General features: G+C 43.4%; 1 protein-coding gene and 2 long non-coding RNA genes across 4 annotated transcripts; 2 read left to right on the top strand and 1 right to left on the bottom strand.

The window, feature by feature from the left end:
* The first annotated feature begins 22496 nt into the window (after nucleotides 1-22496).
* Nucleotides 22497-25947, top strand: LOC142569035 (uncharacterized). The gene is made up of 2 exons (XM_075678562.1): nucleotides 22497-23717; nucleotides 25788-25947. The coding sequence occupies exon 1, from the start codon at nucleotides 23174-23176 to the stop codon at nucleotides 23654-23656; it is 483 nt and encodes a 160-aa protein (XP_075534677.1). The 5' UTR covers nucleotides 22497-23173; the 3' UTR covers nucleotides 23657-23717; nucleotides 25788-25947.
* Nucleotides 25538-66825, bottom strand: LOC142569036 (uncharacterized). Its single transcript, XR_012825620.1, has 4 exons — nucleotides 66612-66825; nucleotides 32873-32981; nucleotides 28150-28279; nucleotides 25538-27195 (listed from the first exon to the last, which is right to left on the bottom strand). It is a non-coding gene; the product is annotated as an uncharacterized LOC142569036 (long non-coding RNA).
* LOC142569040 (uncharacterized) lies at nucleotides 47378-58345 on the top strand. Of its 2 annotated transcripts, none has more exons than XR_012825623.1 (3): nucleotides 47378-47555; nucleotides 48477-48612; nucleotides 57573-58345. It is a non-coding gene; the product is annotated as an uncharacterized LOC142569040 (long non-coding RNA). The 2 variants fall into 2 exon arrangements; XR_012825622.1 differs by lacking the exon at nucleotides 57573-58345 and adding an exon at nucleotides 55078-56769.
* Nucleotides 66826-72089: the final 5264 nt, after the last annotated feature.

The raw sequence follows: 72089 nt of genomic DNA, 5'->3' as shown, positions 1-72089 counted from the left end.
GGCTTACAAGCTACGCCCAGTAGTTTTGCTGGAACGGGAAGAGCTTAGCTTATGTCTGGGGCTACCAAAGTTTGTAGCCAACGCTGTGCTCTACAAGGAAGCACGATTACCTTCCCTTGAAATGAGATTTAAAATACTTACCGTTCAAACATTTATAAGGCTCTAAAGATCCCAGTCCATCTTCATCAAACAACGAGTCCAATTTTTTGGAGTCAGATGGCCACGGTTTCACACGTCACAAGTCATTGTATCGCAATCGTTATTGAATCCGTTAGACGTAAATATAAATGATATAATCACGGAAAACAGCATCTCAAATTCACTAGTTATTACTTATGATGACCTATACCCAAATAATGCAAAGCAGCTTCCCTCGCATATACTTAACGGCTTACTCCAGGACACTGCTCTAGGATCACTTGATTCAACTCCACACTAACGTAATTATAGCAACGGATGCTTCGCAGAGTGAAGAAAAGGCAGGAGTTGGAATTTTTTCATCATCATTGGACTGGTCTTTTTCTATTCGGCTTCCCGACTTCACTCCAATATACCTAGCGGAATTCCTAGCTGTTGTCCTAGCTTTACGAAAGCTACAATCTTCCAGGACAAACGCGGTAATAATCACAGATTCTTTGTCGCTGTGCACCTCACTTACTGCTCCTGGCGAGTCACACATATTGAAAACTTTGTACTCACTGGCTCCAAGTCATTTGAGAAGCTTACGATTAATATGCGTACCTGGGCACAAAGGCATATTTATGAATGAGGTGGCACACAGCTTGGTCAAGGCTTCTATCAGTGGCCCAGTGCTTCCCCTTCTTCCAACGATGGGTTTTATCACGTCCACCAGGTTCAGAAGATACATCCTTTCAACATCACAATCAAACCTTAAATCATCCTTGGAACTACACCACTTTCAATTCCCTTGGAGCAGCAAGTTTTGCAAACCAAGACAATCGGAAGTTACATTAACGAGACTACGTTGTCGAGTCCCACCTCTAAATTTTTACATGCAGCGATCCGGTCTGGCAATATCCCCATTTTTGCAATGCATTAGAGACGACTGAGCACTACTTACTGGAATGCCGGCGTTTCTCCTCCATGAGGAAAATGACATTAGAAATTACAGTGCGACAGCTTGGCCTTCCATTGAACACTCCGGTACTACTGTCTTTCGGAGAGTCTGTGCTTGGGCATTCACACAGGAATGTGTGCTTCGCCTTACAAAATTTATTATTGAATCAAACCGATTTCATTGATGACCGTATTATTCTTTTCATTCCTCCTCTATTGCCTCATTTATATATTATAGATAATAATTTTTTTTCCTCTTCATAGCATGACAGTCTACTGAACCCTTTCGATTTTTCCTCGCCTAAATTCATGTAACAAAATTATACATTTGTACCTCCATTTTCTGAACACATAAGCAAAGTCTGCCCGACTCTTGGCCAATCCCCGCGAGTGGGTAAGCGCCAAACTCATCAAGGACATCATCATTATCATCATCATCATAAATTAGGGAAATGACGGGGCATGTTTTATTAGAATGTGAATACGTCTACCCAGCGGTCGATTTAGGCACCACTGGCCTCCTTGAAGCCCTTGGGTTCAGCGGAAGCAGTGGTAAAGCAAACATGTCCGCAGTATAGGCATTAGTAAGAGGCGATTGGAAGACTGGTGTAAGAAAAGTAGGGAAACGACAAAAGACGGAAACGTACAAAAGCACAGTTCGCAATAGGGGATCAGAAATTTGGGCGTGGTAGTTCATAGTGTTTTTTTTTCTTTTTTCATTGTTTAACCTAGGTCACGACCTAGGTAGGACATTAGACAGTATAATAGCAAGAGCTTGGTGGCGCAACCCACCGCCCTGTTACAAAGGGGACAATCATAACATCCATCCATCCTCAGCCCTGTTTGTTGGTTCTTTACATAGAGTTTCTCACTACATTACCTAGAGGGAAATCTGGCGCTGCTGCGCTGTGGTATGTAGAATTACTGTATATGCTACCGCAGGTAGCTACCTGTGGTAGCATATACCATAGAGTTTCTCACTATAACACCTAGAGGGTAATCTGGCGCCACCGTCTATGGGAGTTTCTTAAGGGGGCACCGTGCCGTCATGGGAATGACGGTATATGTGTCTGCGAGGCTCGTGTTGGCTGGTGTTGTAAGAGGCTTCGTCTAAAACGTGGATATGGCTACGCAAATAACGCGTTCTCAAAGTAAAATCTTCATAAAATGTTTCCATTCACGCATATTACATCTTTACTCACCCACAATGCATGACCAAGCGAAGAAAAGCAAGAACAGATGACCAACTGTTTCAAAGCGAGCGCGAATCTTGTCGTGTGTCCTCCAACTTTAGCGGCCCGCTGATACTTTTTACGTAACATGTAGTCGTACACACAATAACAAGTTCTCATAGTTAAACAAAACATGTTTTCGCGTAATAATAAAGCTAAAACAGCTTTTCACGTGCTGTTCTAGTAGAAAATGAATCATTGTGACAGACGGAACGAAAGTGTCTGCGTTCACCCGGTCGACGGAACGCAGGCGTTAGGTTCACCCAAACGTCACGTCCGGGATGTCGCATTTATTCTTTGTTTTTCGCGTCCGTGATGTCACATCCGTCTTTGGTTTTTGGCGCCAGAATGGCAAGCTCAAAGGTGAGCTACGCTCAAACAACTGGACAAAGATGTGGATCGTTTATTTTTTGGGGCTTGTGCTAGCGTAAGCTATCGTAAGTACTTCACTTTTCCATTCGATGTGCCTCTACTATGCAAACCTACGCTTTCGGCTGCCTGATACTTCATTTCCAGGTTCCTTACCAGCTTATTTTCCTTGTGACGCATCCCGCGGACCGCCGCACCGATCAGCCAGTGCTACATTGTACTGGTAAGAGCCTTTTTCACAATCACTTAAACGTAACATTACCTGGCTACGGTGCTGCTACACGGCAGAATGTGTAATTGGCAGATGACCCAAGTGCGGCATGTGCGCGCACTTGTTTAGAGAAAATGAAGAGTATTCATCATTTATCTCGCAATGTAAACGCACATTCCTGACACATGGTTCAGGTCTGCCGTCCGCCAACTAAGGGCGGTAGGGAATGAAGTCGCTAAATGAGTGCTTTGCGGCGTCATTGCACGCGCGGGAAACAGCGTTCGTTTACATAGTAATATGAGCCTTTACATAGCAATATCGCTGCGCTGTCAACAGCCATTCTCTGGTAACCTTTCTCCGCGGCGTAACGCTCGAGTGCTCTGTGCAGATGTGACAAAGGTTGTGTATGCGGTCGGTATTTGTGATTTTCTAGAAAGAAGCTTCATTACAAAGTGCATGATCAGGCTGCGTGGTCGTCCATTCTACTAGAACGGGACATTCAATAAACGATACAAGCATGGACATACACATGCTGTTGCCAAATAACCCTTATGGTGGGTCCATTTAATACTGGTGATTTAATCGTGGATGAAGACTTGGATGTTCTCTTTATGTGCTTGCTTCAAAGTAGGATAAATCGAAACGTGGCCAACAAATTTTACTAGTGTTATAAGGTTTTGTGATAAAGGGTGTTGTGTATTGCTTTGTAACGAGTGACTTTTAAGAGTGTGACATTGTCTCCCATCGCACGTGTATATCCCGGCTGGAAGTTATGTTCATGTGCTCAACAGTGCTTCAGGAACCCTCTGAGCGCTTACAAGTTGATATTACAGCCACTTGTGAATTCTAGTCCTAATGTAAGCATTAAGGGGTTTTAGCACTCCTTTTAGTGATAACCTTAGACGTTAATTCTATAGTGTATATTGTTAACTGACAAGCTGGGTCTGGTAAGTTTTACATCTTGACACTAAGAACCTGTGGCATGATGAGTTTGCGCAAAAGAACAGTGTAGGTGCCATCATATATACATTCATTGTCATTCACGCAGACTATTGGAGGGACTCCAATCTACATTAAGTACAGCGCAATCGGCGCCAGTACCAGTGGTTGCTCAATGTGTGGTTTGGAATTTACGCCAGTGCAATAATCAGTACCATCTTCAATCACGCGCTGACTGGACAGCGTTATGTGAACAATATCCTTGAAGGAGTGGTTGATGAGTTTCTCAGCAAAGTCCCGCTGTCACATCTTCCACTTCTGCTGTATCAGCAAGATGGGCCACCTGCATGCAGCAGCAGCCGAGCACGAAACTGGTTGGGTGCTACTTTTCAAATAGATTGGAAGGCACGAACCTGTAAATAGGCCGGCTAGGTCACCTGACCTCTCTCCGTTAAGTTTCTTTCTTTGGGGTTATGTGAAAGATTGTGCCGGACGTCAGATTAGACGAATGTCAGATTAGTTCAAGGTAAGGATAATGGATGTCTGCCATAGAATTCCGGCATCGGTCATCAAGAAAGCCACTAAAGGTGTGATAAAATAGACAGTACTGCGTAGCTGCAAAAGGAGACCTATTTGAACACGTCCTCTAGGCTGATGTTCAACGGGGCTTACGAATTAATAGATAGTAAGAGCACACAGTTTTTTTTTGTCTGTGTGTGTGTGTGTGCCGACATTCTGATTGCCAGTTCGGCTCATAGAAGCGGTATATTTAATTTCGTGAACGCATTGTTTTTGCCTTTTCTCTACAAGTTGGTCGCTTTCCAGTGTGTTTATTTCGCTTTTATTTGTTGACACAAACCTGTTTTTGCAGCACGTATACACTTTCATGAAAAATAAGACGCTCACTTTATATTGGCTTTGGTCCGAAGCAAGTTTCTGGTGTGAAATATAATTCTGGTGTGAAATATAACTTCGCCCGCACTCTTTCGATGCGGTGCGAGCAAAGTCTGGATTTTGAAACATTCTGTGCCTATTACATTGCTCTTCACATTTCGTGTGTGGTCAGAGCTGCACTTTGGCTGCGTTATCAAGGTGCTTTTGTTATCATTTATCAGTCGGCCTTGAGAGAGAGTTAATAAGTGTGACGTAGAGAGAAAGGAGTAGCTGCGAAGCTGCGAAACCTGCTGTTGGGGCTCCTTCCGTACCATTATCAAGGTAGTGCGCTGTCTCTTCGGGTTCGCGATAGGCAATGCAGTTACTTTCAATCAGCTTATTTGAGGGCACTGCTTTATGATGCGGGTGAGAGTTCACTCACATGGTGTTTTTCATAGTTCGTGAGGTTATTTTCCAGTCGGTAAAATTGTACGCAATTAGTATGTGGCTGAAAACACTGCAGTTAGATGTCATTTTGGGATGCCAACAAATGCCTCATTGACACTTTGAAAATTATGAGAGTACTTCTCGAGTTAGATAATTGTAATTACCAAATTAAATCTCAGTAACGAAAGAATTACTGGCTACTACTCCACTTTACTGGAAACAATATGCACTAGGTTTTCTTCGAGTAACGGAACTGTTTTTTTTTAAATCTTAGTGCATGATAGCTGTGGAACACTCTCTCTCTTCATCCCTATACCCCTTTCCCCAGTGCAGGGTAGAAAAACGGACATGTGTCTGGTTAACCTCTCTGCCTTTCCTATCTTCTATTTCTCTCTCTCTATAATTCACTCAGTAACCGTAATAAAGCCAAGCCAGATTCACTCGAAATCAGAATCAACAGCAGTCATGTGCGGCAGCACTTATGCTCGGACTAGCAGAAAAATAAGAGAGGCTGCAGTTTTGCAGAAAGGCGAAGCAGTGTTAGTGATAGCCAAGGATGTGACAATTACACGAAGGAAGATTACACCAGCAAGGGGACTCAGGCTGTGAAATTGAACTGTCTCCTACTATGAGGTCTTGTATATACTTAGCGCCGTCACTTCAGTGCTCAAGTCTTCGAGGTCAAGCGAAGTTTCTTGAAGTGCAAGAAATATATATATATATATATATATATATATATATATATATATATATATATATATATATATATATATATATATATATATATATATATCGCAAGGAACTGCTTTATTCCAGCCAAGCTCGGACTGCTACCTCGAGGATTAAACTGTGCTGCTGGTGATGATATATGCAGATGGAAAAGATGTGCAGATGATGAAGTTGAAAGTCAGGCATGTGTTGTGCCCATGCTAATTCTCTCTCGCTGTGGAAGCGGCCGCCTGGCAGCGCGTAAGTACTATAAAATGCGTCAAGTATTTGATTTTAAGCGGGAGACATGCACTATCTCTGTGCCACAGCAACGGGAATCGGGTGGCGTTCTAACAAGCGAGACATGGTAATTGGCAGGTGATGTCTGCTCAATGACCGTGGAAAGTCGAATAAAACACGAGAAATTTTTTGCATAAGCCAGGAATGCACACAGGAGTCCAAAGAACTTCGTCACCAGGAGAAAAAGTCACAGCACAGTGGGTCCAGTCATAACGAAACTTGCGAGCGTCCTGGGAGACGCCGGTGTTAAGCGGGGCGAGGCGTCTGCACTCTGCGAGGCGAGACACAAACTGTTCCAAGAAAGGAACTGATGGGGGTACAGGAGTCGAAAGGAATCATACATCAAGAATGAAACTTGGTGAACAGCCATAGATGAAGAAAAAATGTTAAAAGCCAGTAGTACGTTGCGTAGCCATGTTATAGGCGAATGTCATGAACGGCAGGATTGCATCCCCGTTCGTGTGGCCAGGGTGGATGTACGTACATCGCAATCATGTCAGAGAGGGTATGGTGAAAACACTCCGTCAACCTTTTTGGTCTGCGGATGGTAACTGGAAGTCGTCTTGCAAATTGTGTTAGAGGCGCACAGAACTTCGGTAAGGATAGAAGAGAGGAAGACTGCTGCGGTCACTGAGGAGAACGCGCGGAGCGCTGCAGTGTAAGATAATGTTGTGTAGAAAGAAATTGGCGATTTCAGCAGCAGTCCCGGATGGTAGAGATGCTGTCTCCGCATAGCGTGTTGGTCTATGGCCATTGCAATCCAACAATTTCCATGTAAGGTCATGGGAACAGGACCGTACAAGTCTATTCCAACTACTTCAAAAGGCGAAGCGGGACAATGCAGAGGTTGTAAAGAGCCAGAAGGAGCTGTTGGGTTTGCTTTGACAATGAACGCAGGGTGCAACATACTTCGCAACGGCTGAAGATGGGCCAGGCCAGGAGCAGCGACTTCATATTCTGTTGTAAGTCTTGTGGTAGCCTAGATGACCAGTCGTCGCATGATCGTGAAAGGCTTCAAGCACCTCACATTGCAGAGAACATGGTATGACCGGGACCCATTTGTTGCCATCGATCTGATAAATGTTGCGATGTAAAACCCCATTGTGCAGCTTGAATTGATTAAGTTGTCGACGAAGTCTGGCATTTGGAGGCGACGAAGAATCTTCCATGCGTTGGAGAATAGTTCAGCAGTATGGGTCGACGCGTTAGTGGGACACAAGGACAGATGGGCTGTCGTGTCTTAGCCATTCGAGGGTTACAATGGGTAAAGCCGATGAAGAGGACTCGGGACGTACACAATCACGGAGAGGTTATGGTGAATCGTCATGATTCGGCAGAGGGTAGCAAGAGAGAGCATTGGTGTCTTGATGCTTCTTTGCAGCCCTGTAGGTGACATTGAAATCGTACTCCTGTAGGTGAAGCACACAGCAACCCAGCTGACCTGATAAATTCTTTAGCGATGAAAGCCAGCACAGTGTGTTATGGTCGGTAACGACTGTGAAATGGCGGCCATGAAGACATGGGTGAAATTTTTGCACTGCCCAACAGCAAGGCACTCCTGCTTGGTTATGGTGTAGTAATTTTCTGCACTGGTTAGTGCACGACTAGCATAAGCAATTACTCGTTCGCGGAATGTGTTGTCACATTGCAGTAGAATGTCACCAAGACTGACTGCTAGCGTCGGTGTGAAAGATGGTGGGCGCGGTCGGATCAAAGTGGCACAGTACTGGGTCTGACGTCAGGGCATGTTGCAAAAGCAGGAAAGCATGTTCACATTCGTCGGATGAAACAAAGGGCGCATTACTGGCGAGGAGTTGATGGAGCGGGGACGTAAACGTAACGAAGTTGCATATGAAGTGTCGGAAGAAGCAAGTCCAGGAAAACTGTGCATGTCTCTTTGACGCAGTGGACACAAAATTCGAGGATGGCAGTAAGCTTCTCGGGGTCCGATCGAATACCTTCTTTGCTGACTATGTGCCCCAGAACTTTGATGGCCTTGCTGGCCAAACTGCATTTGTGTGTGTGCGCGTGTGTGTGTGTGCGTGCGCACGTGTGCGTGTGCTGAGCTGCAAACCAGCATTTGCAAGACAGGCAAGAACTTCATCAAGATGTTGCAAATGTTGTGAGAACATGGTTGAAAACACAATGCCGTCGAGATAGCACAGACAGGTTTTCCATTTCAAGCCACACAAGACTTATCGATCATGCGTTCGAATGTGGCAGGCACATTCCAGAGTCCAAAAGGCATCGCACTGAACTCGTAGAGCCCATCAGGGGTAGCAAATGTCGTTTTTGCTTTGTCGGATTTGGACGTCGGTATTTGCCAGTAGCCTGGTCTAAAGTCAAGGCTAGAAATATATTCAGCACCGTGGAGTGAATCTAGTGCATCATCCATCCGTGACACGGGGTAAACATCTTTGCGCACGATTTTGTTCAGCGCACAGTAATAGACGCAAGAACACACTGAGCTGTCTTCGTGACAATTGCAACGACATGAGTGTCAACAGCTCAAGTGACAGTTGATCCACGAGGCAACAGTTGGGGTTCGATTTGGTTTATTGCAGTAAGCAATGCAGACCCCTCAGAGAAGCGAATAAGGCCAGGGGTAATCAGAATTGCTCGAGATAGGGTATGGTCATAGGGTAGAATGAATACGCCGCCATCCACAGTGTTACAGGAGTTGACACCTATAATCTCTTCTCTAGGTGGCCAAAGAACGCAATCGGAAGAGGTGATGAGACAAATGCGTTCTTCGAGGTTAGGAAGAGAACTGCCAGTGGCATCCAGTTGCGTGAGGTGCTGACGACAAGAGACAGAAGCGAACGCCAAAGATAAGAAGTCCCACCCCAAGATGAGTTCATGGGTCACTCACGAAATACCGCAAAAGCAATGTGGTGAAGAATTTAGTCTATGGACACACGAACAGTACACGGTGCGATTGGACGAATAATAACGTTGGCCGCTGCACAAAGAGAAAGGCTGGAGTAAGGCAATTCTTGTGTTTTATATAGTCCCGAACAGTCACATGGCAATAATCGCCAAGCGTCTTGTAACAGGGAGCCACCTCAGAATTGCACCAAACAAAGATGATGGATGCAGCCAGTCTTGCCAGATAACTACATTTTGACTATTCTGTATTGTTTGCATTTTTTGTGCAAAAGGAATTCTCGCAGAGAGTTTTATCTTCAGTGGCCTTCAGTTGACGTCATCTGCTACAACTAGCACATAAGTTAACTCCATAGCACCACTAGGATGGAGACATTGTGTCGTGGGATGCTTCCTTAAAAGTGGACAAGAAGATTCTAAAGGAAAAGTGTGAGATGGTCACAGTAATAACCAAGGCATTTGGCATGGGAATGACCCAGCTATGAAGGTATTATCAGATGTGGACAAGCATATAATACTAAATGGTGCCTTGCACGAGCCCCAAGTGTCAAATGTAATGAGTATTGTGCATTGAAAGGGCCAAAAATGTTTTGTACATGCAAGGGAACACTATGGGCATTTGATAGCAGTTGCTTAGATGTACTACATTAACAGGAACCAAACAAACTCCCTTAGACATAAGCATGCAACAAATTCAAGGACTAGATGAAGCTTCAAAGAAGTAACTGCATTTCATGTAGGATAGGTGTGAATGACCTTTGTGCATGAGATCAGTGACAAAAACACTAAATGAATGCAGTACAGTGTCTGTATCATATCTTGTGCAGACCAAACTAGCCTGGAGTTTCAGCGTTCCTTGTCAGTTCATTTAAATAGGCACTACATTGTTCAAAGTGCAATATTGTTCTACAAAACATAATATGCAAGATGTAGCATGCTAACCCTCGTGGCTCAACAACTACTGAACCGAAACCTCAATGAGCAGTGAAGCTTCCTTGTAATTTTCATCGTAACCATACTTTTGCTCTTGAAAGTGAACCTCTTTAGTGAATTTGCTTGTGTATTAATTTTTCTTTAGGCAAGTATTTTTTATAGATGTTAATGTCTCAATCCTGCTTTCTCTTTCCAGAGCTAAACAAAATGCCTCTTATTTCAATTTGATCTTTTGACCTAGGAAGCCATCATCTGGTGCTGTGTACAGCAAGCACATGCTTCGGGCAAGGAGGGAGCCAGCACCATATCTACATCAGCAAGAACCTCGGTGCTCAAAATAAACATTTTCTGTGCAAATAACTGTCTTTTTATACTTCCAGCATGAATTAATAAAGTTTCTTTTGCCTTCACATGCAGGAAGGTTTATAGGAATAAATAGTGACTGTTGAATGCCCAGGGAAAGCCTTGAAGCCATTTTACTTGTACAGTGATAAAGTACATGTGTACTTGAACTTGATAGTACAGAAACGAAAGGCAAAGTAACAGGCAAAATGCTTGGGGCAGCAGTCGTATAAATGGTAGATGAACACAGCTAATTGTGCTGTCCAGTTTCATTCAGTTTGACCAAGTGTTGCAAGAATTGCCTTCAGTATGAATCATTCAGTTTAGCCAGCCAAAGTCGAACTCGTACAAACTTTGGAATGTCTGCTGAGAATTTTAGCATAAATGGTATGTGTGCATCCTTCAGCAGCACTACAAGCCCAATAAGGTTTTTGCGTTACTGTCCCCCCTCCCTTAGGGTTATGGCAGTGTCTACTTCAAGTGCTTGAGGGTATTATGGAGAATGACTCCAATTTGCTATAAATATGTGCAGTGTTGATGCAGAAATGAGAAGGCTATATAAATATGCAGGACAAGAGCTGGTAGGCCTGGTTATAAGCATGAATTAGAAATTTATAGACCAAAGGCAATATGAATACAATATGTTAAATTACATCCATATGTGGGAACTGCCCACATGAAAGGAAAGAAAGTGCAATACTTGCAACCTACCAACAGAAACATCAGTCTAGGGAAGGATTCTGTAAGGATCCACTAAGTGGACTATTTCAGCACACACTGATTAGGTAGCGCTCTAAGTTGGTAGAGCAAGCAGCAATCGTCACCGTGGGCTCTTGTGCTCTATTCATTCAGCGTGTACTGGAATGGACAGTCCACTTAGTCAACACTTACAGACTAGCCCCCTAGGGCTGTGGAAGCACGCAGTATATTAAGCTTAAGTCTGGAGTGCTACCTCCTACTTATGTGGCAAGTCCTCCTGTTTACCTGTTCCTTTCAACTGAGACCTGAGCACCGCCTAGGTTATGTCAGAAAAAGCAACCAGCGTCCATAGAATTCAAACTATTACTATTTGCCCTATAAAAGGGGACAGTGGAGCCTAAAATGACACTTGACTTGGGCCATATTTTTCCCGATATGCCTGAGAATATTGGGATTTCCCATCAATTTTACCCTTCCTACATCACATAGCGAACAACCTGAAAACTTAACACTGTTGCGCAGAGCGATGAAGGGTCAGGATTTGAGCGAGAAAACAACACGACACCTGAGCACAAACTATAAACTGGTTTACTTTTCTGCAAATGAAGCGTACATAAAGCCTACATGCATGCACAGGAGTCTTCTTCCCAGTCTACCTACCTATTGTCAGCGATTATGCTAGTCTGTTTATTGCTGATTGAAATAGACGGCACACTGACACATGAGCCCTGAGGTACATCTTGATGTTGTATGCTTCCACGACTTCTCTTTTCCTTTGGTTCCTACTTTTCAGCAGAATCATTGTCTTGTGATAATCACCAGTTGATAGTTTGTGCTCAGGTGTCGTGTGTTGTTTTCTCGCTCAAGTCCTGTCCCTTCGTCGCTCTGCACAACAGCGTTAAGTATGTCGAACCAACTAGCCCACTGCACAATTTTCCTGATGCTGAAAACAATCGTAAACTAAAGTCTGTGAGAAACGATGAAGTGTTCTGTCGTGACATACAGATTTATGCATGATCATTTTGCTATAGAAAGATACAATTTTAGTCAATGTTAACGAAGAGCTTCACTTTTAGTTCACTTAAATAGTGTCTGTGATGCATTGTGACAGTACGAGGTCCTGGAGATGCTACTGTGGAGATATGTCAACATTGAGCCTGTTCCTGTTTAATCTAAGGATAGATGCCTTCACGAAGAGTTGGAGAAACTGCACAATACAATGTTTTATATCACATGTAATAATTATGCTGTGATAAAGTGTACACGGTGAGCTTAATGGTTTAGAAAAGCTCAAGAAAAGGCTCCAGAATAGGTATGATGGATAGGCAACCTTTTATTTGGCTCTCTTCATAGTGAAGTCTGGACGCATCACCTCAGCCACACTTAGTAAAATTTGTGGGCTCGTACTGCCCATGCCTTTACTGCACAAGTTGCCTTGGTGCTCCCAGTCTTGACAGGTAACACTTAAGCACCCTCTCATGCACATGTTTGTTTCAAAGCTACAGTTGCTAACTAAAGTAACTCCCACATGCGATTCTGTAACTCTAGACCTAACTGCAAAAATGCATGCAGTACTACGAGTTTGGCATGGAGTTCACATGACATGTGCACAACTTCAAATTTCGTATAGGCAACAGATAACTGGTAACCTGTTAGAGTAACAAAATGGATGCCAAGGAAAATTCACCCAAAGCCTTAGGCAGGAAAATGAGGTGTTGTGATGAGATAAATAGCAATCACATTTGATCGACTGACTAAAAGCTGGCAGGGGTATTGCATTTGACATGATTGAAATGAGCTGCAGCATGGCATGGTAACTGTGGCAGCCTTTACAATGCCGCACTCTCTGAATTACACTTGTGTGCACCCATATGCTGCAGCGACCAACTGTTTTTATTCAAGAAAGCCAGGTTTGTGGTTCAGCACACATCATACGCTGGCAAACTCACTGATTAGTCAACTCCCTCAGATCATCCGATGAGTCTGAGTGAGCCCAGCTGAGCAGTATTTTGGCGAGTTTGAGCCCGAGTGAGCTCGGCTGAGTAGTATATTCTTATGAGTTCAAGTGAGCAGCTAAGTATAATTTTGGCGAGTCTAGATAGGGAGTTCCGATTATTTTGCCAACATATATATGGTCCGTGTACTTTCGAAATTCAGGTACGACACTTGCGCATAGGTTGGAAATTAAGCTTCTCGCCAAGTGACTACTGCAGAAATGATCATAGAGCTAGAGAAGAACGATACGCCTTAATGATGCAGCGTGCCGCGCGGGATCCATGTGTGCAGCGTGCCAGTGGATGGGTGCGTGTTTGGGAAATTAAGGGGTTTCGACCCATCCACAGATAATTTACATAATACCTTTCTCCATAGTGTATTATTGCGATAGCAATTTTTGGACACCCCAAGCGAATTTTCGCCATCGCCCTGATGTTTGGTTCAAAGTCCAAGTGTGACAAAAATTATAGTGCCCCGTTGCATCCCACATGCTGGGGTTAATTGCGAATGAAAGGGTGCGAGGGTGAGCCGAGAAGGATGGCAGCTTTATGCGCGCTGTCCACGGGACGTGGACAGCGCGCATAAACCCTCTCCTACCCTAGCGCGCGCTAGGGTAGGAGAGCGCGCGACGTCTCTTGCCCGGCCGTGCCCGTGCATATGGCTGTCCGCGCGCAGCAGAGTGCATATACACGGCCCGCGCGTGCCACATTTTTTAAAGTAATTTGCGGTCGGTGTAAAGGCGGCAAGCCGACGTGGCTGCTGGTTTCACGAGTGTTGGAAGTAGCGTTATCTAAGTTTCTGACGAAACTTAGAGAACAGTGACTTAAAACAGTGACTTCCTTAGAGGGGCCAAAATTTTGGGGCGTATGAGCGGCACGTATAGTGCAGTGTTCCATTGTAAAAAAAATTTTGATGTAACAAAGTAGAGTGCTGAGTGTTAGGTCTTTGTTACATCAAGGTTCAACAAAAATTAAGCGTTGGATATCGGCGCTGGACGCATATGCAACTCCTTACTCCACACTGAAAACATTTGAGAAAACATTTTTTTAAAATACTTTGTACATTTGTATAAATCCCTACCTGCAGATATTCCTCTGGTTTAGCCTAATTATGTGCTGCCTACTTACTGACGCAGCATACGTATCATTGCGAAATTTATAATTTTTTGCTTTTAGAAAAAGCATCGAGTTATTGAATTTTGCGAACAGAAAAAAATTGCAACTTCCAATATAGCGCGCTTCCTAGGCTATTAAATAGCTACAATGTTCAAGGAACGTACTGTTTCCATGAGTGGTTTACTCATGCAGTAAGATGTACTGCTCCTACACTTTGTAATAAAAAGCATATGCATCGACACATAGCAGCTGATATATTCTTGCTTATTTTCTCATCACAGAGGTAGATGGGGCACATGAACCTATATGCTCACACAAATCAACGTGACCAACTACTGCGGAGACATGGCAACGAATTCTTTGTTTACGTTGTACACCACAAGTGCGAGGTTTGCGCATTAATTTGACTTCATGAAACCCTAGTTATACTACAGGCTTTACGGCAATGCTTGCATGCAGTGCGGTGAAGCGCTCGACAAAACTGCACATATTATATGGTTTGTTTGATATTAACTCGAGATGCAAACGTTTGTGCAGGCAGGCAAGCAATGTTTCCATTCACGCAGCGCACCAAAAGAGCGTGGTATATGCATTGATCTGGTTTCATGACATCGTACTTTTGCCACTAGCTTTACGGCAGTGCTTGTGTATAGTGCTGCGAAGCACGACGGAACTGCACATTATTATACGGTGTGCTCGAAATCCACTCGAGATGCAAACGTTTGTGCAGGCAGGAAACGAATGATTTAATTCACGTAGCACAACACGAGAGCGCGCTCTATGCAGTCATTTGATTTAATAAAACTCTATTTCTGCCACAGGCTTCACAGCAATACTTGTGTAGAGGGCTGTGAAGCTCGACGCAGCTGTAACAGCATCCCACGGTCCACCCGATTTTTACCGAGTTTGTTTTAAAGGGCCCCTCACAGGCTACATAACAAATTTTGGTTATACGCTGAAAGTTGTTACGTGCCCTCTAAGAAGTGTTCTACCGCAAGCATTTTTCAAACTGGTTCATTAACAGCAGAGAGAGAATGATTGAAGTGCCGCGAACACATGATTTCAGGAGGCGAACGTCGCCGCCTATATAAACACTGTCTCGACTTTCCCCGTTTCGCCTGTGTAAGCAAATTTCCTTCACTGCGTTCTCCCATACCGGAGCCGAGGGGTCGCGCGGCGGGTATACCCTGCCGTCTTCTTTTTTTCGCCGTCACCGGCACACTTCCGGTGACGGTGTCGCGCGAGCTCTTGCGCTTGTCTCGTTTCCTGTAGCGGACGATAATGCGCACTCTACACGAGAACACGTGATTAGCGGTATAAGTCAGTGCCCTAGCACTGAGGCAAACGCGAGAGGATGAAAGAGCATGATCGCAATGCTGGAACACAGTAGACAATGACGTATAGTTTCGTTCTCTGCGCGCGTGCAAACGTCGGAAAAAGGAGACGAAACGGAAATTCATCTCTCTTGCTACAGTGCGAAGTAAAACAAAAGCACCCAGACATTCGGGTTGTATTTTTCATTATTTCTCTAAACTTTAATTAGTCCACTGAAGCAACAGATTCAACAAATAACTGATGCTGCGTTGAATCTAAGTCACGTGTTACTCTGAGTGCCATCACAGCACAGCCTGTGCTCCTATGCAGCAGCACAGTTACGGACATTCATCTGCTTGCTGCTGCGATAACATTATGACACTTGAACTCAGAGGTACGATTTTTGTTGTGTGAGGTTATAGATAGCCAGTAGGCTACTTGTCTGATGTTAAATGCTATGACCCACTGGCAATCCACGATGCACTCAATGAAAACGTTTTTATGCTGTCTGCGGCGTGACTCACCAGTGACCCACACGCAAGAATTCTCGCTCTTGTGTTGCCATCTGAGGTTTGAAATAGCAACTAATATATCTTTTTACTGCAGTGGACATGGGGTGGCATGTTTGTTTCGGAGAGTGGAGTGGCGGCACATTTCTCAGTTGGGTTTCTTGCAAACTTTTCGCCGCAGTTCTTGAAATACGTGCCGTTGGAATAAGTACCTGCATTTTTCTTGCTACTCCCAAACTTTTCAGCGTGTCTCATAGATAGATCCTCATGCCCCTTATGGATGCAAAAAAAGCACAATGCAGAGGAAACAAATAAACTTCGTTTTGGGCCAGAAGAATGCACCAGCAACTTCGCGATCACCAGCGGATGAGTCAAGGGCTTCAGTGTCAGATGTTCAGCAGTGGACAGACAGTGAAATCAGTGAGAAAGATAGTGTTTACGAACCATCACAGACCTCAGCCAGCATGTCGAATGGAGAGCCAGACCTGACTGATGATTCTGAGGTGAATGATTCAGGATACGATGCTCTCATTTCTCTCAGCCCATGTCTAGAGAAATGGACACCGGCAACAACCACTTCGCCTAGTGTGACACCACACTCTAGGCCGCCCACTATCATTCAGTTGCCATCTAGCCGTTATGCCCCATCTTTATGTTCACTGTTTATTACGGATGACATTTGGCAAATGATGGTCAATGAAACAAACAGGTTCACACAACAAGTGTTGAAGTCAACTACTCCTAAATCTAAATCACGGTTGAAAAATTGGACTCAAACCAATGCCAAAGAAATGAAAGCATTCATTCGAATACTGATTTGTATTGGTCTCCTCTGTCTTCCTACTCCCAAATCTAAATCAAAGTTGAAAAATTGGATGGAAACCAATCTCCAACAAACGAAAGCATTTGTTGGAATACCAATTTGTATTAATCTCGTCCATCTTCCTATCTGAGTCACTACTGGGCAAAAAGTAACCTGTATGGTGTTGAACTCATTCATCAAAATATGAGCCGTGACCGCCTTTTCCCTGCTTTTGAGGTTCCGGCATTTTGCGGACAATTAACTGGTTGCAGAGTTGCAGGATCATGTCTTTAAGATTCATCCTCTGGTAGAGAAATTGAACCAAAATATTTGCCACTGTGCTTGAGCCGGGAAAGGAGGTTGTGATAGATGAAACAATAGTGCCATGGCGTGGCAGACTTTCGTTCTTACAGAGTCAGGCTGTTCAAGGCATGTACCAAAGACGGTTACAGGCTAAAGGTTGATGTATATGCCGGAAAGTGTGACTGAACAGTTGGCATCGGACATGCCGAAGATGTATGCTTGAAACTCCTGCAAAATTACAAGGAAGTCGCGTGCCCGCTGTACGTAGACAACTTCTACATGAGCTTGCCGCTCACTCTTCGCCTTCTAAAGGAAGACACTTTCATTCGTGGCACAGTTCGCTCAGTGAGGAAAGGGCTGCCAAAAGATCTCACTGAAGTAAAGGTTGCAAATGGCAGTGTTACCGGGCTTCAGTCCAAAAATGGAGTGAAGGCACTGAAGTGGATGGACAAGAGGCCTGTTCTGATACTCACACCTGTCGCCAAATATGAAGCAACTTTGGTGGACAGTGGGAAGAAAACAAGGGACGGCGCACCAATCATGAAACATCAGGCCGGTCTCGATTACAATGCAGCAAAAAAGGGCGTCGACTATAGTGACCAAATGACGCTATACCACAACTGCTTTAGAAAAGGACTCAAGTGGTACAGAAAGGTAGCTGTTGAGTTGCTTGTTGGAAGCGCCATCATAAATGCGTGGAACATTCGTGGCATGCTTGAAGGAAACTCTACGCCAATTATAAAATTTCAAGATGAACTGGCTCATTCACTGTTCGGCCCTCGTCAAGACAACATCGAAGAAACTCGTGGGAGAAGTGTCCACATGCTAAGAAAAACTGGCACATCGGCACACGACACTCAGTGGCACTGCACTGGCTGCTATGCGGCCAACAGTACCAGCAATAGCCCAAACACTACGGTGAGAGTGAGAAAAGTGACCACTTTCTGTGAATAACGCTTCGGCAAGCCATTCATCTGTTTGTTGTGCTTTAATTCTAAGCACAAGTAACCTGAGAAGCAAGCTAGCTTCAACTGTAAAATGAGTAGGATGAAAACTTCAAGACATGGCTAATGTTCATACTAAATTTTAGCCTTTCTCTAACTAATAAATATTTCTAACACAGGAACTGACTTCTTGTCTTTTCTAATGGCAAGCACTTTGTAGTTCAACATAGGTTTCTAGCATCTTGAATCCATTGAGGGGCTACAGAATGTATTAAAGAAAGATAAAAACGCATAAAGTTGTGCTGAATGTGATCAAGACACATGTACAAGAAACTATAGTTATTAGTTCGATGAGGACAGTAATGTGCTTTAGCAAGTTAGAAATTTGTTACCAACTTGCCCACATTCACATCTTAACAGATTTAACAATGTTTCCACTACGTGGAGAACCTTGATCTACAGTGCTTTTATCATCCTGAAGAAGGTTGGTGTTCCTATTATAACACGTGTACTTAAGAAGCTCAATCTTTCAGGATTTCATGTTGTTTTACTTGACATAAGCTTACGAGGCTTACAGATTACGTGCTCGTATCTCAATGTAAACACTAACTTCCTTTTCAATGATTTTCATTTCTGTAAAAGCACAGTAAATTTCATCAGACGAGAAGTGCAAATGCGTTTTTTATTCTTTCATACTTGGTGCTTGCTATTATACAACTTACTTATATTACAACTTGTTTGTTTAGAAAACTCATAAAAAACACTCCCCCCACCTTTTTTTCTTCTTTTACTTTCAATTGACTCTGACTTTCATGTTAATAAACTTCAGAAGAGCTTGCTCTCAGGCTAGTTTGTACACACTGCTAAGAATGAAAAAATGGAGAGAAATTGGGACAAGAAAGAAAGGCCTACAGAATGCTGATTTGCGCGCGGCAATTTATATCAAGGATGGGGTGCTGGACCAGGGAAGCTAAGAAGCCGCCACAACAAACTAGGGGAGCTAGGTAAATGGCTTCGATGTCCACACAGAAACATAAATATAGGCATGTTAGAGAATGCTGTGTCATTCAACAACCCCGCGAATGTTGAAAAGTGGGACAGTGATTAGCTGAAAAGAGTTTCAGAGAGCTCCAGGGAGTGGGGAGATGGATACGATAAGGGGGCTAGAGTGGTGACGCGCATTGAGGGCATCAAGAATGAAGTGAAAAATTATGGAACATAGGGGGATTGTCTCATCACTGCTCGATCACTCTACACCAGATAGCCGTGGCCAGTTACTTTAGCCGAGATTCACCTACCCTGTCATAGCATGTGCTGTGCTTGCTGCTCTGCTGTCTTTAAAATAGGCAGGTGTCAGGGAAGCATGCCCATAATGCCTGCAAGTAAGTAATAGGCGACTTGCAAAATAGTGCCCGCTCTCTTCCATACACAGCCATGGCTGAACCACTCACTAGCAAACATGGTAAGAAAATAATGCTGACCTCCACTGTTATTTGGGCTGCAACAAGTCTGGGCTGCAAACAAGAAGACACAAGACAGAGCGCTGTCATGTTTTTAGCACAGCTCGCTTTCCTAAGTAATGTACCAACAAGGTCATAATATACATTATATAAATACATCAATTTGTAAACAAAATGTTATTTTTAATATAGTCATTTTTAAAAACAGCACAATGATGATAGCATAATTTTAGGCGTAGTGGCTGCATGCCTTAGCAATGAAAAACTTTTGTCAGAAGTTAAGCAAAGTTGTTTTGGCAACGTAAAAATGTGCATCCTCATTGCTAAAGCATTCCTGTCCGGGGAGTGCTAGGAGTTTGTCTTGGTGTGATGTAAAGCCCTCCACACATTTATATAGTGCGAGAGAGAGAGAGGTGATGGGGGAGTGGTAGTGGCCAGTGGAGAATCCTTCCCTGAAATAAATTTCTGGCTACGTCACTGAATGTCTGCAATGCCTTGTAATAGCAACAGGTCTTGGATGGAAACACTATAGATGATACCAGTGAACCTATTGAGCCTATTCCTGTTTAGTGAGATGATGGATGTTTTCCCAAAGAATTATATAAACTGTACAATGGAATGTTTTGTACCACCTGTAATAACCATGCTGTAAGAAAAAACAGAAAGGCTGAGCTTAAATGTTGTAGGAAATCTCTTAAGAGGCTCGAGGATAGGTATAGATGACTAACTCCCGTATTCTCCACTCAACACTCCACCTGGATTCAAATGCACAGCAGCCCCGCTCCTTGACAGAGGCGGTTGCTTAGCTTTAATTAAACTTCATGTCAATTACTGTGAAACACAGCGTCGTCTTCAGTCTAGGGGTGGCACTGCGCTCAGCTCAGTGGAATGAAGCTTCCAGTCATAGATGGTTTCAGAATACAGGGTAAGTGACCTCACATTTTACTCTCTTCATCGTGAAGTCTAGACACCAAAGCCTCGGTTTGAACAAGTAATGCTTTAAGCGCTCTCTCATGCATATGTTTGCTTTAAGGCAGAGTCAGCTTACTATTTCCTGCTTCTCCCACATGCAAATGACACAAAAATATCTCAATAAAATGATTGTGATTTAAGTGGTACACTCTCTCTGCAATGTGATTAAATGTTTGTAATAAAAAAGCACTACTCATGTGCTGGTCAGCATCTGCAGCAATATGTTCACCAAGATATTTTTTTTGTCTCAATATATTCGATATTGTTGCAAATTTAAGAGGTTTTGCAGCTAACATGTAGCTGTTTACTTGTGTCTCGAGAACATACAGCTTTAGGTGAGAGGAGCGCTATATTGCATGAGACAAAGGAACATTTTTAGACTGCTTGTTTTATTTTTGTGCGAAAAACAATTGTGAAGGTTTTAATTGCAAAGTAATACAGTAGGTGTTGGCAACGCGAACAAGCCATGCAAAGTGTATGCATTAGAAATGAACCATCCAGATGAGGACCCCCCACCCACTGATATATGTCAATGCTATAATATCAAATGCTGTGACATTTAACACATATGGTAACTAAAAAAAAAGGATAACTAAAGCAAGAGCAGCATTAATAAAACAGCAATATCAACTGCAAAATTTATATAATTTTTCTCAAAACTTTTATTTTCACATAAACTGTGGCCTCACACACTGTGGGCACCTTTGCTAACAACCTTCACATTTCACTAGTGCTAATTCTAGCTTCCCTCTAGCTTCTAGCTCAACTGCAATGTTTTGAACGTCAGGGCATGTGCAAGTGAAAATTAGTTTGTGATGGCCATGTGGATCTGTTTCTCTGCCTGAATAATAGGGAGAGGAGGGCAATATAATTGCCTTGAGAACTATTAAGCAGAAGCAGCATGATGGATGAGGAGCAGTGGCTGGGATAAAACACTTCAGGAGTTCAATGTAGTAAGGATACAGGAGTAATATGATTAACTTTGCAAGAATATGAGGCCATTATAACACTAAGGGAAACAGACTGGCTCATCACAATGAATTTTCAAATATTGTAACTGATCTAGAACACCTTGCACGGCTGCTGCAATTAGGAAAAAAAAAAGTAGCATTGTCTTAAAAAGACAGCTTTTTTGTTTGTTCACTCTGCTATGCCACTGTACAAATTATTACTATTACTTTTTTTTCTTTTGTAACAGAAAGTCACCATATGCCTGGAGGTTTTAGATAACCTTCTTGGTGTGCTCCCGATATATGAACAGTTCGAAAACATTAACACTGTTGCTTGGTTTATTGCCCAAGTAGACCGGCACGGAACGACTGACTAAGGAAGCAGGCATGTGAATATGCACACCCTGTAACCAGTCAACCCCTATATCAATCAATTTTGTACAATTAGACCTCTATATATTGAACTTTAATGTAACAAACCGTTTTACTTTGCAGAACTTATTTGGTGTGAATACAGAAATCTTCAATTTATTGTATTCTGTTTATCTGCAATTTCAATTTACTGAAATTATAAATTCTTCTAAAATTTAAATGAGGATATGTGTTGCATTTGAACTTAAATTCTATGGGCGTACAAGCGCTTTTCGGGAGTAAAGATTCACGATTTCCTTCCCAAGTTCCTTCCCAAATTCTGCAGCAAAGTTATAAAACGACCACAGGTGACAAGCAGCTGAATGCGAGGTATCTGGTACAGACCGACGGGGGAAAACTTACAAATCACAATAGCACACATTCAGGCGAGTATGTAAACAGGCGAACTAAGCAGGGAACAAAAACATAGCACTGCTTTCATAGGTCCCGAATGATCAGAGTTTCGTCAGAGTTGGTGCAAGCACGCATCCGCAGATAAAACGGCTCCCACCGTGCATTGCCCAATACTTTGAGAGCTGACGCCTACACAACCACCGGGGTAGGTTATAGCACTTGTTTCTGCTCTGATCGTATAGTGTTCGAATGATGTCGCGACAACGCAAGTACTTGCAATACGGGCGACGACCTTCCACAACTCCAGAACATCACAAAAGACCGTTTGCACATGTTACTAAGGCAAAGACTGCTGCAACGCGGTGCTCCCCAGACGACCCCACACAGAATCGACTCCTGCAACGCACGGAAGTGACGTCACTAAATGTCAACGTCACATGCATGCGTATTTCCGTTTTTTCGAGGGCGCGTGGTTTGATTGTTTGTTCGCACGTGACATTCAGTACGCATCCCGTCAGCCGCGCTTGCGGGTCGTGCTTTTCTACTGCCGCTGGTGCTAGACCCAAGGCCTGGTTCTGCTGCATCCTCGCAAGCCTTTGACATCATCCTTTTATATGTGCGAAAGCTGCTTTGCAGGGTTATTTTATATTTGCTAGCGTTATTTATATCTATTCTAATAAGTATTTTGATGGTATTTTGATTGTCTTAGTCGCGCATTTGCCGATCTTGCTGTCCTTGTTCGCGACCGCTTGCTTTGTTCAACCCTAGCGCGGATTTCTCGGATTTAACGTATATATATTGCTGACTAGAAGGTAGCCTCCTTTCGTTTGTGAAAAAGCTCAGATTTATTTTCTCGCAGTCTTTTTTTTTCTTCTAGGTGTCATTTTAGATTGCGCTGCTTGCAACATGACACGTGTTTTGGTTGCCGGTGACTCGATGGTGAAATACGCGGACCAGTATTTCCCATCGCGTCTTAGTTTGTCAGTGTTGCCGCGCATAGACGAGTAAGGATTGAGCATTTGCTGTCAATGATTGCTGACAAGCTAGCTGGTTTTGATGTTGTCATTGTGCACGTTGGCACTAACAACACTGTTGACAGTGTCAGCGTGTGCATGGACAAGTATCGCCAGCTCGCTCAGGGGATCATTGAGAGAAATACCATGGTGCATGTAGCTTTTTCTGCCATTCTTCCTCGGGGGCAGAATCAGTACAGCTCATGGGAAGCTCCGTCCTCATGGTTGCATGACCTGAATGATAACTACGAAAAGATTAACACAGCCCTGATGCAGTACCGTGAGTGCCGTGAGTACCACGAGTGCGGCTACACACTCCTGGGTGGTCTCGTGGACAACTGGCCCAGTTGCCTGAGCAGAGATGGTGTCCACCCGAGCCGCTTTGGTAACAAGGTGCTGGCAGACTTCCTGTACCAGGGGGCCTGCACCCTGTCCATCCATCTGGAGAGAAGCCGCATCCAGCAGTCCTACAAGGAGACCCAGGCACCTTCTTCATAGACCAGTTGGACTCGGCAGGACAGCATCCCTGCCATCTCCGAGGCTGACTTTCCCCCGCTTGGTTTGCATATTTTCATTTCTTTGCAAGCAGCAAGTGGACCTTCCACAGCACCAGCTCCTGTCTGGAAAGCCAGCACAGCTCCCTTGCAGAGGCACGGCACCAACCAGCCTACCAGAACCCTTCAAAGTGCTGGATTTTCACTTGTTGGCGGTGTCCGTGTCCGTTGCAAGGGAAGCAAGGCTTGGTTCACCTGGGACAGCCTGCTTTCCCCCACTTTCCATGGCACAAGTGTACCAAGTAGGGGAAAAGCCGAGGGGAGGTCTGCTGAGCCAATGATCCCTGGTCGAGGTGCAAGCACCACTTGTGTCTGGAAAACTAGGAGAGCCACACAAAAGCATGAGAGTGCTCCTGCTGTGTGCTCACATGTGGGGGAAGGAGAGGCCAGTGCTCAAGAAGCAGCTGTGCCAGAGGCTGTCTCCCACTGTGGCGAGAGGGAGTGGAAACTGGTAGTATCGAGGAGGAGGCGGAAGGCTGCAGCACTGCACAAGCAAGAATGGAGCTGTGACCTGGCTGCAGACAGGAAAGGCAAAGTTCTTGAAGTTCGCTTCACCTTTGAGAGCAGTTGTAAGCCAGAAACAGACATGCATTGACAGTATAAAGTCTGAGTCTGCTCCTTCTGCTGTCTCTAGTAGCAAGCTTGAAGGACAAGCCAGTGCCCCTCATGACGCCATTTGTGATAGTTTTGGCAAGGTGCAGCATGTGGCTAGCAGGTAGAATAAAGACTGCTTGGTAGTTGCTATGGCTGAGTGCAGACCTGTCATAAATGGTGTTCCAAATGAGGTCATTGTCTGCAAATGCTGTAGGTCAGAAACAATGCAAGATGGAGGGCAGATGACGAGCAATCCTGGCACAGAGGCTGGTGACCTTGACAAAGCTGCGTGCATTGCTCCCACGCGACGTAGGTGTTGTGAGGCTGCTTTGACATCCAGCTGCAGGCCTGCCAGCTCTGATGCCCAGGCTGTTTGTGCAGGAGCTGGTGCTAACACAACCAGAGTTCCTAACACTGTCACTTTATTGCATGGGGGAGGCAGCAAAGTTTATTTAAATGCAACATTTGATAATTTTATTTCTTTTAGGCAAAGCCTTGATGAATGGTGCAGGGAGGGCAAGCACATAGTCACAATAAATAGGTCTCATAGAAGTCCATTTGCAATAGTATCTAAAGAGTTTGAGTATAATAGGATTTCATATAGCTGTGTTCATGGTCGTGCTATAAAACCAAGAGGCACAGGAAAGCGACCCAGGCAAGCATACAATGGTACTGGTTGTGAAATGGCAGTTTCAGTAAGCATGTGCAAATCACCTACTCTTCACTACAAAATAACCAGGCTGCAAGCTAAGCGTAATCACGCCACGAAGTATTATAACTTGTATCCTCAAAGCAGGCTTCTAAACGATGCAGAGAAGGTAGAATTCTTTGATTTTGCCAAATGTAATATTGGCCCAAAGTATTTTAAAAATTTGGTCGAACAGAAAACGGGCAAGAAATTAACTACAAAAGATGTTAACAATTACAAGCGAAGGTTTTCTATTCCTATTCGCAACGAGCAGGCTCACGGAGAAATGGTTTTAGAAAAAATAGACACCTTGTTAGCAAATAATCCAAACTTGGTCATTCACTATGAAAAGAATCAAATAACCTGCAATTTGTGCTACTTCAGACAACGCACATGCGTGAGATTTTGGAAAAGTACCCAGAGATTTTATTTATTGATGGAACATATAAAGTAAACATTGAAGGCTATATCTTGTACTCTATATTGGTTGAAGATGGTGGAGGTCGTGGAAGACCTGTGTGTTATGCCTTTTTGCAAAATGAAACGACTGAAATTGTGGAGGCTATGTTTGCCAAGTTTGCAGAGTTTAACCCGTTCATTGTATCTGCTTGCAGAGTAGTCATGATAGATAGACATGAACGAGCTACGCATTTTGACCAAGATTCTTCCTAATTCTGAAATTTTGTTGTGTACATGGCATGTGCTGCACAGTGACATGTTCATCTCAGAGTGCAAGTTGCAGATTCTTCTTAATCCTTTGTACTTCACCTGCGTTTTTTTCCCTCTTGTACAGGTCCACTGATGTACCAGCTGCATGCATTCACACTACCATCAAGTCATCAGGAGCGTCTGTACCTCTATCTAAATATTAAACTATTGTCTAAGATGGAAAATCAGACTTGTATATTTTGCTGTAATGGTTCTGCCAATAAAAGATTGATTATACATATTTATTTTCTTGCAAAGCTGGCATTGTGTATGTAACAGGCCAATGCAACATATAAGCTATAACTTTTTTTTTCTTTTTTTTTTGCAAATGCATAACACTCACCTGCTATGAAACCAACTTGCACTGCATAGTTAATATGAAACACAGAAGATGATTGTGCACCATCTTGAGTGCCTTCGCATTCTTATTTAGGAGTATTTTGCATCAGCTATGCAGCACAACTTGGCTTCCATGTTCAAGAACAAACTAGCCTACACACAAGTTTCTTTTTGCACTAACTACGTTAGGTATGTGCCAATTAATTCCTAGGCGAGTCTTCTTAAATACTCCTCCTTGATCAGGTGCTTGTCACTGTCAAAATTTATTTATTTAAAATAACTTACAGGCCCATTTAAGGGCATTGGGTAAGGGGGGGACACAAAGTGATTCAACAGGAGTAAACAGTATAAACATCAATACAGGCTTTCACAAGATAAGTAAAGCATATAGGGGTAAACAGTATAAATATCAATACAGGCATTCACAAGATAAGTAAAGCGAAGTTCAATAAATGTTTGTCTAGGCTAAGGTTTAGAGAGCGTAAACACAGTAATATACTCATGCACACAAAAATACAAATGTGGGAAACAGGGAAGGAAAGCAGGTAAATAACATCCTTATACAATGTTTCTACAGGAAACTTTGCAATTCTTCGCGAAAAGCATTACGATCTGTTATGCTCGTAATGTTATCAGGAAGACTGTTCCATACGGTTATGACACGTGGCAGTGCTGATGCATTAAATGACAGTGTATTGCCGAATATGCGCATGAAACTATGGCTATTGTTAAGGCGACGTGACGTGCACGCTGGTACTTCAAGCGGCAACACATGAGGTCGATTACCATGGATGTATCTATGGAAAAGGCAAAGAAGACTTATCGTGCGACGAGTTTCAAGTGGCTGGAGCGAAATATCTGCTTTAATCTTGGTCACGCTACAAGTTCTTTCGTAGTTATTTGTGATGAAGCGCGATGCCCTGTTCTGAATTTCTTCTAGCATATCAACTAGATAATTTTGATGTGGTGACCATACAGATGACGCAAATTCTAACTGTGGGCGAACAAAAGTCTGATATGCTAATTTACGAACTGTAGCAGGGGATTTACGCAAGTTCCGTCGGAGATAACCCAGAGTTTTCGAAGCTCTTGCGCAGATAGCTGTTATGTGTGTACTCCAGGAAAGATGAGTTGTAAGTTCAATGCCAAGGTACCTGTAGGACAATGTCGGAGGTACGGCAAGGTATAGCTTTGCCTACAATTTTTATTGGTTATGAACACAAATGAACAGAGAGAGCATTTAAAAAATTCATGCTAAAGGGCAGCACTCTATAACAACCCAACACTCAAGTCCAGATTACACTGTTTTGCAATAAACTCGAAAAGCACAACACACATTTACTGTTCGATTGTCTTTCACTGTTGCATGGGTGATCAAGTATTGGGCCCCTGTACCTAATCTGAGCATACTTTAAAGAATTGTAACACAATTCAGTCATCCAGATTACATTTTCGCATGCCCTATGCATACATTTTTTTTTCTAGAACATTTTCTGGGTATCCCATAGACATTTCGCTGCAAGACTTGTGCGTATTACATGGATGTTCAGTGAACATTTAGAAAAAGGCATTTTGAATGTTGCCTGAAAACAGCCTCAATATTAATTCAAAGTTATTCTTAGTTTGTTTTACTGAAAGAATACAGCACATTTTTATAGTGTACGACAGTGTAGCCCATCGAAATGTTACTTTAATGTAGCAGAGAAATCTGTGCTGATTAAAAGAGCTATATAAAGGTAACCTGCTTCACTACATGAAATGGGTATGAAAAGGTGACATATCTGAGGGATAAAAATAATTTCAAGTTCACAATTGGTATAACTTGGTGTAGAGCACTCACCTAAATAAACCTGTCCATGCTTTGTTCACATACTGACTTCCACTACACTATAACACTGTTGAGCATGCAACAATTTTCAATTAAATAAGTAGCAAAGTGAAAGCTCATTTGTATTAAACATCTAGAGGAAAAGCTACAAATTAAATGTGGTGTGGAGAAAACACGTAAACATGCACAACTTAAGCATTTCGTGATTAAGCTACTAGAAATTTATGGCTTTTTATTATTTCGCTGCAGGCTAAGCTAACCAATAAAAACTACGACTTACACAGCATGCTTTGCCACATTGAAATTTATATCACCCTGTTGTTTGGATGCTTCAGGTCACGAGTAGCTGTTCTAGGTACTCTAAGGCTTCCACCATAAAGTGAACCCGTATGGCTTAAAGTGCCTTTTCTCTGCACCAAGAAAGAAATGTAAATAATCATGTGAAAGTTACTACGCACTTCTTTCCTTGGCATTTCAGAGTTGGTAGAGCACACTAAACATACACGTAGCGCAAAAATTTATTCGTTGACTGCCCCGCTAAACATCCTACCATGCTGCGGTGAAACTATGCACTTGACCCACCCCCTTTCCCCCGTGCCTAACCGCATAGGTCATGTGCAGAGTGTCACAAAATTCTGTTTCGAGGATTCTTTGCATGTGCTAATGTTTGTCCAGCCATTGAGCATAAGTAAATTAAAAAAACTAGACTAAAACATAGCACTGCTAACTGTCTAAGTATGCAATAGGTTGTGATGATTGTGACATTTCTATGCATGTGTAATCTTGCACATACTCATTTATCAAAGTGACGTTCCTATAACTTGTACCTCCCACAAACTTGTGATTTCATGCACACTATGACACAATCGTACACGCTCAACCCACCTCCAAAGCGGGTGAAGTACATTTATAAGGCTATAAAGCAGTGTGTGACTGTTGGTGGGATTGAATCCGTCTTCTAGCAAAGCAGCCCTATGTTCTAACCGTTAACCCATAATTGCACATAGACTTCTCTTGTGCCAAAGTCACTCTTTGAAACATCCGGTGCGTGCAAAACGTGCCAGTTTCTCGCATTCTTCCCTCTTGACAGCCGGTACTTTGAGATGATGCGTTAGACTGCACTGCCTTTGGGATCAGGCTACATTTTCTGCTAGATCCTTCAAAGCGGTTGAAGTTCACCTACAATGCTATCACATTCAAAGTAATAAACTAACATTGTCCCAGTAAAATATATAATGATTCCCATTAGTGGGTCCTTGCAGCTGTTTATATTATGCATTAATGTGTCATGCTCATAATATGTCATGCTATCTCTTAATGTGTCAAGCACCTAGAAGTGACACCACTATGTTTTTTAAGTCCAACCTTTCACTTGTCTGCCAATCATGTATGTCGGCATTATGAGCAGAGAAGAAATCATGCTCACTCTACTGGCACACCCAGCTTAGCCTGCTCAAGCTTAGTGGAGCAAGGTTTTGTTAATTCATCAATGTATTAAAAACTCCTTCATCAAAATGTGTTCACACTAAATCAGGTGTCACACTTTCAGAATGGATGGCAGGGTGCGAAGTGGAAGAATGGTAGTAGAACAGTAACGATACCACTTTGCTTGAGCAAAGTTTCAGTAGAGCTAAAACCGAGTTCAAGCATGCCTAGTGCATCAATTAATGCAGCTTTCACTGGGAAAGACATGACAGGGTGCTGAGTGCAAGCAGAACAGAGAAATGAGTTGCTGCATCATGCTGTATGAAATGGTGCCACTGTGGGCAGGAGGAAGTGGCCTGATACAGAAGAAAACGGTTCAACGAAGGATTACTCGGTTGCATGGCGATGGAGCAAAAACAGCGGCCGAGTGCACCCGCGTCTAGGGCAAGCTGCCTCGGTGTTCTCCGGTTACCGATACTAGAACTGAACACGTTGCACCATCTGGGGCGGTATGCCTCACACTATGAAAGAACTCAACCATCAGTATGAGCATGGAGTTTCCTACTAAACTGAGTACAGGGACTTCCCTTGCACCACACGTCGGCACACATTTCAGTGCGAACACCCAACGCGCGTAAATTCGATGTTAGTTTGCAGTGGCGGCGCTGTGGACTGATTGTTTAGGAGCAGCAATAACTATTCGTTACTACATAATAAGTGCAAATTTTCTCGGACGCAGTACCACATCCTGCACTAGAAATGCTGTTTGCAAAACGCGCTACTTGTCCATCCAGACGTGGAACAGTTATAGCAAGCCGAAAGCAGACGCACTTGTTTAGATACAAACATTGTAAAACTCGTAACCGCATCGTGAAACTCACCGTCAGACTCATCACTGTTGAAAAGCATTAAGAAGCGACTCTCACGCTTGAAATTTAAACAACGCGCATAAGAGACGCGAACTCACGAACACTACGATTCGCTAGGACATAAGAGCATTGGATTGACTTGCAATGCTTGCCCGGATCTCTTTCGTACCTGAACAATGTGGATGTTACCGCTGGTTTCAGCATTTCATTTGTTTATTATTACGCGCCGGTTCTGCTAGAAGCGGTGTCAAGCGAAAGTTCTGTGATATCGCTACCCGTTTTGCATATCCATTGCTCGGTCAGCTACGTACGATGCACAGCGCCAATGCGTATAATACATTACGTTCCCTCTAGGTCAGTCTTTGTTCACGGCTTTTCAACACACATGCCTGCTAAACGCTTTTACTGTGAGAGAATCACACTCAAGTCTTATGTGAAGCTTAAACTCGAACGTACAGGCTCAATTTACAGAAGCATAATAAAACATTCGAAAAAGTGCCGGCTATGGCTGATGACTGCTGTTGCACGCTTAACAGCATGATTACCATTAATTCTGTAAAGAGCACTCATTCATTCCTCAAAAGAAACCTGCACAGCATTATCATTGATCTAAAACACAGCCTATGCCTGTGAAGCTGCGAGCTCAGTATGAAGTTTCATTGCGTCTCCACACATAATTAAACGCTTTAGTGCATGAAATTCTATCAGAACATGCAATGTTATTAAAATTTATGAAGCTTCACAGCCCTACACAAGGGTTGAGGTAAAGCCCTCGGCAGACGCAACCACATCGTGGAATCGAACGAGTGACTCCAAAGTGCGCTTGTGCTTAAGGTGAATGTAACCATTTGCTGCCTCTCCGCTCAAGATGCCGTCTCAAAGCGTGAAATTCGGTCATATCGTGCGACATAATTACAAACTTGTCGAACTTCACGGCACTGCCCAAGCGTTGAGGTAAAGCCCTCGACAGACGCAAAGATATCGTGGAATCGAACGAGTAACTCCACAGTGCGCTTGTGCTTAAGGTGAATGTAACCATTTGCTGCCGCTCCGCTCAAGATGCCGTCTCAAAGCGTGAAATTCGGTCATATCGTGCGACATAATTACAAACTTGTCGAACTTCACGGCACTGCCCAAGCGTTGAGGTAAAGCCCTCGACAGACGCAAACATATCGTGGAATCGAACGAGTAACGCCACAGTGCGCTTGTGCTTAAGATGAATGTAACCATTTGCTGCCGCTCCGCTCAAGATGCCGTCTCAAAGCGTTAAATTCGGTCATAGCGTGCCACACAATTACAAACTTGTCGAACTTCACCGCAGTGACAAGCGTTGAGGTAAAGCCCTCAACAGACGCAAACATATCGTGGAATAGAACGAGTAACTCCACAGTGCGCTTGTGCTTAAGATGAATGTAACCATTTGCTGCCGCTCCGCTGAAGATGCCGTCTCAAAGCGTGAAATTCGGTCATATCGTGCGATATAATTACAAACTTGTCGAACTTCACGGCACTGCCCAAGCGTTGAGGTAAAGCCCTCAACAGACGCAAACATATCGTGGAATAGAACGAGCAACTCCACAGTGCGCTTGTGCTTAAGATGAATGTAACCATTTGCTGCCGCTCCGCTGAAGATGCCGTCTCAAAGCGTGAAATTCGGTCATATCGTGCGACATAATTACAAACTTGTCGAACTTCACGGCACTGCCCAAGCGTTGAGGTAAAGCCCTCAACAGACGCAAACATATCGTGGAATAGAACGAGCAACTCCACAGTGCGCTTGTGCTTAAGATGAATGTAACCATTTGCTGCCGCTCCGCTGAAGATGCCGTCTCAAAGCGTGAAATTCGGTCATATCGTGCGACATAATTACAAACTTGTCGAACTTCACGGCACTGCCCAAGCGTTGAGGTAAAGCCCTCGACAGACGCAAACATATCGTGGAATCGAACGAGTAACTCCACAGTGCGCTTGTGCTTAAGATGAATGTAACCATTTGCTGCCGCTCCGCTCAAGATGCCGTCTCAAAGCGTTAAATTCGGTCATAGCGTGCCACACAATTACAAACTTGTCGAACTTCACCGCAGTGACAAGCGTTGCGGTAAAACCCGCGGCATGAGTAGGGCTGCATGAAATGGCATGAAAGCACAGATGGCGCTTTTGCGCGTGATGTGAAGTGAAAACATTTTGTGCCACTCTGCACAAGTTTGCATCTCAATGTGTCTTTTTCAGGCAGACCAGGTGATGTCGTTACAACTCCGTCAAGCTTGACAAGACTACACAAGCGTTGCCATAAATCTTGCAGCAGAACTAGCTAAGGTATTAGTAAATTTAATTAATACATGGGCAACGCTGAGCGCCGACGGTGACTGCAAACATTCATTCTGTCATTGCACGCATGTCTGTGCATAGCTGCTTGAAACGAAGGAAGTGCTGTGCAGTGCAGTATTAGTTATATCAACATTTACACACGTCACTGCAAAACTTAAGGATTCTACGGCTTGCATGCTTAGTCAAAATACAAAAATAGTGAATCAATAAAAAGTGTTTTTATTATTGAGATGAACGAAAACATTCCATGCCTTTTTGCACACAAATCACAGCATGTATAAAAAAAACTGAAAATCTCAAGGAACTCCTAGTAGATATGTGCAACTTTCCGATAATAGCATGTATGCCAATATAGCATCAGCTGTCAAAATTAAGAAGTACCTTTCAACTCCTTACAGTCTGTCACGTACTCCCTTGGTGCAAAGCACTGTGAGCTCTCTCTGCTGCAGCCTTCTTGGCGCAGCGCTCCTATGTCACTTCGTCTGAGCCACTGTGGAGAAAAAAATAAGACAAAACGAATGAAAAACGGGACGCACTGATGACTGAAATGGCTAAGGCAATAGCAGCAATTATGAGTAGATTAGACATCCTAGAGGCAAACCAGTCACCAGGTAATGGACTCCCCTCTGTTGCGTCAGAAGCACCACAATCCTTACCCACTTCACAACCACCTAATTATATAAGATCAGCTTCTCTCCAACCTCCCGTCTCCCTCCCATGGTCGCACCCGAAATGAGGCGCGCTAAAGAAGGGTTCAGGATATGGCAGTGGAATTGTAGAAGTTACGAAAACAAAAAGTCAGTTTTGCAGCAGTATTTGAAAGACAAGGATACACCGGACGTCATTATTCTGCAGGAAACACACGGGATTGCAAAGCTAGCAGGATACAGATCTTTTGGCTATGCCGAAGGGGACACCAGGGCATTAACTACGCTGGTAAAAAGAAACATAACTTGCATGCAGCACAACACAGGCATAACGCACATTGACAATATTCTATTGGAACTCATCCCACAAAAAAAGACAGGACGTAGCTTATTTATTCTCAACATTTATAGTAACCCCATGCTACATAAACACAAATTCAAGAACCTATTCCAGAAAACACTCAGACTTGCTGGAGAAAATCCGGTAGTTATAGGACGAGACTTTAATGCCCCACACACCACGTGGGGATACTTATATACCAGAGCAAAAGGAAGGGACTTATGGAACGATTCGCAAGAATTAGGCCTCACGCTTGTCACAGACCCCGCCACTCCAACCAGAGTAGGCACGGCGCTAAACAGGGACACAACCCCAGACCTAACCTTTACCAAGAATATTGAAAAGGCGACGTGGCACAACACACTGGAAGATTTGGGTAGTGACCACCGCATATTGGAGTTACACGTCAGAGAAGGGCCGAATAGACCCAAGGAACGACAGATCAAATTAGTAGACTGGGACCTATTTCGTAGAATGCGAGAGAAGACGCATCAACGATCAATCGCAGACATAGAACAATGGACTAAGGAGCTCAGTGATGACGTCAAAGCTGCCACAAAAATAGCACCACCTGAATCTAACTTGGATAAATGCGACAGCAGACTTCTCCACATGTGGGAAGCTAAGCAGTCGCTTCAGAATAGACTTAGCGGTCAGAAGCACAACAGAAAGTTAAGAAAGCGCATAGCACTCCTCAACAAAAAAATAGAAGAACATGCTAAGCAATTGACCAAGCAACAATGGGACGAGATATGTAATTCCATGGACGGACAATTAAGCACCGGCAAAACCTGGCACATGCTCAGGTTCCTGCTTGACCATGACAATAACAAGAAAAATCACATGCAAGCCATTAATAAGTTAATACACGCATATGAGGGTACAGAAGAGGAATTTCTCAATGAATTACAGCAGAAATACTTAACACAGGCACCCCCTTGCATCTATCCTAGCTACAACGGGAATACAAACGCAAAATTAGACGAGGAACTCACGGAGGCAGAAATCCGCGCGGCCCTACAAAAGTTAAACACCAAATCCGCCCCAGGCCCGGACGGTATAACCAACAAGACTCTCAGGAACCTGGATGATGAATCGATAGCCAAACTAACAGAATACATAAACGAGTGTTGGGTAAAAGGAGAAGTGCCAGCTCAATGGAAGAAAGCGACGATAACGCTTATTCCAAAACCTGGTAAGAAGCTTGAGATAGACAACCTCAGACCAATCTCCCTAACATCCTGCGTCGGAAAATTAATGGAACATGTAATTTTAAACAGAGTAGACAACTTCTTAGAGGATAATACCATATACCCAGATACAATGATAGGATTTCGCAAAAATCTTTCGACACAAGATGCGATGCTCCAACTTAAGCATCAGATAATCGATTGTAACACGCGCTCGACAAGGGCCATCTTGGGCCTTGATCTTAAAAAAGCTTTCGATAATGCCAACCACGCAACCATATTGGAAAACATCGAACGAATAGGACTAGGGCAACGGACGTATAACTACATCAAGAGCTTCCTATCAGATAGGAAAGCAGTCATCTCTGTCGGAGGGCTCAAGTCGCCCGAGATCGACATAGGAGGGGCCGGCACGCCGCAAGGCGCTGTCATCTCGCCGATGCTGTTTAATCTCGTCTTGATGGGACTCCCCGAAAAATTAAATCACATAGAGTCCCTGAATCACACAATCTACGCGGACGATATTACTATCTGGACCTGTGATGGCAGCGACGGATCAATAGAACAACGCCTCCAGACAGCAATTAACACAGTAGAGGAACACCTCATAGGAACAGGCCTCACATGCTCTGCAGAGAAATCTGAACTTCTATTGTACCGCCCCACACTTAGAGGCAGGCCTCCCAAAGGATACGACAGAAACAAGGCTCATGAGGAAATCAAGCTACACACCAAGAACGGGCGGAATATCCCAATAGTCAACCAGCTCAAAGTGCTGGGTCTGGTAATCGAGAACAAAGGCACAAATACGGAAACCGTAAAGAAGTTAGACACAAAGGTAACAAACACCATGAGATTAATCAAACGAATTACTAACAAGCACCAAGGTATGAAGGAAGAAAGTATCATACGGCTGATACAATCATTCGTAATCAGTCAGATCACATACATAGCAGCCTTCCACAATTGGTTTGCAGCTGAAAAGCGTAAAATTAACAACATGATAAAAAAGGCATACAAACTAGCGCTAGGGGTTCCCATCAGTACGAGCACGGATCTCTTGCTAAAGTTAGGACTCCACAACACACTGGACGAACTCATAGAAGCACAACAAACATCTCAAGCAGAGCGACTAACCAAAACCAAAACGGGACGGCATATACTAAGCAAACTAGGAATGAATTATCACAATCTATACGGGGAAAAGAGCACGATAACGAGAGAAATTCGTGACAAACTCCTAGTACCAAATATACCCAAGAACATGCATCCAGGTTACAATGACGGCAGACGCAAGAGTAGAGCAGAGAAAATTATCCGAAGCTTTGGGTCAGACGACAGAGCAACCTTCGTAGATGCGGCTGAATACCCAGACAGAAATAGCTATGTAGCAGTAATCGTAGATCACACCCAAAAACCCGTTACAAGCGTATCAGTTAACACCAAACATTCCGAGACCGCAGAGGAGGTAGCCATTGCACTAGCATTGGTCTCCACGAATGCTCAGTACATCATTAGCGATTCTCAAGCGGCCATTAGAAATTATGCAAAGGGTAGGATCTCTCCTGAGGCATGGCACATCATCAGAGTCAATGAAGCAAAGTTCTCCAATGCAGAGAAGAACGGCAGGCAATTGATCTGGTTCCCAGCGCATACGACTCCAGACATTCCCGCAGTCAACCTCAACGAGGTAGCACACCGCGAAGCTCGAGGTCTTACTCGCCGAGCTGAGCAAAGAGTGACTTCCATCGGTCAGGAGAACGCGGAGGAGGAAATCTGGAGAGAAAAAGATGTATTAACAAGATTTAGTGATATTACCAAATTCTATCAAAATCGGAGGCGAGTATTACCACCGCCTCACACTAAACTGAACAGAGCTGAGTCCGTTACTTGGAGGCGACTACAAACAGAAACTTATACGAGTCCCGTGCAACTAAAAACTTTCTACCCCGATATATACGAGAGCGATATGTGCAAGCTATGCAAGTCTGTTAGAGCCACCCTTCAACACATGTTGTGGGGATGTGAAATATACCAAAATAAAATGGCAGTCTCCCCAGAAAATCTACGGGCGCGGTGGTCAGCCGTGCTGCTCAGCTCAGAACTCCAAGACCAACTTTGGGCCGTCCAGCGAGCCAAGGAAGCCGCACGGGAGCAGCAGCTCCCAGTGGCCATCTAGGCGGCCCCAGGCCCGGGCCTCCCAATCGCCGGATTCCAAATAAAGTTATCACACACACACACACACACGAATTTTATACCTGAGCTGGCTGCCAGCCATCACTGCCATCTAGGGGCCCCCAATGCTTGACATGATGTCAAGCAAGCTTCACTTTTCAGCTGTCCCCTGCCTCCAAGCAATCTTTTTGTGCCTTTCTTGCTTATAATATAAGCGGAGAAGTTATGCACACAGTACGTAAGCCACAACATTCAGCAATGATAAGTGACATTATTCTCATGCACTGAAACCTAATCTTTTTATTGTTGCAGTTTTAATATTGAATACGCATGCTTGGATAGTGAAATTTTCTCATTGAATCGATAGCAATATTCAGGAAAAATTACCTCTGAATATCGAATCAAATATTGAATATTCCCATTTTCTAAAATAATGAAATGAAAAATGCCGTATAGTCTGTTAAGGAAAAAAAGACTTGCTGGCCTTTTTGGATGCGTATAGTGCCATTAACAACTAGATGTCAAGTCAACTAGGAAGCTTGTAAATGAGAAGCAAAGGAAAGCACAATCATATCTGGTGTGCAATGACCATGACACAAATAAAAGAAAATGAACAGCCTGTCCCAGACACATGTAGTAGAGCATAGTAAAGTATACAGCTCAGTGAAGGAGTAAAGGGCAATACTGCAGCCCTGCATATCATTTTGAAGGAATCCAAGCATATGGAGAGATTGACCAAACAATAAATTGCTTTGTCTAATTAGACAGAGCAAATGCAAAGTCTTCTTAAGGCAGGACATGCTTACTCAACTATAGCATGTAAATGACCTCCTCCATATCTTTGTTTAGAAACTGGATCATCTGCGCAATAATCACAGTTGTCCTGCACTATAACCATTCAACGATTCATCATTTATATCAGTCTTCCTCCTTGTAGACTGCAAGAAGTGTTGTTGTCCCTTACATTATTCAAACAAAACAAATGTACTATTCGACAACTTCAAATAGTGAATTCTAAAATCGAATACGAATTGAATAGCAAAGACTATTTGATTCATATTCGAAATTTTGAATATTTGCACACTCCTATTATGAAATTGTAAGATTGGCTTGTAATCGCAATCTATGTGGCAAATTTTCTATTAAAAAACTGTGGGTTAGCTCCCGCATGCATCTCATTTCACAGCCAATCAACCATCACCTAATTTCCTCGCATTGCTGCTGTTTACTCTGTCTTTTATACATTGCCACATCTGCACTGATAATACTTGCTACTGGACATATCAATTTTATGTGCAGCATGACGTATAATATCGAATATGAATCAAATAGTCTTTGCTATTCAATTCGTATTCGATTTAAGAATTCACTATTTGAAGTTGTCGAGTAGTACATTTGTTTTGTTTGAATACTGTAAGGGACAACAACACTTCTTGCAGTCTACAAGGAGGAAGACTGATATAAATGATGAATCGTTGAATGGTTATAGTGCAGGACAACTGTGATAATAACAAGGAATAGATGATACTAGAAATTATCAGTTATCATGTATAATATGGAAGACAGTTAACTGATAATCTATAAGAGTACCAAAATCGGTGCTAGAGGAAAGGAGGGCAGTAATGTGCAGCAGAGGATTGGGAGGTGTAATTCGAGGTAGCATAATTCACTGGCCTAGAATGGAGTCAGCTAATGCAAGGCAAGGATATGACTGAAGCTTTCAATCCTGAAGCAGACATAAATTGTTTAATGAAGTTAATGATGGCTAATGTATGCACCTTGAAAAACATGGGAGCTTGAATATAAAAATTTAATGTACCCAGCAGCACAGATTGGATTCAGATTGTACTGAGGCACAGAGGATGGCCTGTCTCTCCTGCCAGATGGTGTGCTGCTTGTCTCCCCACACAGCCACTAGTTGTGGACGGTGGTGGCAACAGATACAACCAATGCATGCAATAATGCAGAACATAATTTAGGTAATTTTTGAAACATGGAAGACTTTTGTCTACCAAAGCAGGTAACAAAAGTGGTACTCATATTTTTGAGTCTGAGAAGAATTAGTGTGCATGTAAATTGTTTTCATATTGGATCCTAGCTGTGCTTCAAACCACAGTGTGCCACATGGCTCTGTTCTGGCCCCCTTGCTGTTCATCATTCGTCCTGCATGGAGGCTTCAAGACATCACAAGTATTGAGTTCTTTATTTATGCCGATGACATGACGATTTGATCAACGTATGGGAATCTTGATATGCAATTTAACAGCTGCAAAATGCTCTTGACATACTCACTGAATATGCAGAGACTGTTGGTCCCCAACTATATATAAGAAAGTCCTGCTGCATTCATGTTACTAACAATTCAGATAAGGAGAAGTAAGGTCAGTCTTCAAAACTGACTTTGAGGTAGGAATAAACCCATCAGTCATGCTAACAATTAATGAGCTACCTCTCCTTACCCTTGGCATTCATCTTTCTGGTTCAGGCTCGAACTAGCCTTGGCCAGTCTGGAAGTCATCGACCTTGACTTTGGACTTAGTATATGAAATTCAACCAAGTGCTGGTAGAGCTCACACTGAGGTGACGCACCAACTTGCAAGTTTTTTTAAATTTCACCATGTGTCACCTATCAAGCACAGTTTCGTTGACCGAGTGCTGAGCAGTGGGCTATACTAGATTTCACCATCTGAGAAGTGAGGGCAATAATGGTACTGAATCAAGCCTTATCTCAATCCAAATGCGTAAATTGCATGCCCAGCTTAGCACAATTATGGAACTTGTCATTCTGTGCAAGCATGTAAGACAGCTACGATAACTGATCTCTCTATTAGTTGCAGCTCTCTCTTCTCATTTATACAGAGATCCTCCCATGATAATGACATTTTCTGACCTCCTGCTGTATGGCACTGTACTTATATTAGCACTAATACAAGAATAATGTTTAGGAGAAGTAATTATGCAGTTATTTCTTACGTGAGATATCAGGATGCCTAGAGGACACTGTGCAAATTACCCAGGCTATGATTTTCAGGGCAACATAGGATGGATCGCCGTCATCACCCTATTTACAGCATTAAAAATTATTTTTCGTTTATATGCACACACCTGTCCATTTGACACGAAGAAAAGGCTTATTTCAAGACTGTGAGACACTAATTATGCATGCTATCAGATCCTGCCACACTAAATCATCTAGGAAAGTTGGCGAAGATTCTCGACAGCATCGAAGAGAAGAAAAATTGAGGCCTGGAAACTACGGGCAGGCTAATGTGTACTTTTGTGCTCTCATTTATTACTATGAGGTTACTCGAGGTTCATATGTGATGGCTTTGTGATGAGAAAATTAAGAAAGAAGTTAGGCAAGGATGTCAGCTGCTATGAGATGTGCTTTATTAGAAAGTATAGGGTGCATTAGTACCTCTGTGGGTAAACCAGCATGTTCCCTGAACAAGTGAAGCTATTTTAGCCTACAAAAGCTGCCTTGAGGCAGGCTGCTTGTTTTGCTTCAATTGTTGACAAAAGGTATCTTGCTCTCTTAAAACAATTTTCACAGGAAAGTGCTGCATACTTATAAGATGCACATCATATCTAAGGCAACATGTAAAGCTTTATTTCGATAGCTAGTAAAGCCTTGGCCATCACTAATGTCTATGCTGTGTACTGATGTGGCAGCACCACGCTTACACATTTAGACATCTTTTGCATTAAAGCATGCAGGAATGTAGACAACATTGAAAACCTGTCTCACGTACTGATGTTTAAATTGTGTCAGTTTCCCTCGTCTCCATGCTGGGTGATCACACGAGAGATCAACACGGGTCAAAAAATTTATATTTTAGATTCGATAGAATATTTTATATTTTATGCACATATCACTCAGTAGCATGAAAGTGAACATGACTTCTATGCCAAATGAATATTTAGGAGAAAAAAAAATTGTGAAATTCCTCAGTGTGGAGGCACCTATTTCATGCACATGGCATTCTCGGAAATTCACAACAATGTGAAATACAATATATTACAGCTACAAAGAATATATTTTTGTCTGTAAAACATAGACGTAAAGAAGGGCTAGCTAGCCGTGCAAAACGGAAGTGTTTTAGCATAACTGCTTAATTTGCTACAATTTTCAAAAGTTGCTATATCTACGGTTTTTTATCAACTATACCAATCCATGGAGCCTGTTGAAATTTGGCGGACTGTGAGACCTTAACCTATTCAACAACTTTGCGCAATATTGTTGTATCAATGTTGTATCACAAATTATCAGTTTTACAATTCACTTCAAATGTGAAGTTTTGACGAAAATGAATGCGATATAAAAATCAAAATAAAGAAAGAACATTGTAAATTAAAAACAAGTTGCATTATTTTGTTTGTAAGTACAATACTACAGGTGGTAGAAATGAAAGCTTCGCCAGAACACAGCAATGTGCTAAGAAAAAGGGACATCGGGGAAAAAAGAACATGCGCAAGGCTCTGACTTGCCTAAACTTGACCATGATTGTGACAGAAAGGCAGTTTTGGCCTTATGGTTAATACATATACATAATAGTGCGTTTACTGCAATCATTATTCGCTTTAATGGGAATAAAGAAGCGTCAATATAACCTTTACGTAGCTCTCTTATTTAACAGCATATGTGCGCAGCTTATGGCATAGATAATTTTTAACGAAGGTTTCTATTTCTTTGCGTGCTACAGAATTAACTGTTAGCTCTCTGTGAATGTGCACAGGTAACAGAATGTACGGCAGGTGAATGCCTCTAAACATGTCACACTGGTCATTATACAAACGTTGTTATATAACCTAAGATGCGGTGGTGGGAGTGGCAATGGTGCTGGTTAGGGCAGTGTTTGCTGGCACATAGTTCCAGCTGCCAGGTGCCTAAAACTGCCAAAACTACCCTTCTGTGGCAATCATGGTCAAGTTTAGGCAAGTCAGAGCCTTATGCATGTTCTTTTTATGCTGATGTCCCTTTTTTGTCTGATTATGTCTGATGTTTAATAGTACAATGGCCTGGAATGACTAAAGAATGCCATGAATGTTGCATGATACATTTAACTTAAAAATGGATTGCTATAAATAATAAATATTGGCTGTATACAGGCTTAAAATAACTAGCTGTATAGGAGTGTAAAATATACTTGCTGTTAAAATTACAAGCCTATAAGTGATGTTTGTCTTTGCTAAAATGCATGAGGAGATGAGAAGACAAAGCATTTGAACTGGTGTTGTCTTTTACCAAGCACTCTGGGCCTTTCCATAGCCCTTACGCACAATGGTTTGGAAGCTGGCACTGCATGTGCACTGCAGCATTGCAGCTTAAGCCTTCAACTGGAGGAAATGCTATGATTTAAGACTTTGAAGACACTGTATATATATCCAGCATACCTACACCACTGAGAAAAGTACCTGACAGTTTTGTTATTGAAAAGTAGATTGTTGCCAAGGAAAAGGGCTGTACTGAAAGGTAAACAGGTGTACATTATATCGCACTTTCTGTCACAGCCTATGCAAGGCTGATAGTATTTGCCAAATAAATAAATAAAAACAAAAATATAATGTAATAATAAATTGTTGTTATGCTGTTTTATGGATAGACCTATTTTATAGACCTGTTTTATGGCTAGGCTACCTGTTCTCCATAAAGACATGGAGAACAGGTGGACCCTCCAAACTTGTTGCATGTTGATGACTCACTGCTCATCAGAACGTAAGAATGTGTACATGCCATCCGTTTTTATTCTCCACATTCCAAATTCCAGACACCTTGCTTGTCTTTCCATTGGGATCAGGCTGCACTAAGTGTAAAAAGGTAAAAACAAAAAAGCAAAATCTGATTGCCAAACAAAACATGCTTCCAAGTGTGTATGCTGCTAACTAGACTTGGTATACCTGATCCCGTTATGTTGTGACGAGGTGCAACATGAGAGTGCAGAAGCACCACCATCCATTCACTTCGTCTCGACTGCCTTACTATTTGGCCAGTTACTGTCACTCATGTGGATGTAACCCCATGCTCAATCACACACTTATGCTTTCCCATCATTGTAACAAATTAATGAGTGAAATAATTGAAACATTTTGTATCAACAAATTACGAGAAAAATGCATTAGCCAGGCTTAAATTGTGACTCTTGTGACCAAGAAATGCAATTATCTAGATGTGTGTCCTAGAGTGAAATGAATTATTGTTATGTTTTTATTTTTGTACATGTCTACCATTCTCTGACATTGTTTTGTTATCACGTGGCTTTGTGAATCTACTTTTGCGATTTATTTTTCTCGTTGTGTATACTGTTGCTTCAGGACATACATATATCTATGTATATATTAGCGTTTTCCTTAAACAATTATTTTTCTTGTGTATACAGTGCCAAGTCTTTACTTTCTTCACCTCTCTTCTTTTGTCTGTGTTACATCGTGCTGCCAAGCAAGGCATCGCTATAAATCTGCACCCCCTTGCCCATCTTTCAGTTATTCTGCACTGTGTGTAATTCATTACTGACCTTTATATATTCCATGTATCTTCCAAATTGCTTCTGAACATTTTACACAAGAAAAGCTTTAGGTCCGTGAATGAAACGTGAGCTCCACTTTCAGGGCCTCTATAAGTGATGGATGCTTCTTCGTAATCTGTGAGCCAGAGATGAATCCTGGGCAGCCTCTACAGGGGGGCCCACGTCAAAATTTGCAAAAGAGAATAAGGGGGACCTCACTGCACACTATGAGTGCTAAAATGCGAGCATTCTCAGGGGAAGCCTGGGCCTTCAGGACTCGGACTCTGCCGGTGCTGCAAGCTCATTTCATTCTAAGCCACGGCGAGCAGGCACCATACGCAATTAGGCTATGCACAGATACTTGTGTAACTAGCTTGGTACCACGTTTTTGTGGTTTTCATATGTTTTCATTACTTTCACTGTGCTAAGGCAGTCAATGTGTAGTAATACAGCTTTATGAATGCTTGTGCCTATAATATATTTTATGGGGAAAATAACTGTTAGTGCTTTGCTTGTAAGGATGCTTGTTTGCAAATTAACAGCCTCACATGCATTAAAAGAAGGTCCCAGTGCTGCAAACAATACTCTCGCTTGTGATTTTGAGGCGTCAGTGATGAACTCTGAGCATGCATACTTCTATTTCAGTTCTAAGTATTGCAGTTGCATATATGCACACCTAGCACATGCTTGGAAGCTTAAGGAATAAGGTGTCGCACTCTTTGCATTGTTACTGTTGAGGTGGCAAATGCTTAGCATGGGTCATTAAACGATTTCCAAGGATCGATCTGTCCAAGATCTGGCAACAATGCTCTTAACATGCATTGTGAATGGCAGTCTGCATGTTGGCTGTGTAAATAGCTCAGAGTATTTGACATGCCATCTACTACAGTGTGGCAACAGTGTTCGGAATCTGAGTGAATGTTAGCACGAGGCTACTAAGTGGCGCACTTGACTGGGAATGCAGAGGTTGAGGGAGTAGAGGGGAGGTGGGGGGGGTCGGGGCTTTGCCAGCCACATACAGACATCTTGGGGAAGGGGGGATGTGTCCTTCGTGCACCCCCCCCCCCTTTGTATATGCCACTGACGTTGCTACAGGAGTTGAGCACTTGGGGCATATTTCTTAGTCAGCTTTAGGCAATCCCTAAGCCCAAGTGATGGATTGTCTAAGGGCTGCTCCCGGACAAAATCTCTGAAGAGATATTTCCTGTGTCTGGGTAAGGTCACAGGCAAGGAGCAGACTTATCGGGGAAGTAAGGCACTATATACGTGTCCCACCAGAGGCAAGATTCCAGTGCGTGGTGAAGAGCATGGGGATTACAGTTAGGTTAGATGGAGGAATACAGTTAGGTGTCACAAATGAGGCAGTTGATTGAGCCAATTGGTCTGCCCAAATGGTTGAACCAATTCCATCTGTGTGCTTGTACTCAGTGCACCTCAATACTGAGATGTAAGGAAGTGTATAGTCTGTGAATTTATTGACAGATTAGTAGCATTCTTAACTGTAACTTGTTTGAGCTGCTTCACTGCAGTAAGTGACTGAATCTTTTATCATAAGTGATAGAGAGGGACTTGCACTATTGTGATGTTGGGTGCTGTACAGGTGGACTAGATGGCATCATGAGAGGCTTGCAATGCAATTCAAGTAGTATGGTGAGTTGGGCATTTCTGCCTTGTACGTGACGAAAAAACCAATAGCGGGGTGAGATGGACTCACATAGTTTTGTTGTGCTCAGCATGTCACAGATGCTTATTTCTGGTAAGCCTAACAAGATTCCATAGTGCCATGTTGTGTAACAAGATTTTTTTATATCTGCAAATATGTAGTTAGAAAGAACCTGATGGGGCTCAGTGTATACCGATTGTCATTGATCGTCAACTTGCCCTCCCTAAAGCCGCATTGATACGGCTTATTTAGCTTTCTAGAGAGTGTACGAGATGATGCGATTTATCATTTTCTCGAAGACTTTGCATAGACAGCTACAGTAAGTATCACAGACCTGTTGCTAGCTGCCAAAGATGGATCCTAATCTTGCTCCTTGAGAAAAGGAATTACAACGGCTTTCTTTTTTATGCACAACGAAGATGCCTGAAATGACTGCAGATTTTGTTTTATAATTTAAAAAATCATTAGTGTTTCAGGATGCAAGTGTTTTAATATCTTGTGTATGTATAATTTCATCAAGTGCCAGGGGCAGACTTATTACAGAAATTTAAGGAGGCTTTAAGCTCAGAATGATAATAGCTATAATGTGAAGCATACTTGAAGTTTGCTTGTTTTCGTTCAGCAATTTCACATAAAAGAATCTTAATAATGTGCGTCACTATAGGAAATAGGTTCGAAATGTGAAGCTCCCACCCTCCCCAGGTGCATTCTTTGCCTGACCTCGTAATGTGTTCCCTTAATTGGTAATTGGCCAATGGCAAAGCATGGGTTTCCTTCTGTTTAAGCCTTCCAAGCTCAACAAGCAACCACGACTGGGTCACCGTACCTTTCATTATACATTATCTTGAATACATATTCAAGATCTTCGGGACCGGCCCAGTTTACTATTACTCTTTCAAGGATCCGCTCAATTTACTCGACGATAAGCACGAGGACGCGGCTAATCCCGGGAACGCAGGAAAAGAAAGCTTCTGTTTATATAATTGAGCACAATGGTGGCGGCCGCATCGGTTTCTCCGCGATCCGAGTCAGTAATATTTGCGCAGCTATGATGACATTAAGACGCACGGCGCTGCAGGAAAAGGGGTGTCAAAACTGGTTCACTGGTTGCTTCGATCTCGAAAACGAATCGTGGTGGCCGACTTTTGTGGTAGACAGCTAGCAAAGAACTCGTAAGGGCCCGACCCTTTGAGGAAACATTCGAGTGACAGTGCGAAGACTGCAGTTTCACGTATCCGTCACACTGAATATAAATCCATATTGCGGCGTTCGGAGACTGCTGTAAACACAGCGTGTGGCGACGTAAACGTGGGCCTGTACGCTTGCAGCGCTTGTCGTCTGCTGCTCCAGAGAGGAAACGGGGCAGAAGCGTGCGTGTGCTTGCGGCCCCACCACATTCCTCGGGCTCTCGGGTGACGCACGAGAAGCTCAAAAAAAATTGCTTTCCATCTCTGCAGGCACGTGATAGATAGCATATTTTTCTGCCTTGTAATGTTGAACACTGACTATTATTATAGAGAAACGCTTGACAGTATAGTTGAAATCTTTTTGCGTTGATGTCTTTAATCAAAATGTGTACATTAATGAACGCATAAGACAACTTTCTTTCATATCTTTGCAAGTTAAACGCATTGTTTAGTAAGATTTGATATATTTCAATTGTTTTTAGTTTTATTAAAGTGACGTCACTTCCGTGCGTTGCAGGAGTCGATTCTGTGTGGAGTCGTCTGGGGAGCACCGCGTTGCACGAGACGCTGCCCAAAAAAATTGCTTTCCATCTCTGCAGGCACCTAATAGATAGCATAATATTTTTCTGCCTTGTAATATTGAACGCTGACTATTATTATAGAGAAACGCATGACAGTATAGTTGAAATCATTTTGCGTTGATGTCTTTAATCAAAATGTGTACATTAATGAACGCATAAGACAACTTTCTTTCATATCTTTCAAGTTAAACGCATTGTTTAGTAAGATTTGATATATATCAATTGTTTTTAGTTTAATTTATTAAAGTGACGTCACTTCCGTGCGTTGCAGGAGTCGATTTTGTGTGGAGTCGTCTGGGGAGCACCGCGTTGCACGAGACGCTGCCTCTTTATTTTATAGACCGTTTTTCGTAGGCGCCGCCATATTGTGAACGCAGTGGCGCCGCCTATGAGCAGCGCCATACTGGCTTGGGTGAAAGCGGTCTTTTGCATGGCAGGCATAGAGTTTCTCACTATAACGTGAACACCTGAACATCGCCCCCGAGGGCTCCGTGGTCGCTGTGCATGCGTTAGCTGAGAGAAGGTGAGAAAGGAGGACAAGTTGGCTTTACCGGATGTGACGTCAAATTGTTGTTTGTTTTTGCTTTTATGAAATAACTACTCTCGAACTCAGACGGCATGGCTCGCGTCTCGTTCGCGCGCGTACGTATAGATGTGGTCCACTTTTAGTTTTTGGCGAATGCTTAGAAGCTTCAAGTTGCGGACACTGCGGTGGGCCAGGGCTTGATGACATTTGTTGCCCAGCTGCTGGTGCTACCGCGACGTACTTGGAGCAACGGTAAGTGTTGTGCGATTACCCGTTCTCTTGCTGACACGTAAAAAAACCGGTTGCGCATTCGAGCTGTGGTCGATGTGATCTCGAAATTCGAAGGAACACGAAACGGTTGTCGCAGGTCGCGCAGTGATCGCAGTATGATTTATTCGTTCGTGCCTTCAACACTGCAGTTCCTACGCGTTGCACTGATGTGAAAAAATGAACAAAAAAACAGGGACATCTTCCACGCGCCAGAAATGCATGCACTCAACTAGCGTGGATGTCGTCCCATGATGTTTATCGCGTTCTTAAGTCTATTTTTCTCCATCTCTATAGGATGACTACGCTATGCCCTTCTTATTTACCCATGCAGCGTATTGCTGCATTTAATTACCTTTCTCACTGCTGACCGCGGTATGGGCGTCAGAGGCCTTCATTCGTTGCAGTGAGATAACGAAAGCGTATTTCCTTCACTTAAAGCTTCTTAGTAGCTCCTTTGCGAGCCGAGGAGTTAAATCATACAATGCGTACGTTGTGAGCGAGCTGGTAAACGAAACCACTTCACTGCTGCTGCTACTATCACTTTTACGGGAACTTTCAAAATTAAACATATATATATTAGTATGAATCGGCTCACCAAGCTTTATATGCACGTCCGTTGCTTTCGTTCATAGATCATGTGCGTAGCTTTGCAACCGTGACCGATATTGTAAGAAGACAGATGACACAAGTAATGTGTCTACTTTAATTGTTGCCTGTGCTGTTTTTAGAATAACAACCAACTCCGCGCAGTCGTGCTGTTTACAGCTAAAACGTGTTTTTTCTTGTTGCATGAGGAACATTTGCTTCTAATTGTGGCAGTAACGTTGTAAATTTTCTTCGGCCCAGATCGCTGACTGTGTGCAAACTTGTCTAATTTGTTTCACTTTGCTGCTGTCTTTACAGCTTCTGCTTATTTACTCTGCCTGCACCTTATATTTGTTGTGTTTATCGAGACCTGGCCTGTCTCTGCCTCGTTGAAGACAAATGGACACAAGTACTGGTTGCTGTTGGTTTGTTTGGTTTGCTCAGTCTGAGCGTGGTATGTATATCCATTTGCTAAAAGTGTATGCAGCTGCGTCTAATGCAGGTACTGCTGCATCTAAAGGTAGATTTAATAAGTAGTGGTTTGAGCGAGAATTAGTTGGTTTGAGTGATGTATAACACCAGAGAGTTATTGTTCTAGAAAGGTGACAAAGCTGGTCCACAAATTTAAGGTATGGAGATGCTTAACCATTTAAGTGTTCTAAGTTGCCATGAAGTATTACGCACATTTAAAATTTCAGTTGCAAAAGACATAGTAGAAGAAGAATCCAGAGGATTTGCTGCCAGATGTCTTGAGACAATAAATTGTAGAGAAAGCATTATAGTGTGAGCTGCCAATGATTGTCGTCAGGTCTAACCCATTTTTCCATATAGTCACTGTTGCTTCATTGTCTGTTGCCATCACATGCTTGTTATAAACAAAAAATTGAGCTGCATGATTCCCCTGATTTTTCTCGCTCATAAGATACAAATGTTTTGATTTCGTCTGCCTTGGGGCCTCATGGTAGAAAACGAGTTTTTATTAGCCAGTTGTCAGCTTCTAAGATCATGTGCTTTGTAATGTGGGTGTTTTAAAGGATGCTACACGTCTGCCATCATAACTGTGAGTGCTGCTGCCTAGCACTCCCACGGCTATGCTCAGTACATATGCGCAGCTATCCAAGAAAATTGACATTGGGACAACTGCCGTTGAAGCTCACTTGGTAGAGCATTGCAAGCACAAGGCAGAAAACGTGGGTTCAGCTTCGTTGTCTCTTATGCAAAGCATTATCATGAGCTGTCTCCTGGCTTCTTCGTACATCCAGTCAGATAGGCTCAATAATAGTTAGTAATGTGCCTGATGGTGGGTCGTTAATCAGGGCCCTTAGTGCAGCAGCCCAATTCTTTACCCATTAGGCTAAAGATGCATGCATAGCGCGCCAGATTAATCTCATTGGTTCTCTCCTAGCAGCTAATTTTTTCAGATGTTATGTGACACAGAGTTTGGGATTCACCCGTTTCAGCTCAGATGCAACAAAGCAGGTGTTGTGTCTATTTCAGTGAGAAGTGTGTGCAGTTGTTTTGGTTTCTCTGTGTTGACGTAGTGTGCTTTGTATTTCATGTGGTGTTAGGCATTACCTCAATTGCAGCTTCAATGCTGTGCCCATAAAAGCAGTTGTAGGTAGGTGCTCAGGAGTAACGGGAAGCTCATTCTTCCTCATTCGCTCTTGCATACAGCAGGTAGTGCGTCCAGTTTAGTGCCATGCACCTGTGTGGGGCATTTCCTTGTTCTTATTCTGCTGATGTGTTGTACATAGGGGGAAAGTCAATCCTCTACATCATGGTTGTCAGTGCCGCTGAATACAGTGCAGTCTCAGTCTCGTTGCCTTGAAATGTCATAAGAGGTGACATCTGGGGGTAAAGTAAACATCTTGCTGTACCTTGTAATCGGGCATAGCCAAGGTTGTGGTTGTGCAACCCAAGGATCCTGGAACTTTCTGTGGGACCAATGGCACCGATGTTGAAAAGTGGGTGGCTATGTACGAACGTGTGAGTGGAATCAGCAGATGGGACCCCACGTGTGTGCTAGTTAACTTGTTGTTCTACCTAAGAGGCACGGCAAAGGTGTGGTATGAAAACCACGAAGAGGAGCTAACCAGCTGGGACCAATGCAAAGAGAAGTTGACAGAGTTGTTTGGCAAACCAGCCGGCCGTAAAATTGACGCAAAACAGGAACAGGCCTCCTGTGCCAAATCCCCCACGGAGTCCTATCTCTTGTACATCCAAGACATGCTGGCACTTTGTCGTAAAGCAAACCCGATCACGACATGACAGAAGCTGAGAAGGTCGGGCATGTGCTTAAGGGTTGCTGACGACGCCTTTAATCTGCTCATGTGCAAAAGCTACTCTACAGTTAATGTTATCTTTAAAGAGTGCCGACAATTCCAGCACGCCAAAAGCCGATGCGTCTTGCAACCATTCGCCACACTTCCCACTACTGCTGCAATGCCAACATGTGAAGATCAACCCACACAGCAGCACGCGTCGCCATCGGAAGATGTGGTGGGAATCGACGTGAATTGGATGCGATGGCGCCTGCATTTCTGTTCGCCTATCCCTGATGCTACAACATTTTCAGTCCCCTTCTTACAAGCCATCATTCACCAGGAACTTGAAAACATTGGCTTACGTTCTGTCTGTGCTGTTGCCAATCCCAGAGCTAACAAACGCCCTTCTGCTATTTTTGCTCCACCCCAATGCTTCTCTCCGCGTTATCGCAACCTGACTGAGTATAGAACTGCGGACGACCAGCCGATATGTTTCACCTGCTGCCGCATTGGTCATGTCGCCTGATACTGTCACAACTCATGGCCCTTAACACTTCTCATGCCAACCAACCTGAGCCGTTTTGATGAAAATGCCCGCAATGTTTCGCCAATCGTCGAATCTAACAGAGCCAACTCTGCTAGGAACATGTGGTACAGTCGCTCACCATCGCCGCACGGACACCAGTCTCGTTCACTGCAAACACGTCGCACATCTTCGCGTTCGCCACAGCCACGTCGCCTTTCGTCCCCTGTGGTGTTTGGCCGCATCCGTTCGTAAAACTAAGAAATGCAGCCCTCAGAGGAGGTGCATTGCCTAATGCTGCAGCAAATCCTCTGTCTATGCACACAAGGAGAAGTGTAATTGGCGTTCAAATAGACAGCATAGCTGTCCAAGCACTCATTGACAGTGGAGCCCGCATACCTGTGATGAGTGCTAGCCTGCTTAGTCGTTTAAAGAAGGTCCTCACCCCAGCAGCTGCCAGAGTGCTTCATATGGCTGATGGTGGAACGCTGGTTCTTGAAATGTGTACTGCAAGTATAGCTGGCCGCCCTACTTCTGTTCTCTTTACTGTGAGCAACATCTTCCCTCACAACGTTATCCTAGGATTTGACTTTTTATCCACTCATTCTGCTCTCCTCGACTGCACGGCCGGCGTTCTTGAGTTAGAACTGCCACAACTCGCCGATGCTCCGAGCACCGCCCCACCACACTTGTGCTCGCTTCGTGATGTGCGTCTGTCACCCGAAGCAGTTACTTACGTCACTTTGACCGCCCAGCCACAGGTTCCTGATGGTGAATATGTGCTTCGCCCCATCATCGATGTGCTTTGAACCAGTCACGGTTACTAATAATGACATTGTTTTACCTCTTCTGAATTTCAGCCTGTGCCCTCAAGTGATTCCGGCCAGCATGTTCATGGACAGCGTTTCTAGTGGTCCTGAATTTGATATTGAGAGTCTGAATTGTGAGAGTTGTTTATTAGTGCCAATCGCAACGGCCAGCTCTGGTTCCTTAACGGACGACTTTGTGAAAATGACTGCACTTAACCTCACCTCTGCATAGGCCAGGGACATACGTCTCCTGCTTGAATCGTACAGTGGAATATTTGATTTGGGCAACAGGCCTTTAGGCTGAACACCTGTTGTTCACTACCATATAAACACTGGAGACACAAATCCTATTTGTCAGCGTCCCTATCGTGCATCGCATGCTGAACGTCGAGTCATCCAATCAGAGGTGGGCAAAACGCTCCGCAAAAGGGTCATCGAGCCATCAGCCAGCCCTACGCCTGTCGTCCGTGTGAAAAAAGAAAGATGGTGCCTGGCATATTTTCGCCGATTATTGCCACTTAAATGAGATCACGTGAAAAGACGTCTACCCACTACCATGCATCGATGACGCCTTGGACCGCTTGCACAGAGCTAAATACTTATCGTCCATCGATCTTCGATCCAGCTACTGGCAGATTTCGGTTGATGAAATGGTTGGAGAAGACAGCCTTCATCACACCGGATGGCTTATATCAATTCAAAGTCATGCCCTTTTGCCTATGCAATGCTCCTGCGACATTAGAACTTGTGATGGACTCTCTTCTACGATGCTACAAATGGACCACCTGTCTTTGTTACCTTGACGAAGCTGTTTTTTCTCCCATGTTGGACAACCGCCTTACCCGACTAACTGCCATTATTGCGGTCTTCTGAAAAGCTGGCCTCCAACTCCACGAAGTGTCAATTTGGGCGCCGTCAGATTACCGTGTTGGGGCACCTCATTGACGCATCCGGTGTCCAACCAGATTCGGAAAAAGTTCGCGCCATACGCAGTTTCCCTGTGCCACATTCTGCTTCTGATGTGCGCTGCTTCTTCGGCCTGTGTTCTTACTTTCATCGTTTCATCAAAAACCTTGCCAACATTGCGGCTCGGCGCTGCTTTCACCCGTCGCTACGCACACCTCATCGGCCAATCGAACAGCCCTGATTGTGTACACTGCCAGGTGCCCGAAACACTGCAACACGTACTGTGCGACTGCCCAGCATATATGCTGGAGCGAAGTTGTCTGCCAATGCTGACAGCGTTGGCAGACAACTACTGTCAGAGGAAGCTATCCTCGGCCCATGGCCTGACACTGCAATTTCAATGCGTGCAACAAAAGTATTGAAGTTCCTGCAGGACACCAAGCTAGATGAGCGGCTCTAGCGAGGCAACTGTCTCATGTACATAAGCACTCACCACTTCTCTTATCATCATCATCCATCCCAATACTTTCACTCCCCTTCCTTCTTCCCCAGTGCAGAGTAGCAGACTAGAGCGCACTGGCTCAGGTCGACCTCTCTGTCTTTCCTATCAATAAATTCTATTCATTCATTGCCAACATTGCTCAGCCTTTGACAGATCAAAAAGAAGAACACGCCATGCTCATGGGGCCCGGAGCAGGCTCATGCGTTTGCCGCTCTCATCAGGTTTCTGACCACCCTTCCCATACTTGCCCACTTTGATCCATCTGCACCGACCGAAGTCCACACTGGCGCAAGCGGCCATGGCATCGGCGCTGTCCTCGATCAACAACAGAATGGTACGGAGTGCGTGATAGCTTACGCCAGCCGCCTGCTGTCACCTGCCGAGAGAAATTACCCCATCACCGAGTGGGAGTGCTTCGCTTTAGTTTGGGCTGTCGTCAAGTCCCGGCCATATTTGTACGGCCATACATTTTTGGTCGTTACAGACCACCATGCACTCTGCCGGCTGTCTTCCCTCCGGGACCCGACAGGACGGCTTGGTGGCTGGGCTTTGTGGCTCCAGGAATTTTCATTTATTGTCAATTACAAGACTGGATGCCTCCACAAGGACACTAACTGCCTCTCGTCACCCCGTGGATCCACTTGATCCTTCTGTGCATGATCCAGTGACCTGCGTGAGGGCTTTCACTGACATGACTGACATGCGCACCGAACAACAATGCGACGAGTCCTTACAGTCCATCATTGCCGGAGTGCTATCACTCCGACAGCACTGACGGCACATGCCACATGTTCTTGCCGCGCAACGGCATCCTCTACCACCGCAATATGAACGCTGATGGCCCTGAGTTGCTCCTTGGCCGTCCTCATCATCTGCAATCTGTTGCTCTTGAACAACTTCACGATGCACCGACAGTGGGACACCTTGAAGTTTTGCATACATACAATCATGTACAACGCCGGTTCTTCTGGCCAGGTCTCTACTGCTTTGTGCACTGTTATGTCGCAACTTGCGAATTGTGTCAGTGCCGGAAGAAACCTCCCCTACCACCTGTCGGATGACTCCATCCAGTTGAAGTTCCCTGTGAACCGTTCTCTCGCTTAGGCCTTGACTTACCTGGCACTTTTCCGACGACGACTAGAGCTAACAAGTCGATTGCCATCGCTACTGATTGCATGACACGCTATGCGATAACAAAGGCGTTGCCGACTAGTTGTGCAACAGACGTTGTCAATATTCTCCTCCACGACGTCATTCTCCACCATGGTGCACCTCGACAGTTATTACAGACCGCAGCTGCTCATTCTGGTCTTTAGTTGTCGACGACCTCGTCCGCTCTTGTGCCACTGAGCACAAGCTGTCCACCGCCTACCACCCACAAACAAACGGTCTTATGGAATGTCTTAAACGAACAATCACAGAGATGCTGTCGATGTAGGTCTCCAACGATCACCGCGACTGGGACACCACGCTGGCCTACGTGCCGTTTGTGTATACTTGTCCCAACGTGACACTGCAGGATATTCACCCTTTTATCATTTGTATGGTTGCAACCCCACTTTGCCCTTTGACATCATAATCCCTTCTGTGCCACGTGTTGCAACTGACCATGCTCATGAAGTCATTGATCGCGCTCACAGGGCATGTCAAGTCGCCCGATCTCGTTTATTAGCCCCGCAGCATATACCAAAAGAGTTATGACTGATGCCATCGCGATGTTAAGTTCGCACCAGGTGCTTGGATGCTCCTTTGGTCACCATGTCGTCGAGTTGGCCTCTGCCAGAAGCTTCTCTCTCACTACACAGGGCCTTATGAAGTCCTGAGTCAAGTTAACGATGTAAATTACGAGATTTCGCCACTTCAGTTTGATGCATCCTCAAGTCTGACGCCTGTTGACGTCTTGCATGTTTCGCAGCTGAAGCCATACTTCACTCGCAATTCTTTGCCTACCATGAGCCGAGACGGCGCTTCACCACCCGGGGGTCCTGTTATGGAAGAATGAAAAAAGAGAGGAAGAAGACCGCAGCACGCTGGCTGCTGCGTGCTGTTGGTGGTCAGCCATCTTAACTACTCTGCCTCATCTTGTATATTGACACGTGTACTTCTTTACCTTTATCGGGCGACCACTTCTCGCCGCCTAACAAATGTTATCGCATAGGACGCGCCTGCATGTAAAAGAAGTTTCTGGAATGTTATCGATGGTCCCGTCCACTGTCTTTCACCGCAACTTGTGTTATCTGATTGCGTGTGCGCGCGACGCGGATAATGTGAAACTTTGTGGAAGGCACACGGGTTCCAGCGATTGCTTTGGAACATTCGACGACAGATGTATAAAAGCCGACGCGCTTGACCCGCTCATTAGATTTTCGATGACCGCCGATCATGTTCGCCGCTACCATCCTTCTTTGAGTGTAGCCTCTTTTGAGGGCACAAGTTCGCCCAATAATACGCTCGTTTCGTTAATCATAGTTTTGCTGCCTTCTCAACCGTTACTACCACGTGACAATATATATTGTAAATACAGTCTTTCTATACTCCCAACATCCCCGTAACAGTATGCTTTGCCTCTGGCATGTTCATGATCTCCGATGGTATATAAAACTGTGATGCAGACTAAGCTTCACAAAGAATTATGTTCCGTGTCTTCCTTACAGGCTGCTGTGTTTCAGCTAAATCTGCTTTTCCTGTGTTCAGTGGTCTTGTCGCTCAATTAGTGCTTGCCTATTTCTGTTACACTACAACCTCTCTTCTCCTCTCTCCTCTTGTCCTCCTGTCCTTTTACACTGCTGCAAACTTTTAGATTTCAATACTCGAATGATTAATACAAAGATTGATGCTACCATATTATATGTGACGGCAATAATTTAGGTGGACCTGAAACTAAAGGGAAAAACAACAAAGAACAAAACAGGCATGTGTGAGTAGGAATAACTTCCTTGTGACAAAACTGGCTCCATGCTAAACTTTGCCTCAAGGAAATTGGTCTTAAAAGTCTCAAACCCATTTGCGCATACTGCATAAGCCAAGTTTTCCACTCGTCAAAACAGCAGCCGCCACAAAGTGTTAGGAAAGAGGCAAAGAAACCATGCCTTTGCAATCGTACTCTCCTCACAAAGCTTGTGTCATATATGCAATCACTCACCATACACAAACACATTGGTCAACACTGCAATGTTTGGAAGAACCCAAACTAACACTATGTAGCCATTTACCTGCAGTATGCCTCCTGTAACATGAATCCCCACTGTGCTTGTAATCTAGATAACTTTTTTTAATTTCTCAGGCATTTGGTGGTAAAGGCCAATGCATTAGACAGAAATCCTGCTACACTGCAGCAATGTTCAGAATGTAGTATGAGGTACTCTGTCTGGCTGGAAGTTGAAGATAGAAATTATATTAGTCGTTAAAATATAGTAGCCAGTATTGAAACTACACATGCACTCAAGGCTGAGCCACATCATGAGAACACAGAAGAGCAGACACACACTTGAGCTGCATTGTGTAGCTTTACCAACAAGCCCTGCTGTACACTGAAGTAAGGCATGTTTCGGGCTAGTCAGCTCGTAGCTTCAGCAAAATTTTAAACTCTGCGAGGAAGACAGGACATGAACAAAAACATAGATGCATGCACAAAGTATAGACTTCCGACTGGCTTTGTTTGGTGAAGGCAAAGAATTTATAAGGTTCTTCAAAATGGCAAAACAAAGAACATTCGCAAAGAAATTGTGCACGAGGCAGTGACAAAAAATAGCAAGGCCACCTGTGCATTAAGAGCGCAGTAGAGTCCCAATGTGCCCATCTAAGAATTCTATTTCTTTCCTTGATAGGGATCAAGAAGGTGAGCTAACTTAGTTGTCACACCTTTTAGCGATGTGGAATGCCTTGATGACTTCTCTTTCTGTTCTTGAGTTTGCCTTCGAAAGGAATTTATTCTGTTCCTCATAAGGCAGGCAGCTTTTGCTGTCGCAGCTCCTGCACTGCAAGAGGAGATTCTCAAGGAAAGAATTAAAGTCTTAGATGGGCACATTAAGACTCTCCTGCACTCTTAAGGCATACATGGCCTTGATATTTTTCATCAATACCTCGTACACAAATTATTTGCAATTGCTCCTTGTTTTGCTATATTGAAGTACCTTATATATTCTTTGCTTTCACAAAATAAAACCAGTTGGAAGCCTGTGCTTTGTGTGCGTCTATGTTTCAGTTCACGTTCTGTGTCTTCCTCGCGCAGTTTAAAATTTTGCCTAAACAGTTGTATAGCTTGTGTTTACGAATTAATATTATGATGACTGGAGCACAGCAATGGTCTAGTGGCATATAGTGTCGACATAGTATAGAGATGGTACTAAGTTAAAAATTTGGAAATGCCATAAATTGTGCAATCAACCCTTATCCCTCGGTTTCCTACAGCTGCAGAGCACTTGACCACTGCAGCAGTCAGGCATGCTGTATATTGAGCAGTGCCAGGAATTGCGAGATCGAGAGAGGCTGCCACTAGAAGTTCCTTGGGCCAGGTGATAACTCAAATACATTCAAATATTTGTATATTTCACTATATAAACCTTTGTAGAATGAGGAACTTTTCAAGGGTGAAGTTGTTCCACACAAAGAAAAACTATCACTAAATAGTGACCGGTTCCTTTTGTTTTGTACACCAGATTGCATGTACTATTTGACATTGCTTACTGACTCTTAATTATTCTCGCTGTCCAATACAAGCATATGCACTCACATATGTTTTCAAACAAAACTATTGTGTGGAGCCATGTTTGTAGTGGAATAAAATTGGTCCCAATACAGGGCTTTGTGGCACACCAGATCTTACTAGCGAACGCGGAGAAGAAAGTTAATTAGTAGTTACAAATTGGTACCGGTTAGTTAAGAATTTACTAATACAATTCGTAGTCCTGTCAATTCGAAGTTTGCTGTCGTTTGTGTATCGGACCAAGCTGATGTCCCCTGGCCTGGGCGGTCCCTGGCGCTTCACCTAGTGGTGGCCTTAAAAAATAGCAGCGTGGCACCAGTGGTTGCATCAGGATCTAGGCTCATGAAAATAGACAGCAACGTGCACAGGGCAAGGAGTTCGGTGGCCTGGTACTCGTCACATTTGTGGAGAACACTATAGTTTGTGCGAGTCCTAGCCCCTACCTAGGGTACCAGTCTGTGCACTGCGTGTGTGTGTGTGTGTGTATATATATATATATATATATATATATATATATATATATATATATATATATATATATATATATATAATATGTTGTGCAGGATTGCTCATTGGCAGCACGTGCTCATGCAGCAGCTGACGGGCCTTCGATGTGTTTCGCCCTGGTAGTGCAGTCGTCCTTGTGGTTCTAGAGCTGTGCTGGCATTGCCCAAGAACAGGATGTATCGGCATGGTGCAGAATTGCAGAGTGGGGGCGCTCCATTCTATTCCCACTTTATTCCTTCAGAGTTGTGGTTTATGTGATTCCAGTCCTTTTGTCGGAGTTCTGACAGTTGAACCATTCCCACTCCTTGAGTGGTCGAACTAATCTACTCCAGTCCTCCAATTACAGTAAATAAAACGCTTTCTGTATAATTACTTACTACTTGTGCCCCGATGCGATAGCGTAGAGGTAGAGCATCTGCCTCATGTGCAAGAGGACTGTGGTTCAAATCCCGGTGCCACGCAATTTTCCACTGGATAAAAAAATCCACATGTTGATACAGCTGTATAAACAGGCCTGGTGGCCTGACCCCGGTGACCAGAACCGGTAATGCACTCCTTCACCAGAGCAGGATTGGCCACCTTGGTGCAGTACTTGACCACAACCTTCTATATGAATAGAACAATCAAACCCCGCCCTCAGTCCCCAGCAGCTACAAAGCAACTGACCATTGCGGCGGTCAGACCTGTGATGCAGCAGAGCGTGCTAAGAATCTCTGAATCTGGACAGGCCGCCATTGGACTCTGAACCTGGCAATGTTTAACGCTAGAACGTTTTCTGGTGAGGAGAGTCTAACAGTGCTATTGGAGGAATTAGTGGGCATTAAATGGGATATAATAGAGCTCAGTGAGGTTGGGAGGACAAATGAAGCATATACAGTGCTAAAAAGCGGGCACATGCTGTGCCACCAGGGCTTAGCGGAGAGACGAGAACTAGGAGTCGGATTCCTGTTTAATAAGGATATAGCTGGTAACATACAGGAATTGTGTAGCATTGACGAGATGGTGGCAGGTCTTGCTGTGAAACTTAATAAGAGGTACAAATTGAAGGTCATGCAGGTCTACGCCCCTACATCTAGTCATGATAACCAGGAAGTCGAAAGCTTCTATGAAGACGTTGAATTGGCGATAGGTAAAGTAAAAACAAAATACACTATACTGATGGGCGACTTCAATGCCAGGGTAGGCAAGAAGCAGGCTGGAGAAAAGTCAGTGGGGGAATATGGCAAAGGTTCTAGGAATAGTAGGGGAGAGTGATTAGTAGAGTTTGCAGAACGGAATAATTTGCGGACAATGAATACCTTCTTCAGCAAGCGGGATAACCGAAAGTGGACGTGGAGGAGCCCTAATGGCGAGACTAAAAATGAAATAGACCTCATACCTTGTGCTAACCCTGGCATCATACAAGATGTGTACGTGCTCGGCAAGGTGCGCTGCAGTGACCGTAGGATGGTAAGATCTCGAATTAGCCTAGACTTGAGGAGGGAAAGGGAAAGACTGGTACATAAGAAGCCGATCAATGAGTTAGCGGTAAGAGGGAAAATAGAGGAATTTCGGATCAAGCTACAGAAGAGGTATAGGGCTTTAACTCGGGAAGAGAACCTTAGTGTTGAAGCAATGAACGAAAATCTTATGGGCATCATTAAGGAGTGTGCAATAGAAGTCGGTTGTAACTTCGTTAGACAGGATACCAGTAAGGTATCGCAGGAGATGAAAGATCTAATTTTAATACCACCCCTTATACATAGCTTTCATTGATTACAAGAAAGTGTTTGATTCAGTCAAAACCTCAGCAGTCATACAGGCATTATGGAATTGCGGTGTAAACGAGCCATATGTAATGATACTGAAATTTATTTACAGCGGCTCCACAGCCACCGTAGTCCTTCATAAAGAAAGCAACAAAATCCCAATAAAGAAGGGTATCAGGCAGGAAGATACGAACTCTCCTATGCTATTCACAGCATGTTTACAGGAGGTAATTCAGGTACCTGGATTGGGAGGAATTGGGGATAAGAGTTAATGTAGAATACCTTAGTTACTTGCGATTCACTGATGATATTGCCTTGCTTAGTAACTCAGGGGACCAATTGCAATGCATGCTCACTTACCCAGAGAGGCAAAGCAGAATGGTAGGTCTGAAAATTAATCTGCAGAAAACTAAAGTAATTTTTAACAGTCTCGGAAGAGAACAGCAGTTTACAATAGGTAGCGAGGCACTGGAAGTGGTAAGGGAATACACCTACTTAGGGCAGGCAGTGACCGCGAGTCCGGATCATGAGACCGAAATAATCAGAAGGATAAGAATGGTCTGGGGGTGCGTTTGGCAGGCATTCTCAGATCATGAACAGCAGGTTGCTATTATCCCTGAAGAGAAAAGTGTATAACTTGTGTGTCTTACCAGTACTCACCTACGCGGCAGAAACCTGGAGGCTTACAAAAAGGGTTCTACTTAAACTGAGGACGACACATCAAGCTATGGAAAGAAGAATGATGGGTGTAACGTTAAGGGGATAAGATGAGAGCAGATTGGGTGAGGGAACAAACGCGAGTTAATGATATCTTACTTGAAATAAAAAAAAATGGGCATGGGCAGGGCATGTAATGAGGAGGGAAGATAACCGATGGTCATTAAGGGTTATGGACTAGATTCCAAGAGAGGGGAAGCGTAGCAGGGGGCGGCAGAAAGTTAGGTGGGCAGATGAGATTAAGAAGTTTGCAGGGACAGCATGGCCACAATTAGCGCATGACTGGGGTAGTTGCTGTTTATTCAAGCATTTTGTAAATGTGGCTCGCTTTTAAGCACCCTTTCTTATGTCTAAAAAAAACAAATGAACATCCAGTATTCTTTTTTAACTTTCACTAAGCTTATCGTATAGCTCAGTGTTAACATACAGGTTAAAATACAGTATTTACAGGTGAGGTTACAGAAAGCAGTAATAATTGGCAGTAAACACTGCTTGGATGGTGAAAAACGTGGGAATCAGGTCATTTTATTTTTGACAATTTTTTTTGGCATAGGAGGCTAAGCAAATGGTGATGTAGCAACACTGTAAAGACTGAATAAGATGGATGTGGAATGCCTTGATGACTTCTCTTTCTGTTTTTTATTTTGCCTTCGAAAGGAATTTATTCTGTTCCAGACAAGGGAGGCAGCTTTTGCATCTGCTACAGAACATCGGTGGATGTTGTGTGAAGCACTTTTTCCATGCTTTTTCACTACCTGAGCAAGGTAACTTTCTTGGTGCTTCATCACGCAATTTATACAATCAACTTCCATTAATTCTACCCTCACGAGACTGACGGGTCGAATTAAGATGCAAAAACCTGCTGAAGCACCGTTGATTCATTTGGCAACATGTGCTTGAGTAACACGCCTCTGAAACGAACATGTATCAAATTTCTATTTGTCCATAGTATAAAACTAAAGTAGAAATGACTTAACTCCGAACCAAAGTAGATACCTATGCGTACCTGATTTTTTAGAATGGCAGCTGATTTTCTAAAGCCAGCTTCGCCGTATTACAGCCATGATATGTTGTAAAGCATATGAATGCTACAACCACGGTTTTAGTTTCGCAATCGATTGCACAGCTAGGCAATTTTCGTCTCAATGTCCTTCGAAAACAAAACGTGTTCGTTAGAATCAGATAAATACCACAATCAGACATTGTCAGCTACTGTTACTGCTTGAAAATGTTTCTTGGGTGGGTCAAAAATAGGCATTTCAGAGAGGAGATGGCATTTGCTTAACGCATTCACTGTCCCCTAAGCTCTACTGAGACATACGCTGCCACTAAAAGGGGTCGTTATTGGGGTCTGGTCAAGTTCGCATTATCCGGCGAATGCCAGTTTTAGGATCGAAATGATGAATGTTTAATCCCATAGAAATGCATGGACGTCGGCCAGGTTCGAATTAACTAAAAAAAATTAAATTAACCGGAGTCAGATTATTGGAAGTTTACTATACACCCTTTTCTGTTCTCCAAGAAGTTGCCATTTTAATATGTAGTTTTCTTCTATCGGTGTGGCAATGGTGCTAAATTTAGCATTTGTTTGAATCATCCATTGTTCCAAGGACAAGCTACAAAGTAGGGGCACACTTTGAGACTTGAAACATTTCCACATATAAAGGCAGGGCATGTTAACATCTGTACAATTAACATAAGTTGGCTGTATTGTCTGCATAGCATGTGGTTGCTTTTTTGGAATGTGGTCTTTCTGTAAAACAAAGTTGCATTTGTTTCAAATAAATTGCTGAACCATTGCTTGTGTGTTTTCCTGTGCTCTCTGTGCTTTTGAAAGTGCAGTGAGCAAATGCAGACTGAAATGCACAAGGCTTCACTTTATCATGCCAGGAAGCATTTTGGCTTGACAAAGGAGCCTTAACCCCTTCCATGCCCACACTTTCTGTATAAACACATCAAATGAAAGACAGTGACCTCTTTTCATGTATTTTAAAGCCTGGCAGTGTTAAAGACAGGGTGAAGTTGTACAAATACAATTTACTGTTAAGTATTGCTGCTAAAAACCTCGTGCTTGTGTATAGTATATGCATGCAGTGCTGGCTATGCCGTGGTAGAGCCCTGAAACAGCTTTCACCACACTGCTTGCTATAGCATTGCTGTGTTCTGCAACCTGAGGTCAAAACTATAAATCTCTAGAAGTTCAGCAGCACAATTGACAGCTATTTCCGTATGTTCGATGCACTCCTGGCCAGGGACTTTTCGTCCTGTAGGCAAAATAGATGGCCGCCTCGGACGCTGTTTTGGAAAGAGCGCAGCGTACCTCGAAAGCTTGCTCACAATGCTTCACCAGCAGGTTTTGCCAGCGAGAGTGGAGGGGGGCACAATAATTTGACTTTACATGGTATGGCACAATACCTTAAAATGCTGCTGCTTCTGGCTTCTATTTACTATGACATGCTGGTGCACCTCAACATGGAGCAACCCCATCTTACTAAAATTCTGAATTCTTCTACCAACATGGTGTGGTGTGGCTATCTATGATCACTGTATAAAACCGGAGCAAACAGCATGTCTAAAAGTACAAAAGCTGGTATAGCTGTAATGAATGACCTGCAGTCATCCGAAATGTGCAAAATCAGAAGAATTGGTCAAACTCAAACACTGCAGAGTTTAAGTAGTCCTGGCACAATTTTTTTCTTATGTGTGTGTAGCTGTCATTCAGTTAACTATACTACAAAACTTCAAATTCCTTCTATGCGCAACAAATATATCCTTAACGCCAACATTTAAACATGTGCCAAAGGCAGTGTGGCCCCATAATCTGGTGACAACATTGCATGGTAGGTCACAAACAAATGATGCATGCTGCAGTTGTTCATGAGTAAGCCATGCCATTACTAGGTCATTGAAAACTGAGCATGTTAGGACCACTATGCAGCACAACATTGGTCTTTCTGTCTTGGTGCACACTGTGGAGTGGGTGCATGTTAAAAACCTCAGGCGATTAAAGTTGAGCCGGAGTCTGCAACTATGGCATGCCTCGTAATCGTATCGTGGTTGTGACTTATAGAACACTAGAATTAAATTAATTTTAATTTAGATGTTTGAGAAGAGTCATAAGAAAATTTATTTAGTGAAGCAAGTCTTAGCACACATTAAGAATCGCTCAAAGCACACGCAGCTTTCAGTGGCATGGTGTGGTCATAAAAGCTGCCATTTGGAACCAGATTAATATAAAAAAATTCAGTCCAAGAGTTTAATGTCAGTGCACCTTACATGTAAGCATGAGGGACACATCTTTAAAGGCATCATCTAAATCCTGTGGAAGTATTTATTGGTGAATATCAAATGGGCCCTACATCTAAGGAAGTTATAGGGTGCTATGATAACAGGAAGCCACAAGATTTTTGTTGTGCACTCTTCCTATAGAGACAATATAGGGCAGCAACAAAATAGTTGGGCCTAGTGAAGAATTCATTCAAGATCCTTGCCAATTTGGCAGGTTCACTATGATTAGAGATAATGAAGGCCAAGCACCTTGAAATGCATGCCCAAACCTCATCAGCATTGCATCACTTATTTCAAATAACTTTCATTTTGTCATTTTGCCAGATCAAAAGTTCTCAAAAACCTGCTTGACTGGTTTCAAGAACTTTTCGAGAACAGTTTGGTTCCATTCAAATGCAGCATTGTCAGTCTTTAGTGAACTAGACCCATCTTTACTGATATGCAATTAGGTAGATCAAAGCAGATGCTGTCAGAGTGCATGTGACAGAGTGTTTGGAGTGGGCATTCCTGGGTGATGTTGCCAAGAAGGGAGTTGTGAGCTTAATGCACACAGCAGCCATAGCATATGAAAACCAGCACTTTACTCATTTTTTAGATACCGCAGGGCTTGTGCTAATGCTGGTCATAGTCTACTATAATTTCTAACATATATTGCCCTTGTCATGACAAGTTATTTTTATTGTCCAACAATATATTCCCTCTGTGTACAATCAACATCTCTGCCAAGGACAACAGAAACAGTATGTTCGGAAATGCAGAATTCTCCATCTGCGGAAGTGGCTAGCTGACTGCCGTATAAGGTGCTTTGTGAGCTGGCATTGATGTGTAAATCTCAACTCACCTGCAAGCATACAAAATAGGCTTTGGGATACTTTTACCACAAGAAGAGAGACTAGAATGACTGTTGCCTGTGATATATGGCACATACCCATGACAAGGGATCGGCTAGGATTCCCCATGAATACAACATCAAATAGCTCTATATTCCCACTAACTTGATAGTACATAATACTGATATGTAACAAAAATAAACAACAAAGTAACTGAAAAACGAACAGGTCTACTACGATTGAGCCACAAGGGGAAAGATGGAAACATATATGTTAACTGTATGGAAAAAATGTGCCTAAGATGTCATCTTTCCAGCAGCAACAATATGATCATGCACAAACTAGCATTGCTCTTCAGGCACACCCCAGGCTGCTCACACCATATTCTACAAGATTTGAAGCCCAACAGGCAAAAGGGGTGAATACCTTCAGCATAAAAGAAGAAAGTTATTCTATTCCATATCCTCACATGAAACACAGCAATATTGTTACAAGCCATTTTCACACATTGAAGGCATCAGCAATGTGATGAAGACAATTGAAGCACTCGTGTTCTTATTTCCATTCCAATACAAACCTATACTTGGTCATAATAAGGTGCATGTGCCAAATTCAACCGTGTACTGTACGTTATGAGGCACATGGAACAGACATTCCAAGGAAGTGAAATATTTGTAATGCAGTTACTTAATTTGTCCAGTCAGAAGGGCAATGCGCTAAATACAAAAAAAAAAAAAAAAAACCTACAGGCCCACTATGCAATGCTTTTGCCAAACTATCCAAAACTTCAATGTGTGCAAGTCCACAATGACTGCAGGAAAAGAAGTAAACAAATTTCGTGAACATGGAATGAAAAAGAAATGTTGCGACAATTGAGAAATGAGTTCTTTGCTTTCTAGTGGCACATGGATAGACAGTCGGTGGGCAGAATTAGAACTTGAACTCATGCCAGTGTTGCAGGGGCAAATACCACTCATACTTCCGAGAAGCGTCGGTTACAATGCTGAGTTGGAAGGGAAACTTTACAAATACTTCTTCGGAAGTTCAAGCATCTGACCAGTAAGTAGTTGAACATGACTAGGGGAAATATGATCAATTTCACAAATAGCACCATTCCAAAAGAACTGGCACACTGCATTGATTTCTCAGGTGAAAACTATTTTTCTAAAAGCCTCTGCGCGCGTTAATACAACCTGAGGCAGCTTAAATCTAGGTCACATGGAATCGAAAAATACAGCAGCGGCCGTGTAACACTTAAATTTGCTATCTCGCGAACATGAGCGAAAACATAGATCAATTTCAAAAGGTTTGCTCGAAAGGAAAACTCACGGCCGTAACGCTGCTGCCCATCGCCAGTTGTGTGAATAAAAAAAAAACAAAAAAACATCTGCACGGTCAATAGACACTTCGTCGGTATTTGAAGCAGATCGCTAGTGGATATCAAGAAATGTGCACTGGATAAGAGCGAAACATCTAACCGACTGTCTGACGGAAGTAAGGTTCACAGGATAAGTTTTCTCTATGTGCACCGATAATGCAGCACGTATTGTGCAATTATATCGCCCGTAATGCGCAGCAATTGCCGCACTCGATTGAAGTCACCATCGCAGCGACGCGCTATTTATTTCAGGACCACGAAAAACAAGGTATTCACCTAAGTGCAGCGGCGGTTTACCTGTCGGCGAGCCCCTAACTCGCATATGACGAAAGCAAATGTCACGGAGTCCAAGCCCACGATTGCTCAAGTCGAACTGCGCTCGCGCGAATATCGCGCACATTATACGCTTTCGACATGCACAAAAGCGCGCCAAGCGCGCGCAGAACGTCTTGCAGCCGACACGACGGCAATGGCTAATCTACGTTCGAGAGTAGCTCTTTCAAAAAAGTAAAAACAAGTAACAATTTGACGTCACATCCTGCGAAAATGAGTTGTTCTCCTTTCTCACCTTCTCTCAGCTCACGCATGCGCAGCGATCACGGAGCACTCGGGGGCGATGTTCAGGTTAACGTGAACTCTATGATGGCAGGTATACGCTTGGCGGTAGGTTCTGGCGTTTGTTTTCGCGGTCGTGCGGTGTATTTAGTATGACGTGCGTCTTCTACGTGGTAAACGGTTCTGTGAGACATGCTGAAGTTGTGTAAGGCGTCATGGCCGGAATTTCAGCTGGCGTTGAGGTGGACGGAACACGCAGCGCGATGTGTGCGCGCATATTTGAGCCTACAATCAGCATTGGAGATGAATTAATTGTGTATTTCTGAATGTTCCAATCACTAATGTGACCTTATTGCAGTATTATCCTCTATTTATAAGGGCCGCCGTTCCTGCGACCCGGTCGCAGGAGTGGAAAGGGGGGGTAAGCGTTATCGTGCCCTGGTCGTTCGAACGCTTAGGGCCCGAAAGCGTTAGGTTCACCCAAATAGTCGCTAAATAATGGTTTGGCTTGGCTCCGTATATTATTTTTAAATAGGTGGCGCTAAAGCGATGAATGCGACGATCGAGCCATGATCGAGCCCTAAATCGGTGCTTCCGTTCTGCTCGTGCGGTCTTCGCCTGTGTCCGTGGCTGTGGAGGAGTGATTGTAGCTGTTTGATGTCGTTAAATGTGAGAGCTTGTGGCGAAGTGATTGAGTATGGCCGTAGTAGTTCTGCCCATGTAGCGTTTTGCGGACTTCACCGGTGCCTGTGACTGATCGTGTTGCCCAATAGCTTTGTGGAAAGCGACGTGGTTTGTGTGGATGTCATCGCAGCGTTTGCCAGCTCCATCATCGGTGGCCCGTGTGCCAGTTATTGATGGCGTTGCCCAGTAGCTTTGTGGAAGTTGATGTACCTTGTGTGGATTTCGTTGCCGCTTATGACTGCCTTAATTATAGGTGGTCATGTGCACGCTGCCTTTTGAAGCGCGTCCGAGCGCGAGAAACTTCGCCGATTTTTTTGTAAATAACGTGGACGTCTCGAAATGTTAGCTAGAAATCAACCAGCAGCAAGCAAAGTCTTTATTTTGTGGTTTTTCGAGCTTATGCTCATGCGAACAGAAGAAGGACAAAAGGTCCGTTACATAATGTCAGTTCCATAAAATCAGCTTTGCCGCAATACAGTCATGTTATGCGGTGAAGCATACGTAATGTATTGCGGTAAAGTACATGAAAAAGTAGGCAGGGACCACTGCGTTACTGGGGCGATTTTCTTGTATTATGGTCATGGCCGTGCGCGAACAAGGAAAAATCACTGTCGAAGCGCATGGCACAAACCTTGCCAATGCTTCAATTGGAAAAAGAAAGAAAACGAATTGGAGTGGGTGATGCCAAAAACAAAGCCTTGACTTTTGTATTATCAAAGCAGTTCCGAGAATGGCCAATCATATTCCAAGCTCCTGCATTATTTATGATTGTTTAAAGTATATGCATATATTGTGCACCAGCCTTAGCACCAATTCCAATGTACTTTAATGATGTAAGTTTCATAACACGTGGCAAATATATAATTTGTGCTGTATGGTGTTGTGCTGTTTATAAGCGGCTGCTTTCATCTGGTAATGTGTACATTGGCTGGAACAGTTGATGCATCCTCCTTATAGAACTCATTGAAATGTGAACCACCTGTCAAGCCATCATTGCTCTTGCAGTTGTACACCAGATTTCACAAACATGGGGATAGTTATGATATAGAAAGAGTAGCTGAGGCTTAACATGTCCACATGCATGCACAGGATTGCGGGAGTCGACCATCTATCTCTCTAACTCAGGTTGAATGTGCATACTTGAGTAACATGTAACACTTGTTGGGTGTCAGGTTTCTTTTATTGTTAGCCTAGTTTGTGTTTTTTCTCCCATTTGTAGGTTTTAGTGTGTGTTGCTGTGTATGTATATAATTGCTTCCAGAGTGGCTTTCTTGTTGCTAATAAATTTAGAGAAGGCAGCGTTCTTCATTTTGTGCATCAGACAGCAAGTGAGCATGTTTCAAAGGATGTTGGATTTTGTTGCCATAAGCAACAAAAAGGCATGAGCATATAGACTGCTTGCTGGAGGTACTATTTATAGCATTAAGGATATTATCATGCTGATAACTCTGTGCACAATAATTAGAAAGATCACATCAGGTCTGATATGTCTTCTTGCCACCATGAAATCTTGTCAGATGCATAACACGGGACATATACCACAGATCTTGGCCAGCCATTCTCATTTGTGGTCTCGACCTCCTACCACTGAGCAGACTGGTCCAAGAGACAAAACATGCAACTTTTATCTGATTAAATGTAGTGCATGTTGCACAAAATTAGATGTCAGGTGTTATTGTTGACACAGATACATATCTGTGAGCCTCATAAACTAATGTCAAAAGAAAGAGAGTAATACCCATGAAATGCACTCTTGGTAGGATGGCAGGACCATTCTCTTGCAGAGTTAAATAACAACCATGCAGCAATATCATGATATCAAGCTGAACAATAATTCACTCCAAGAATAGGTTTCTTCATGCAACATTGCACTGATAGTCTTGAAATACAATACCCATTGCTAACAGAAGGCCTTCCAAATTATGCATGACAGGAGGGCATATTTTAGGAAGCAAGAATGAAAACGGAGCCGGCTAACTATGAAAGTTGTTAATGCAACTCTGCAGAAGTTAGAAAAATGAACCAAACGGAGTAGTTTAAAAGTAAGCGGTTTAGAGACAAAAGGCCGTTTTATTCCATGCCAGAAAAGCAAGCAGAGGTTGAAATGCTTTCCACATACATACCTTCAAGGTGCATGTACAGGGTCTGTCCTGAAAGTAATGTCAGTAAGGCGATTAAAAACCATTTATTGAATTTTTTGTTACAAAAAGTTTAAAAATCTTCAAAATACTCTCCTTTTGTGTCAATACATCGGCTCCAGCGAGACTTCCAGCTCTCGGAATGCGTTGTCCTCCTCCGGAATGGCCTTTAATGCTGTGGTGCTAGCTGCTTTAATCACGTCCGCTGTCCCAAAATGATTGCCTTTCAGGGGTATTTTGAGGCATGGAAACAGAAAAAAGTTGGGCGGGAGCCAAGCCCGGGCTGTACGGGGGCTGGGGGATCGTTGGCCCCACTGCATTAACCAGGTAGTCGGTGACGATGAAGGCACTGTGGGCCAGCTCATTATCGTGGTGCAACTTCCAGTTGTCTGCAATGTCCGTCCGGATATGTTGAACCCTGCGTTTCAGTCTTTCAAGGACATCCACATAAAACTTGGAGTTCACAGTGGTTCCAGGTTCTTTAAACTCATCATGAACCAGTCCGTGGATGTCAAAAAAAAAACAATGAGCATGATCTTGATCTTTGATTTGCTCATCCTGGCTTTCTTCTGGGGAGGGCATGAGTGTGTGTGCCACTCAGATGATTGCCTTTTGGTGTCCAAGTCATATTCAAATACCCAAGTCTCGTCTTCTGTAATGATGTTGTCCAAAAATTTTCGCTCACGTTTGCACATGTTGAGATTTTCTTGGCATGTTTCAACGCAGCGTGACTTTTCATTGTCAGTGAGCACTTTTGGAACCATTTTTGTGCACGCCTTCCGCATGCCAATATCGTTTGTAACAATTTCATGAACTTGAGTTTTCGAAACGTTTAACGTGTCGGCCATTAAACGAACACTTAATCGTTGGTCTGAGTTCAACAGTTCTCTCGCTCGTGTCACATTGTCAGTCATAGTGGTCGTAGATGGCCATCCAGCGCAGTCCTTGTTGTCGCCCTCTTCCCGGCCTTCCAAAAGGCCTTGTGCCACTGAAACACTTGCCGATCTGACCAGGCATGTTCTTTATAAGCAGTCTTGAGCATAGTAACAGTTTCCGCAGCGGTATTGCCAAGTTTCACACAAAACTTGATCGCAAATCTTTGTTCTAATGAGCGCTGCATTTACTTGCACAAGAATAAAAAACAGCTCTCACAAACGGGCCCGTCCGACACTCTCCGATGTTCGGAGCACACTGACTGACGGACCGCTGCTTAGCTGGATTCCGTCACTACTAGTTTCAACCAGTTAGACTGCTCTGACATACAGTCACATCACAATAAATTTACTGACATTACTTTCAGGACAGACCCTGTATGTGGTGATAGACAAGCTTTTTAGATATAAATGTTGGGAACCTGGATGGAGTTGAGGGACATGTACAGTAAAAACAAGATGTATAAGGTCAAAAATTAATTCTTTTAGTCAGAAATTGGTCAGTGGTGTCTGGCTTCTCTTGTTCCCTGGCCCTGGATGGTGAATACAAAGTCATACATATATATATATATATATATATATATATATGTGTGTGTGTGTGTGTGTGTGTGTGTGTGTGTGTGTGTGTGTGTGTGTGTGTGTGTGTGTGTGTGTGTGTGTAAAGGTAAAATGGTGGTAAGGTGGGGTGGTAAAAGTAAAATGAAGAGATTTTCACATCATGACTAGTCCTTTTAACACATTTACCTACAAAATTAAAGACTCTTCTTATTAAGCACCTTGTACATAGGTATTCATATTACTTATAATCTTTCAATGCAAATGCATATAAACTTTTTGAGTAATGCTAATAACTGAACACATGGCTTTTTGTGCTGCAAGTTTTCTTGGGACTCCTGCTTCCCTTAAACTTATGTTGTATAATATGCTTGCAAGATCAAGACTGGAGTATGCTTCATCAATCCGGGATACACCGACAAAAAAACACAACTCTCATATTTAGTTGAAGCCATACAAAACCAACCTGTACATTTTATTGTAGGTGCTTATTCCCATGCCGCAAGCATATCAACAATTAAAGGTTGCCTTGATTGGCTAGGCAACAAGAAAACTTACCTGTTTATTTCACAAATTCTCAATTGAAACATGTTTTTATTACCTCCTTGTAGCTCATTGATATATATGTGTGTGCGTGTGTGTGTTCTGAGGCTGCCTTTTACAGGAATAGTAAAGATTGGTTTGGGAAGTTGGCACCTGTACCTCGAGGTTGTAGTTCATTCTCAATGAGATACAAGGAGGTAATAACGTATGTTTCAATTGAGAATTTGTGAAATAAATGGGCAAGTTTTTTTGTTGACAAGCCTGGCCAATTAAGGCAAGTTTTAATTGTTGATATGCTTGCGGTATGGGAATAAGCAGCTACAATAAAATGTACAGGTTGGTTTTGT

The sequence above is a fragment of the Dermacentor variabilis genome, unplaced genomic scaffold, assembly GCF_050947875.1.
Source record: "Dermacentor variabilis isolate Ectoservices unplaced genomic scaffold, ASM5094787v1 scaffold_38, whole genome shotgun sequence".
Classification (NCBI taxonomy): domain Eukaryota; kingdom Metazoa; phylum Arthropoda; class Arachnida; order Ixodida; family Ixodidae; genus Dermacentor; species Dermacentor variabilis.
The sequence above is the reverse complement of the archived record's forward strand: the minus strand, read 5'-3'. Positions and strand labels throughout refer to the sequence as shown.

Coding starts and splice junctions, on each gene's coding strand:
- LOC142569035 (XM_075678562.1), top strand. CDS start 23,174: ATGATTGCTGACAAGCTAGCTGGTTTTGATGTTGTCATTGTGCACGTT.